At 43.9% G+C, this 71,904-nt stretch overlaps 3 protein-coding genes across 4 annotated transcripts; 1 reads left to right on the top strand and 2 right to left on the bottom strand.

Moving 5' to 3' along the window:
- Positions 1–22,594: 22,594 nt before the first annotated feature.
- LOC109762474 (uncharacterized) lies at positions 22,595–35,460 on the top strand. Of its 2 annotated transcripts, XM_073511197.1 has the most exons (10): positions 22,595–22,765; positions 22,884–23,096; positions 25,710–25,836; positions 30,135–30,385; positions 30,473–30,555; positions 30,641–31,247; positions 31,333–31,399; positions 32,207–32,296; positions 32,407–33,079; positions 34,719–35,460. In XM_073511197.1, exons 2-6 carry the CDS (start codon positions 22,987–22,989, stop codon positions 30,736–30,738), a joined length of 669 nt encoding a protein of 222 aa, XP_073367298.1. In that variant the 5' UTR covers positions 22,595–22,765; positions 22,884–22,986; the 3' UTR covers positions 30,739–31,247; positions 31,333–31,399; positions 32,207–32,296; positions 32,407–33,079; positions 34,719–35,460. The 2 variants fall into 2 exon arrangements, with proteins under 2 accessions (XP_073367298.1, XP_020176925.1); XM_020321336.4 differs by having other exon boundaries at positions 32,207–33,079.
- Positions 35,461–41,177: 5,717 nt separating this feature from the next.
- LOC109762463 (ethylene-responsive transcription factor ERF013-like) lies at positions 41,178–41,531 on the bottom strand. Its single transcript, XM_020321323.1, has one exon. It carries the CDS (start codon positions 41,529–41,531, stop codon positions 41,178–41,180), a length of 354 nt encoding a protein of 117 aa, XP_020176912.1.
- Positions 41,532–51,161: 9,630 nt separating this feature from the next.
- On the bottom strand, positions 51,162–52,673 carry LOC109762471 (uncharacterized). The gene is made up of 3 exons (XM_020321333.4): positions 52,221–52,673; positions 51,567–52,135; positions 51,162–51,472 (listed from the first exon to the last, which is right to left on the bottom strand). Exons 1-3 carry the CDS (start codon positions 52,476–52,478, stop codon positions 51,328–51,330), a joined length of 972 nt encoding a protein of 323 aa, XP_020176922.1. The 5' UTR covers positions 52,479–52,673; the 3' UTR covers positions 51,162–51,327.
- Positions 52,674–71,904: the final 19,231 nt, after the last annotated feature.

The following is a 71,904-nucleotide window of genomic DNA, read 5'->3' as shown; positions in this document are numbered from 1 at the left end:
GACTTACAACTGGGACAACTAAAAAACTACGATCCTAGTTGCGAGTCGAGGGCGGACTTGCAACTGAGACAACTACACAAACCTATGATACCATTTGCGAGTCGATGATGGACTTGCAAATTGGACAACAAACTATGAGCTCAGTTGCGAGACGATTATGGACTTGCAACTGGGATGAAAAACAAAACAAGGGCCCAGTTGCGAGTCAAGAGCGAACATGCAACTGGGAAAAGAATAAACTATGGGCCCAGCTGCAAGTCGAGGGTGGACTTATAAAAGGGACAAAAAAGGTCGGCCCAATTGCGAGTTGAGGGTGCAGTTGCAACTCGGACAAAAAAGAGTCGGGCCTCAGTTGCGAGTCGAGGGTGGACTTGCAACTGGGAAAAAAAGGCCGGACCCTAGTTGCGAGTTAAGGATGGACTTCCAAATGGGACAAAAAAGAGGTTGGACCCTAGTTGCGATTCAAAGGTGGACTTGTAACTGGGCAAAAAAAAGGAGGGTCCCAATTGTGTGTCGAGGGTGGACTTGCAACTAGGAAAAATAGGTTGGCCCCTAGTTTTGAGTTGAGGTTGGACTAACAACTCGGAAAAAAAGGTCAGACTCCAGTTGCGAGTGGGTGGTGGACTTGCAACTAGGACAAAAATAGGTCAAGACTTAGTTGCGAGTTGAGTGTGGACTTGCAATTGGAAATAAAAAAGACCGGGCCGCAGTTGGAGTCGATGGTGGACTTACAACTGGGACAAAAATGGGTTGGGCCCCAGTTGCGAGTAAAGGGTAGACTTGCAAATAGAACAAAAAATTATCATGCCCTAGTTGCGAGTTGAGGGTAGACTTGGAACTAGGACAAAAAAATATCGAGGCCTAGTTGCGAATCAAGGGTGGGATCGCAACTGGGAAAAAAGTTCGGGCTCCAGTTGCGAGTCAAGCGTGAACTTGCAACTGGAATAAAAAAGATCGGCCCTAGTTGCAAGTCAAGGATGGACATGCAACTAGGACAAAAAAGGCGGCTCCTCAATTGTTATTTACATGTTCTTTATTATCTTGCAAACATATCCTATCACACCTATAAAGTACTTCTAGTTTCATACTTGTTCTAGGTAAAGAGAACGTTAAGCGTGCGTAGAGTTGTATCGGTGGTCGATAGAACTTGAGGGAATATTTGTTCTACCTTTAGCTCCTCGTCGGGTTCGACACTATTACTTATCGAAAGAGGCTACAACTGATCCCCTATACTTGTGGGTTATCACACCACGACTCCGAAGATCTCCTACTCGGCCATAGATCCGCACTCTAGCTTGGCCCCATAGCGGCCCATTAGTCTGGCCCGTATGTAGTAGGACGACGGCCTAAGGACCCCGTAAACCAGGACTCCCTCACCCTCCCTCTCCAATCATCCTAATTCGCAAGAGAAGATATTTATGTTTCCCATGTGAGTCGCTTCCCCTAGTCGACCAACAAAGGAGTATGATCAAAAATTGCTCTCTGCGGTGCTTGTACCATCACCAAACGAAACTTTTGTTCCCACTCAACAATGGTGAGGACACGGTCCAACTTCTCATATGTTGGAACCAGTAGTGTGTTTGCCCACATGAATTGTCTGCCAGTGAGTTCAATCTCCCTCAAATCGAGACTCTCAATAATCATATTGAACATGAATGACCATATTCCATTGAAGTTGTCATTATTTTTCTCTTTGTGCCTTTTAATTATGTTAAAGTCTTCCCCCACAAGAATAGGCAACCTTTCATCCCCACAGATTCTCACCAGATCTGTGAGAAAAATAGGTTTAAATTCAGGTTGCGCTGCACCCTATACAGCCACCAATGCCCATCTGAATCCATCAATTTTTGACCTCACTCGAAATTTGACGGCAAAATCACCATGTACCACATTCACCGCTTGTAATGTTTCGCATTTAACCCCAAGTAGTTGTTGGGGCATATTTCCATCAGTAATATACCTCCGGGTCGACCTCTTGGGGGCAAGCAATGCCAGTCAAACTCAACCCCACCTAAAATGGTGTTGAGGAATCGTGACGTAAAGTTATCTCTGCCCATCTTTAGTAAAGCCATAAAATCTAGTTTATGATCTATCGATGCTTCCGCAAGGAACCTCCTTTTAGCCAAGTATGCTAGAGCTCTGCTATTCCAAAAGATCCCTTTCATTTTCATCGTAATTTTTTTTCTTTTGTTTGACTCTCGCGCTCCTACATACTGTCGATGTAGGATAAACCTTCCTCTTCCAGGATCATTTTGGTTTATCCTGCATTATCTCAGTGTCCTCATGACCCGATGCAGGATGAGTGATAACTTCTAGCTGCAAAGGGGCCATATACCCATCTGAAACCATATCCTCCTCCTCATTCTCTATCTCCGAAGTGGGAACAAGATCCTCACAAAGGCTCTGTAACATTGTGACCCCAAGATTATTAATATCATACTCATTCATAGGTTTTTCACTATCGTGATATTCCAAATTAATTCCAAGGCTCTATCCACCTCTAAGTTTAACAAGTCATTGACCGATTTTGCAATTTCCTTTCCATTACTTCCAAGAGATATCCCTAAGCTGCTGGCATTATTGATTATTTCAGGCTCTGAAAAATGTAGAACAGAACAACTTGTATTTACCGCGGCCCTCACAGAACGCCCCAACTACAAGTCGTCCGCATCAGGTTGGGCATGAATCCAATGACTTACGCGCCTGTCACCGGACGTCGGGTCCTGAATCCCACCATAAGCGATCAACTCCTCCATGATGACCTCAGTCGGGGTTTGGCCTCCTGCCACGTGCCCGACTGACTCTGTTATGGGGGCGGGAGACCGGGCAAGATGCTCAAGCCCCACTGGCCCGCCACCCTCCCCCTCCACCAGCGGTGTAGTGCACTCATCAGACATCCCCACCTCAGCTACCTCAGGGGAAACCTTCCTCCGAGGAAGCGACGGATGAAGAGGCGAAGATTGTGGTGGTGACGGAGGACACCCCTGGGCCTCCTGCCTGAGGCTCTCCACCATCTCATCCGTCGACGGAGACCGCGTACTCTACGGTGTCAACTGAGGGTCGTCCTGCCGCAGATGTTCCTCTATCCCACCCGACACGTGGATGGGTCGACTCCCGATTACTTGTGAGTGTGCCGGAAGTGTCCCCTGCTCGTCCAAGTCCTCAATCTCAACACGGTCGCCCCAAAGGCGACTCAGCACAGACGCCGCCTGGAAGGAGCCAAAGAAAAGTGAGGCCATCGGCGTGGACGTAGGGGATGTCCTCTTATCTGTCGGCGCCCCCTTGGACTGAATAGATTGTCCCCGCAGATCTCGGAGTTTTATCATGCGCATCACGGGACCCATGAAGCCCCTGGTTCCGGTTCCCATCTCCGCCCTCAGTCATGTCCACATCTTTTATTGCAGTCGGGTCATCCACAGAAGGGTGATCCTCTATCTCCACCTCAAGATCATACGTCATGCCCTCATAAGTCCAAGGCACGAAATCTGGCACGTAGTCTACCTCCAGCACACTGACGAGCAGTCTCGCAATACCATGCATGCATGTAAAGTGCATGTCAACCTTCTCTGTTTTCCCTATCAGTGATCCTAGACTCCAAACAGTGAGAAAATCATTTAGAGGTGTCTCCGGTGCACCTGAGAGTCTGATCCAAACTTTTTTGAGTGGTATTCCCTTCGGTACAGGTTTTTTGCACTCAGCAAATTCAAGTAAACATTTACTGCCGGTAACCTGACTAAACCCAAACTTCAGGAGACGATCAAGATCCTCCTTCCTAGGAAATTCCACACAGTATAGACAAGCCTCCTAAGTTGTTGAGACAACTGTTCCTCTGTGAGTGTCCCCTGTGTGACCTTCACCAATTCAGTCCTCGAGCTCTCCAAGCGGCGCATCTCTGTAGCCGCATTTGGAGTCTCAAAAAACATAAGTTTGTTACTATTGACTCTGTATATCGTCACAACAGGTTTAGGGGCCGAGCGTAGCGGATTTTTGACCGAACGGTGGCCCGGTTCCAGACAGCTATCTCACAGCTCAGCAGTGCAATCTATCACCAAGTGTCCGAGCAAGCCACGTCTGTAGCAAGACATCTTTTCTTTCTTGCGATCCGCCTTGTAGCCCGCACCTGCTTTGTCGCTCCCCTTGTCTCTAGTAATATCCCTGTCATCCGCCAGTCGAGCAGCCGGTATATGCCCGAGGCCAGCGTGATTGCTGTCTCAGTCGTCCCCGTGGCGGTCGTCCCCGCCGGGAGCTTGGGGTCGGTCTTGGGAGGCGGCGAAATCCGCCATCGAGGCGGGTTATGGCCAAACGTGTTATGACAGCCACCCCCACCGCGACCAACTCACTTACGGTAGTGCGGCCCCGACGCGCCCTCCACAAAGTTGCCACCCGGGGGATTTATACATTTAGATTTTGTTGTTATGAAGCAAAAAAATGTATTTGTTTTCCATTCTTATTTTATTTTGCAAGTAAGCTGATACACACAGTCCGCAAACCACACTCACGACGCCACACACACTGCAATAAAACAAGAATTAAGTATTCCCCGAGACATGTCAATCTAGAAATATATGTTTCACCGGGTGTAGACAATATTGAATGGAAGCACAACGTTGTTGTTTGACATGGTTGAAGTGCATTTATGGTGTTAAGACCTTGGGACGTCAGTACTTACTAAAAGATATGGTCGTAATTTTGGGTGGAAAGAGAGTACGATACAACCAGTCGCCAACCAGTCTTTACCAATATGGCATTGCCTCTTTTAAAAGGGAGGCACTCCACTACCTTGGTAGTACTCTACTCTAAATATCAATCTCGTGCCAATGAAAACTCTATTATATTAGGACGGAGTGAAGAATCTGGAGAGAGCAATATCAAATAGTACAAGTTGGACGTGTGAAACATGCTGAGATTGCGAGGCACCGAGGAAAGCACCTCCTGTAGCTATGAGCATCAGTCTTGCTCCAGTTTGTAAATTGCATGGCGGTAAGGCATTGAAAGGCCATGTTAGTTGTGGAGGAGGCCGAAGATCTACTTTCGTGGGTGATTGACGGATAACATGTGGCCAACCTAGTTATGAAGCAAGCACTGCAGGCAGAGTCGGTGGTATAAGGTGAAGGGTGCTAGGCCGAGTTGTCTTCACGGGTGAGAGAGGTTGGTGGAGGGGGATAATGGTTGCAGGAGGTCAGAGAATAAGGCACTTGAGTTCAACATTTATTTATGAAACATGAACTCATTGAGTAAGATGAAGTGATGTTAATATTTCTAGAGCTCGTTTAACATAAGATTGTTTAGTTTAAAACAAGAGATAGAATAGACTTGGATGGCTTGTGCCACAAATTTAATCAAGACTCGGAAGATGACATTGTTCTAATTTGGTTCCTTGATTATGCAAGCATCATACATGTGGTACTCATCGCAATTACATTTAGGCATACCTTACATTCCGCAAAGCCTAATATCATAAGAAAAATAACTAAAATCTGTGGAGAACTATTCACTAGGCCCATCTTGATCCTTTTAATACAAGTAACATGCATACATTGGAGCCTGTCACTGGTAATTCTAGGGTTGAGGTACCGTAATATGTAAAGACTTCAAAAACAATTTACCTGAAAGGCTCCAAAATTTTGTACAGGCAACATAGTACATTAGATATTTTAAAAATAAAGATATACTCCCTCTGTAAACTAATATAGGACATTCCAGAGACAGGTGGTAATAATTGTGTTATTATTTATTTATAAGTTTATAATTAATGTTTATATTGAATGCTATAAATGTTGTGACTTTCGAACCTGTAAAAACCAAGAGGTTCAGAGGGAAAGTAGACTTATAAATGGTAAAATGGATTTCTAGTCCTGTCCCTAGGACTAACTGAAGTGCTGCATGATGTTTTTGTTATTCTAATCACGAGCATAGTTAAGTGTAACGATGATGCATGCAACATTGTGGTCACGATGGTAGAAGAACACTCGTGTTGAATTGACACAAGTTGTATGTTATACAAAGATATGAAATCGTCACAAGTCTATAGACCATAACACAAAAACGTTAAGGTATGCACAATTCCAAAGACCATGAGAGTATCGAGTCACTCCATACCGGGCGATGCACTTTGAGTTTGCTCTAACGTCAACCGTAACAAGTTGATCATAAGGGCAACTTAAGGGTTCATCAGAAACGTATGATGAGGGATTGGATAGCTCGAGACTAGAATTGCTCCTCCGACAATGAAGAGATATTGTTCGGGTCCTCTCGGTGTGGCAGCATGCATCATCATCTGGCCAGACAAAGTATGTCTAGAACACCGATCCTTTTGGTCAGTTAAGTACTTGAATTATGATCTCAAGGCTGCACGTGAAAAGTGTTTCTAGATATACATGCTTAGAATTAAGAAATGAAGTTTATGAAATAGTGAGGCTCTTTAAAAATAAATTATGATGTGGGACAATAACAAAATAAAGAATCGATAATCTTGCTCTGCTGAAAAAGTACAACTTTTCAATTATTTTGAGATTGTTTGCTGGTAAGCTAAAATAAAGAGTCAATTACACCGGTGGTGCCTAAATTTGACGCAAACGGTCACTTTGGTGCTAGAACTTGTGGCATACATTGTACTCGTGCAAAAACTTGGCTCGGACGTGCAAGTACAGTACAAATCACGTTTGGATACGAATGATGCTGACTTCGCATGCCAGCGTGGCATGGGGCCCACTGTCGGTGATTGGAAGGCTGAGAGGAGGGCGTGTGGCCTTTTTTTTGCAAAAAACAACTTGAATTGGCATTTCATTTTTTCGCCTCTATGAGAGGTGGGGTCCCATATTTCAGTGCAATGTGAAAATTAACGAAAAATAAAGCTCCTGTGTCTCAATGTTTGTATAAATAAATGTTCATAATTTAAAATTTAAAATTACATATAAATATTCATTAGTGGATAATATTTCAATTATACTTTTCTGAATATAAATCATGAGGGAAAATATATCGCACGAACGTTTGTATTCATCATTTCGTATAATTTAAATATAAGCTACAAGTGTATAATTTTTTTGTATCCATTTAATAAACATTTAAATTTTCTTATTTACCAAACATTTTTACATAATACTCCCTCTGTAAAGAAGGGAGTACATGGGTGTATATTCAAATATTTTTATTTACTAATCATTGTTTGTAAATAATATTTATAATACGTGAATATTTGAACCTTATTTTTATTACTTTCGTTTTACATATGTATTAAAAAAACTAGTGTGTGGAAAATGGGCCGCGCTCTTTGCGGCTCATATAAGTCCCACATGCGTCCTCCTGATGGTTGCTCAAAAAAAACATGCGTCCTCCTATACTACATTAAAAACTATTATCAGAATTTGTCATTACAACATGAATGTTGGAGTGGCTTGGATGGCTAGCTATCCAGCTGATGTTCTTGGGTTCGGGATTCGTGGTCGTTTGTTTCATTTTTATTTTCACGTACTGACAGTCAGGCCCCATGTGCCATAGAGTCAAAATGAAATGGCATCTGTGCGTGTTGATAAGGGTTTTTTGTGAGAAATAAAAAAGTTGAGGGGGTTTTCATAAACAAACAGGCCCCACGCCATGCTGGCGTGCCAAGTCAGCGTCAATTTCGTATTCAAATGCGATTAGCACTGTACTTGCACGTCCGAGCCAAGTTTCTGCACCAGTTTAATGCATGCCACACAAGTTGTTAGCACAAAAGTGACAGATTGTGCCAAGTTTAAGCATCATCGGTGTAACGGACTCTAAAATAAAAGTGGGAAGGCTCATATGAAATTGAAGAAGTACGCAACTCAGGTGCCGTTAAGCCAAGATGAGGAAATGGGGCTTAGTGGATAGTCAATGGCAACGCCTTAATAGCTACCAAGTAGATGAACTAAAGACTATCGAGGTCTTCAAGATAATCAAAAAATAGGAGGTAACTGTATGAATGTACATGGCCTAAGACACCTCCTCCTAGAGTTCCCACTAAGATTTACCCCTATAAATATTATTTTGTTGTGTTTAGAAAGTTCTTACATTTAATACTCGCCTTTTGTTAGTCAAATGAATGTGTTTTGTAGGTGGTACGAGTGATGATACTACCGACCGCAGTCGTACTATGCCTCATCTTCTCTTCTATGCAGGAAATCTGCTAGACGCCAGTTGGTATGAGCGTTGGTACGACCGTGTGTGGTCATGCCACGCACCGGCATGTCTTCTGTTGCCGAAAGCGCTTACGAACCAATAATGGTATGATCAGGGGTACGACCACCCGCTCTTGTACCATGCACCAAAATGCCCTACCGACGGAGTCGGACCGAAAGCCGAAGAAGGATAGGATCCAGCCTAGAGCAAGCGCCAGGCTCGTGTCCCGGCCGTGTGCGGCGTGTTCCACATGGAACCGAATCGAACATGGAGAACAAACAATTTTGTAGGCATGCCTCAAAAACAAACTCAACCAGCAACTCTTTACCCTCCTTTATTTTACGGTGCCTGTATGGGAGAGGATTTAGGGCACATCAATGGCGGGGGCACGCAGATTCTTTGCCGTCGATTTGCGCCAAGATTTACATATTTGGCGATGTATAAACATATTTCTATTTTCACATCTAGGGTTTGTATATATCGCATCTAGATGTGAGATATTATCTCACATCTAAGATGATGTCATCCATATTTGTGGTCCTCTGTTTGTCAAGTTTCTTCCATTGATTTTTTTTAATTGTCCCTCAAAGCTGCTGTTTTATTGTTTGTTTCTTTTTTTTTATCCGGCTCAGTTTTTGGAAAAAAAGAAACAAAAAAACAGAGCATACCAGGAGTTTAATTGTCCCTCAAAACTGCGGTTTTATTGTTTGTTTCTTTTTTATCCGGCTCAGCTTTTGGAAAAAAATAAACAAAAAACTGAAGCGAACATACCAGCAGTCGAACTTCGAGCCTACTACTCCTAAGCACGCAGTTATAGCCGCTAGAACTAAGGGCTATTCTTACATGATGATAAACGCGAACAGTTAATAAATCGCTCAGTGTCAGATCTGAAATCCCTTTTGAACATACATTGAGAAATTGTGAATAATTTTGAAAATGCATGATATTTTTGAAAACACGCAGAAGTTTTGGAATCCATTTTTTATTAAAATATGAAGATTTTTTTGTAATTCCAAACATTTTTTGAAGACACAAACAAATTTTGAAAATACTTATAATTTTTAGTGCGAACAAGTTTTGAAAATTCTGATTTTTTTTTCTGAAAACATGAACACTTTACCAAAAACACATTGTTTTGAATATGGAACATTTTTAAGATTCCCAAACTTTTTTTTTGAAAATTCGAACATTTTCTATGAAAACATGCATTCTTTTGAATTTGTGAACAATTTTTGAAAATGGATACATGTTTTGACATTCATAAAAATTTCTTATAAAACTTAACTTTTTTAGGACAGGATGAACTATTTTTAATAATATACGATGAACATTAACTTTAACAAACTAATTTTTTTAGCGTATGGTGAACCTTTGTAGCCTTTTATTGTGTATTTGTATCCGCTGATCGTCCTGTATGCCATTTATACCTTGGCCTTGCATATATGCTTGTACTAGTACGTACCTTGACATGCATGCACGTGCACAGCACATCTAAGGATCAACTAATGCATGTATTAGTGTGATGACATGTGCATAACAAAAAGAAAATTCAACATTCGGAAAATGAATTGTTTGGCTTAATCACATAAGAGGCAAAAAAAATTAGCCATATTTACGAGTTGATGGTGGACTTACAACTAAGGCAAAAAAATATTAGACTTACTTGTGAGTCAAAGGATGGATTTGCAAACTGAGGAAAAAGATCAAAGAGCCCAGTTTCATGTCAATGGTGGACTTGCAACTCGGACAAGTAAAAAGATTGGCCTAGTTGCCACTCGATGGTGGACATGCAACTGAGATAAAAAAAGGTTGATCCTTAAATAAAAGGGTCGGCCTTGCTGCAGGTCTCTCCCAAGCGAGTCTTGGTTAAAAAAATAAAGTTGTATAAATTCGCATGAGTGAAAAAATCAGAAAGGAAAAAATAACAAATAATAAATTTGCATATCAAGGATGGACATGCAACTCAGTCAGGGTGAGTTGCGTATCGAGGGTGTACATGAAAATGGGTCAGGTTGGCTTAGTTGCATGTCAAGGGGTGGACATGCAATTGGGGCGGGACGAGTTGCGTGTCAAGGTTGGACATGAAACTGGGCTGGCTTGGGGCGATTTGCATGTCGATGATGGACATGTAACTACGACAAAAAACACTTGGAGCCCAATTGCAAGTTAGTGTAGGACTTGCACATGGGAAAAAAATAAAAAGGACGGCCTACTCACAAAACAAGGATGGGCTTGTAACTAAGGCAACAAAAATAAAGGGTGAAAAAAAGCATGATTCCAAGTAAAGAGTGGGCATGACACTAGGAGCGGAGAACAAAAAAATGGCCAATTCTAGTTCAAAGCCGAGGGTTGACTTGCAAACTAAAACAACAACAAAAACCCGAGCCTATTTGCGTTGATGGTGGACTTGCAACTCACATGAAAACAAATTATGTATCAAGTTGCGAGTTGATGGCAGACTTGCAACTGGGACAACACAAAAAATTACGAGACCGATTGCGAGTCGAGGGTGGCCTTACAACTGGGACAACTACGAGTCTAGTTGCAAGTTGAGGGTGGACTTGCAACTATGATGAAAAAATCTACAGGTCCAGTTGCGAGTCGGGATGGACTTGCAACTAAAACAACTAAACAGAAGTACGATACCAATTGTGAGTCAGGGATTAACTTGCAAGTGGGACAACTACAATCTACGAGACCTAGTTGCAAGTTGAGGGTGACTTACAAGCAGGATAAAAGACAAACTACAATCCCAGTTATGAATCAAGGATGGGCTTGCAACTAGGATGAAAACAAATATGGGCCCAATTGCGAAAAAGGGTTGACATGCAACTGGGACAAAGGACCTAGTTGCAACTCGAGGGTGGACTTCCCTGGGTTAGAAATAAACTATGGACCTAGTTGCGAGAAGAGAGGTGAACTTGCAACTGGGATAACTACAAAACTATCGGCCTAGTTGTGAGTCGACTGTGGACTTACAACTGGGACAACTAAAAAACTACGATCCTAGTTGCGAGTCGAGGGCGGACTTGCAACTGAGACAACTACACAAACCTATGATACCATTTGCGAGTCGATGATGGACTTGCAAATTGGACAACAAACTATGAGCTCAGTTGCGAGACGATTATGGACTTGCAACTGGGATGAAAAACAAAACAAGGGCCCAGTTGCGAGTCAAGAGCGAACATGCAACTGGGAAAAGAATAAACTATGGGCCCAGCTGCAAGTCGAGGGTGGACTTATAAAAGGGACAAAAAAGGTTGGCCCAATTGCGAGTTGAGGGTGCAGTTGCAACTCGGACAAAAAAGAGTCGGGCCTCAGTTGCGAGTCGAGGGTGGACTTGCAACTGGGAAAAAAAGGCCGGACCCTAGTTGCGAGTTAAGGATGGACTTCCAAATGGGACAAAAAAGAGGTTGGACCCTAGTTGCGATTCAAAGGTGGACTTGTAACTGGGCAAAAAAAAGGAGGGTCCCAATTGTGTGTCGAGGGTGGACTTGCAACTAGGAAAAATAGGTTGGCCCCTAGTTTTGAGTTGAGGTTGGACTAACAACTCGGAAAAAAAGGTCAGACTCCAGTTGCGAGTGGGTGGTGGACTTGCAACTAGGACAAAAATAGGTCAAGACTTAGTTGCGAGTTGAGTGTGGACTTGCAATTGGAAATAAAAAAGACCGGGCCGCAGTTGGAGTCGATGGTGGACTTACAACTGGGACAAAAATGGGTTGGGCCCCAGTTGCGAGTAAAGGGTAGACTTGCAAATAGAACAAAAAATTATCATGCCCTAGTTGCGAGTTGAGGGTAGACTTGGAACTAGGACAAAAAAATATCGAGGCCTAGTTGCGAATCAAGGGTGGGATCGCAACTGGGAAAAAAGTTCGGGCTCCAGTTGCGAGTCAAGCGTGAACTTGCAACTGGAATAAAAAAGATCGGCCCTAGTTGCAAGTCAAGGATGGACATGCAACTAGGACAAAAAAGGCGGCTCCTCAATTGTTATTTACATGTTCTTTATTATCTTGCAAACATATCCTATCACACCTATAAAGTACTTCTAGTTTCATACTTGTTCTAGGTAAAGAGAACGTTAAGCGTGCGTAGAGTTGTATCGGTGGTCGATAGAACTTGAGGGAATATTTGTTCTACCTTTAGCTCCTCGTCGGGTTCGACACTATTACTTATCGAAAGAGGCTACAACTGATCCCCTATACTTGTGGGTTATCACACCACGACTCCGAAGATCTCCTACTCGGCCATAGATCCGCACTCTAGCTTGGCCCCATAGCGGCCCATTAGTCTGGCCCGTATGTAGTAGGACGACGGCCTAAGGACCCCGTAAACCAGGACTCCCTCACCCTCCCTCTCCAATCATCCTAATTCGCAAGAGAAGATATTTATGTTTCCCATGTGAGTCGCTTCCCCTAGTCGACCAACAAAGGAGTATGATCAAAAATTGCTCTCTGCGGTGCTTGTACCATCACCAAACGAAACTTTTGTTCCCACTCAACAATGGTGAGGACACGGTCCAACTTCTCATATGTTGGAACCAGTAGTGTGTTTGCCCACATGAATTGTCTGCCAGTGAGTTCAATCTCCCTCAAATCGAGACTCTCAATAATCATATTGAACATGAATGACCATATTTGAAGTTGTCATTATTTTTCTCTTTGTGCCTTTTAATTATGTTAAAGTCTTCCCCCACAAGAATAGGCAACCTTTCATCCCCACAGATTCTCACCAGATCTGTGAGAAAAATAGGTTTAAATTCAGGTTGCGTTGCACCCTATACAGCCACCAATGCCCATCTGAATCCATCAATTTTTGACCTCACTCGAAATTTGACGGCAAAATCACCATGTACCACATTCACCGCTTGTAATGTTTCGCATTTAACCCCAAGTAGTTGTTGGGGCATATTTCCATCAGTAATATACCTCCGGATCGACCTCTTGGGGGCAAGCAATGCCAGTCAAACTCAACCCCACCTAAAATGGTGTTGAGGAATCGTGACGTAAAGTTATCTCTACCCATCTTTAGTAAAGCCATAAAATCTAGTTTATGATCTATCGATGCTTCCGCAAGGAACCTCCTTTTAGCCAAGTATGCTAGAGCTCTGCTATTCCAAAAGATCCCTTTCATTTTCATCGTAATTTTTTTTCTTTTGTTTGACTCTCGCGCTCCTACATACTGTCGATGTAGGATAAACCTTCCTCTTCCAGGATCATTTTGGTTTATCCTGCATTATCTCAGTGTCCTCATGACCCGATGCAGGATGAGTGATAACTTCTAGCTGCAAAGGGGCCATATACCCATCTGAAACCATATCCTCCTCCTCATTCTCTATCTCCGAAGTGGGAACAAGATCCTCACAAAGGCTCTGTAACATTGTGACCCCAAGATTATTAATATCATACTCATTCATAGGTTTTTCACTATCGTGATATTCCAAATTAATTCCAAGGCTCTATCCACCTCGAAGTTTAACAAGTCATTGACCGATTTTGCAATTTCCTTTCCATTACTTCCAAGAGATATCCCTAAGCTGCTGGCATTATTGATTATTTCAGGCTCTGAAAAATGTAGAACAGAACAACTTGTATTTACCGCGGCCCTCACAGAACGCCCCAACTACAAGTCGTCCGCATCAGGTTGGGCATGAATCCAATGACTTACGCGCCTGTCACCGGACGTCGGGTCCTGAATCCCACCATAAGCGATCAACTCCTCCATGATGACCTCAGTCGGGGTTTGGCCTCCTGCCACGTGCCCGACTGACTCTGTTATGGGGGCGGGAGACCGGGCAAGATGCTCAAGCCCCACTGGCCCGCCACCCTCCCCCTCCACCAGCGGTGTAGTGCACTCATCAGACATCCCCACCTCAGCTACCTCAGGGGAAACCTTCCTCCGAGGAAGCGACGGATGAAGAGGCGAAGATTGTGGTGGTGACGGAGGACACCCCTGGGCCTCCTGCCTGAGGCTCTCCACCATCTCATCCGTCGACGGAGACCGCGTACTCTACGGTGTCAACTGAGGGTCGTCCTGCCGCAGATGTTCCTCTATCCCACCCGACACGTGGATGGGTCGACTCCCGATTACTTGTGAGTGTGCCGGAAGTGTCCCCTGCTCGTCCAAGTCCTCAATCTCAACACGGTCGCCCCAAAGGCGACTCAGCACAGACGCCGCCTGGAAGGAGCCAAAGAAAAGTGAGGCCATCGGCGTGGACGTAGGGGATGTCCTCTTATCTGTCGGCGCCCCCTTGGACTGAATAGATTGTCCCCGCAGATCTCGGAGTTTTATCATGCGCATCACGGGACCCATGAAGCCCCTGGTTCCGGTTCCCATCTCCGCCCTCAGTCATGTCCACATCTTTTATTGCAGTCGGGTCATCCACAGAAGGGTGATCCTCTATCTCCACCTCAAGATCATACGTCATGCCCTCATAAGTCCAAGGCACGAAATCTGGCACGTAGTCTACCTCCAGCACACTGACGAGCAGTCTCGCAATACCATGCATGCATGTAAAGTGCATGTCAACCTTCTCTGTTTTCCCTATCAGTGATCCTAGACTCCAAACAGTGAGAAAATCATTTAGAGGTGTCTCCGGTGCACCTGAGAGTCTGATCCAAACTTTTTTGAGTGGTATTCCCTTCGGTACAGGTTTTTTGCACTCAGCAAATTCAAGTAAACATTTACTGCCGGTAACCTGACTAAACCCAAACTTCAGGAGACGATCAAGATCCTCCTTCCTAGGAAATTCCACACAGTATAGACAAGCCTCCTAAGTTGTTGAGACAACTGTTCCTCTGTGAGTGTCCCCTGTGTGACCTTCACCAATTCAGTCCTCGAGCTCTCCAAGCGGCGCATCTCTGTAGCCGCATTTGGAGTCTCAAAAAACATAAGTTTGTTACTATTGACTCTGTATATCGTCACAACAGGTTTAGGGGCCGAGCGTAGCGGATTTTTGACCGAACGGTGGCCCGGTTCCAGACAGCTATCTCACAGCTCAGCAGTGCAATCTATCACCAAGTGTCCGAGCAAGCCACGTCTGTAGCAAGACATCTTTTCTTTCTTGCGATCCGCCTTGTAGCCCGCACCTGCTTTGTCGCTCCCCTTGTCTCTAGTAATATCCCTGTCATCCGCCAGTCGAGCAGCCGGTATATGCCCGAGGCCAGCGTGATTGCTGTCTCAGTCGTCCCCGTGGCGGTCGTCCCCGCCGGGAGCTTGGGGTCGGTCTTGGGAGGCGGCGAAATCCGCCATCGAGGCGGGTTACGGCCAAACGTGTTATGACAGCCACCCCCACCGCGACCAACTCACTTACGGTAGTGCGGCCCCGACGCGCCCTCCACAAAGTTGCCACCCGGGGGATTTATACATTTAGATTTTGTTGTTATGAAGCAAAAAAATGTATTTGTTTTCCATTCTTATTTTATTTTGCAAGTAAGCTGATACACACAGTCCGCAAACCACACTCACGACGCCACACACACTGCAATAAAACAAGAATTAAGTATTCCCCGAGACATGTCAATCTAGAAATATATGTTTCACCGGGTGTAGACAATATTGAATGGAAGCACAACGTTGTTGTTTGACATGGTTGAAGTGCATTTATGGTGTTAAGACCTTGGGACGTCAGTACTTACTAAAAGATATGGTCGTAATTTTGGGTGGAAAGAGAGTACGATACAACCAGTCGCCAACCAGTCTTTACCAATATGGCATTGCCTCTTTTAAAAGGGAGGCACTCCACTACCTTGGTAGTACTCTACTCTAAATATCAATCTCGTGCCAATGAAAACTCTATTATATTAGGACGGAGTGAAGAATCTGGAGAGAGCAATATCAAATAGTACAAGTTGGACGTGTGAAACATGCTGAGATTGCGAGGCACCGAGGAAAGCACCTCCTGTAGCTATGAGCATCAGTCTTGCTCCAGTTTGTAAATTGCATGGCGGTAAGGCATTGAAAGGCCATGTTAGTTGTGGAGGAGGCCGAAGATCTACTTTCGTGGGTGATTGACGGATAACATGTGGCCAACCTAGTTATGAAGCAAGCACTGCAGGCAGAGTCGGTGGTATAAGGTGAAGGGTGCTAGGCCGAGTTGTCTTCACGGGTGAGAGAGGTTGGTGGAGGGGGATAATGGTTGCAGGAGGTCAGAGAATAAGGCACTTGAGTTCAACATTTATTTATGAAACATGAACTCATTGAGTAAGATGAAGTGATGTTAATATTTCTAGAGCTCGTTTAACATAAGATTGTTTAGTTTAAAACAAGAGATAGAATAGACTTGGATGGCTTGTGCCACAAATTTAATCAAGACTCGGAAGATGACATTGTTCTAATTTGGTTCCTTGATTATGCAAGCATCATACATGTGGTACTCATCGCAATTACATTTAGGCATACCTTACATTCCGCAAAGCCTAATATCATAAGAAAAATAACTAAAATCTGTGGAGAACTATTCACTAGGCCCATCTTGATCCTTTTAATACAAGTAACATGCATACATTGGAGCCTGTCACTGGTAATTCTAGGGTTGAGGTACCGTAATATGTAAAGACTTCAAAAACAATTTACCTGAAAGGCTCCAAAATTTTGTACAGGCAACATAGTACATTAGATATTTCAAAAATAAAGATATACTCCCTCTGTAAACTAATATAGGACATTCCAGAGACAGGTGGTAATAATTGTGTTATTATTTATTTATAAGTTTATAATTAATGTTTATATTGAATGCTATAAATGTTGTGACTTTCGAACCTGTAAAAACCAAGAGGTTCAGAGGGAAAGTAGACTTATAAATGGTAAAATGGATTTCTAGTCCTGTCCCTAGGACTAACTGAAGTGCTGCATGATGTTTTTGTTATTCTAATCACGAGCATAGTTAAGTGTAACGATGATGCATGCAACATTGTGGTCACGATGGTAGAAGAACACTCGTGTTGAATTGACACAAGTTGTATGTTATACAAAGATATGAAATCGTCACAAGTCTATAGACCATAACACAAAAACGTTAAGGTATGCACAATTCCAAAGACCATGAGAGTATCGAGTCACTCCATACCGGGCGATGCACTTTGAGTTTGCTCTAACGTCAACCGTAACAAGTTGATCATAAGGGCAACTTAAGGGTTCATCAGAAACGTATGATGAGGGATTGGATAGCTCGAGACTAGAATTGCTCCTCCGACAATGAAGAGATATTGTTCGGGTCCTCTCGGTGTGGCAGCATGCATCATCATCTGGCCAGACAAAGTATGTCTAGAACACCGATCCTTTTGGTCAGTTAAGTACTTGAATTATGATCTCAAGGCTGCACGTGAAAAGTGTTTCTAGATATACATGCTTAGAATTAAGAAATGAAGTTTATGAAATAGTGAGGCTCTTTAAAAATAAATTATGATGTGGGACAATAACAAAATAAAGAATCGATAATCTTGCTCTGCTGAAAAAGTACAACTTTTCAATTATTTTGAGATTGTTTGCTGGTAAGCTAAAATAAAGAGTCAATTACACCGGTGGTGCCTAAATTTGACGCAAACGGTCACTTTGGTGCTAGAACTTGTGGCATACATTGTACTCGTGCAAAAACTTGGCTCGGACGTGCAAGTACAGTACAAATCACGTTTGGATACGAATGATGCTGACTTCGCATGCCAGCGTGGCATGGGGCCCACTGTCGGTGATTGGAAGGCTGAGAGGAGGGCGTGTGGCCTTTTTTTTGCAAAAAACAACTTGAATTGGCATTTCATTTTTTCGCCTCTATGAGAGGTGGGGTCCCATATTTCAGTGCAATGTGAAAATTAACGAAAAATAAAGCTCCTGTGTCTCAATGTTTGTATAAATAAATGTTCATAATTTAAAATTTAAAATTACATATAAATATTCATTAGTGGATAATATTTCAATTATACTTTTCTGAATATAAATCATGAGGGAAAATATATCGCACGAACGTTTGTATTCATCATTTCGTATAATTTAAATATAAGCTACAAGTGTATAATTTTTTTGTATCCATTTAATAAACATTTAAATTTTCTTATTTACCAAACATTTTTACATAATACTCCCTCTGTAAAGAAGGGAGTACATGGGTGTATATTCAAATATTTTTATTTACTAATCATTGTTTGTAAATAATATTTATAATACGTGAATATTTGAACCTTATTTTTATTACTTTCGTTTTACATATGTATTAAAAAAACTAGTGTGTGGAAAATGGGCCGCGCTCTTTGCGGCTCATATAAGTCCCACATGCGTCCTCCTGATGGTTGCTCAAAAAAAACATGCGTCCTCCTATACTACATTAAAAACTATTATCAGAATTTGTCATTACAACATGAATGTTGGAGTGGCTTGGATGGCTAGCTATCCAGCTGATGTTCTTGGGTTCGGGATTCGTGGTCGTTTGTTTCATTTTTATTTTCACGTACTGACAGTCAGGCCCCATGTGCCATAGAGTCAAAATGAAATGGCATCTGTGCGTGTTGATAAGGGTTTTTTGTGAGAAATAAAAAAGTTGAGGGGGTTTTCATAAACAAACAGGCCCCACGCCATGCTGGCGTGCCAAGTCAGCGTCAATTTCGTATTCAAATGCGATTAGCACTGTACTTGCACGTCCGAGCCAAGTTTCTGCACCAGTTTAATGCATGCCACACAAGTTGTTAGCACAAAAGTGACAGGTTGTGCCAAGTTTAAGCATCATCGGTGTAACGGACTCTAAAATAAAAGTGGGAAGGCTCATATGAAATTGAAGAAGTACGCAACTCAGGTGCCGTTAAGCCAAGATGAGGAAATGGGGCTTAGTGGATAGTCAATGGCAACGCCTTAATAGCTACCAAGTAGATGAACTAAAGACTATCGAGGTCTTCAAGATAATCAAAAAATAGGAGGTAACTGTATGAATGTACATGGCCTAAGACACCTCCTCCTAGAGTTCCCACTAAGATTTACCCCTATAAATATTATTTTGTTGTGTTTAGAAAGTTCTTACATTTAATACTCGCCTTTTGTTAGTCAAATGAATGTGTTTTGTAGGTGGTACGAGTGATGATACTACCGACCGCAGTCGTACTATGCCTCATCTTCTCTTCTATGCAGGAAATCTGCTAGACGCCAGTTGGTATGAGCGTTGGTACGACCGTGTGTGGTCATGCCACGCACCGGCATGTCTTCTGTTGCCGAAAGCGCTTACGAACCAATAATGGTATGATCAGGGGTACGACCACCCGCTCTTGTACCATGCACCAACAACTCTTCTGTTACTCGAACGCTACCTTCAAAAACATACTTTGACTTCAGCCCGCAGGTAAGCCCTAATACGACTGCACCCACACATACCACGGGTCATCTTCCCCAATGTTGATTCAGGAAAAGCCCGATCTTCCAATTCCTTCTGATTTCCAATACGTTGCATCCACCTCATTCCTCGTCTCTAGACTAAATGCATCTACATTATATATGAGGCTTTGATTCCAGCTGAATCAAAGGACGTCACTACCATTACTTCCAGTGGGAAGTTACCTTCCCCAAGTGCTACGCCCGATCAAATTCTCATATCTCTTCTAGATTGGGAGGACATGGTCCCCAAGAGCTGGGAAGAACTGTCCACATGAAAGTCAAGTATGAAGGCCAAGCCAAAGAGAAGAGCGCAGAAGAATACGTCCAAATCCCTACATGTATAATTTGTAAGGATCTCTTCTGAAATCTCTTTTAGGGCATTCACCCCTCAAACCAAAGAGGGAGGGGCCGCATCAGGAAGAGATTAAGAAAAAGATAAGTGAACTTGAAACAATCCATAAGGCTTGTATGAATACCATTCGAGAAGTTACTGAATGATGAGCAAAGACCTAAAAGAAGAGTCGGTGACATCGATAGTAGGATTAACAATGCTATAGAAGTTGTTCTTGAGATGTGAAAAGAAAAAAAGTGTTATGGATGTTCCTTATTCTTAAGTTCCGATGGAAATTCTGTTGGAACCCAAGTGCAAGGGTTGTAGCTAGAAGCAAGTTTCTCGCGGTGAGAAACAATGTATCAGTCCACAGAGTTCCCAACCCTCTTCCAGTGTGACCTTTAATAATCTGAATATATCTACTATTTTTTGGTTTGATGAATTGTCAAAGTGATTAATTCAGTTCATGGCAATTGTAATAAAAGACTTCCATTTTCAGGTCGTGTAAATTCTGAGACCTTGTGATTGCAATGCAGACTGAACATAATTTCCAACGTCGTCTGACGCAGGGGAGCTGCAACCTTGTAGGCCAGAGCTGCAACCGGAGACTGCGGGAGCTGCAAGAGGATGCATAACATGTGGCAAGGCTGGTGGTGAAGGAAGTGCTACACTGCACCTAGAGTCGGCGGTGTAGGCGGAGGGTGCTAGGCCGAGCTGCCTTCATGGGCGAGAGAGGTTGGTTGAGAAGGAGGGCGGTTAGAGGAGATAACAAAGTACACCGAATGAGATCAATATTTAGTGATGAAGCATGAGCACGTTGTCTATGATGAAGTGATGTTAATATGTCTAGAACACGTGTACATATAGTTTTTTTTTTGGAAAAGCAACCAACCACTACCTTAATTCATTCCCTCATTTCCTCACATCTACCTGCACGGACTACTAAAGGAAGCACATGGTTGCATTGTTGAGACTTGATATTTTTTCTCCTTTTTTTAGTAGAACATATGATCTTTGTTTGAGTTTCATGGGTTGCAAATGCACCCGCTAACTATTGTTGCACGTCAGATGTTCATGTGCCACTCTTACTCCCTCTAGTTCACAAAGGTGACGTGTAGGATATATATACCTTTAGATTTTGTTGTTATGAAGCAAAAAAGGTGTATTTGTTTTCCATTCTTATTTTATTTTGCAAGTAAGCTGATACACACAGTCCGCAAACCACACTCACGACGCCACACACACTACAATAACACAAGAACTAAGTATTCCCCAAGACATGTCAATCTAGAAATATATGTTTCACCGGGTGTAGACAATATTGAATGGAAGCACAACGTTGTTGTTTGACATGGTTGAAGTGCATTTATGGTGTTAAGACCTTGGGACGTCAGTACTTACTAAAAGATATGGTCCTAATTTTGGGTAGATAGAGGGTATGATACAACCATTCGCCAACCAATCTTTACCAATATGGCATTGCCTCTTTTAAAAGGGAGGCACTCCACTACCTTGGTAGTACTCTACTCTAAATATCAATCTCGTGCCAATGTAAACTCTATTGTATTAGGACGGAGTGAAGAATCTGGAGAGAGCAATGTCGAATAGTACAAGTTGGACGTGTGAAACATGCTGAGATTGCGAGGCACCGAGGAAAGCACCTCCTATAGCTATGAGCATCAGTCTTGCTCCAGTTTGTAAATTGCATGGCGGTAAGGCATTGAAAGGCCATGTTAGTTGTGGAGGAGGCCGAAGATCTACTTTCGTGGGTGATGGACGGATAACATGTGGCCAACCTAGATATGAAGCAAGCACTGCATGCAGAGTCGGTGGTACAAGGTGGAGGGTGCTAGGCCGAGTTGTCTTCAAGGGTGAGAGAGGTTGGTGGAGGGGGATAATGGTTGCAGGAGGTTAGAGAATAAGGCACTTGAGTTGAACATTTATTTATGAAACATGAACTCGTTGAGTAAGATGAAGTGATGTTAATATTTCTAGAGCTCGTTTAACATGAGATTGTTTAGTTTAAAACAAGACATAGAATAGACTTGGACGGCTTGTGCCACAAATTTAATCAAGACTCGGAAGATGACATTGTTCTAATTTGGTTCCTTGATTATCCAAGCATCATACATGTGGTACTCATTGCAATTACATTTAGGCATACCTTATATTCCGCAAAGCCTAATATCATAAGAAAAATAACTAAAATCTGTGGAGAACTATTCACTAGGCCCATCTCGATCCTTTTAATACAAGTGACATGCATACATTGGAGCGTGTCACTGGTAATTCTAGGGTTGAGGTACCGTAATATGTAAAGACTTCAAAAACAATTTACCTGAAAGGCTCGAAAATTTTGTACAGGCAACATAGTACATTAGATATTTCAAAAATAAAGATATACTCCCTCTGTAAACTAATATAGGACATTCCAGAGTTGTGTTATTATTTATTTATAAGTTTATAATTAATGTTTATATTGTATGCTATAAATGTTATGACTTTCGAACCTGTAAAAACCAAGAGGTTCAGAGCAATTTTTGTTTCACCAAAATTAAATTAATAGTCGATATTAGTCAATTTGAGGGCATGTTGAATGTGAGAGTTAACGAAGATGGTCATTGTTGCTGTTCAAAGTACAGGCTGCAATCTGTCAAATCACCAATGTATCACAAATGTATCACAAATGCTGCAGTTCGGACGCACAACCGCCATCTTGGCACATTCTTGTCGCTGACAATAATCATATTTAACGTGTTGACTGACAGGATGGCGGAGCAAATGGTGCAGCGCATCAGGTCTCACAAGGAAGATTTGTGTTGATCTTTTTTCTGTTTACACCATTACATGCTCTGATAGGTACATTATCAGCATGCATGCATTTCTGTGCTCACACTTTGAGCTTTCAAGTGTTTGTTTCATGCTCGGGAGGCACTGATACGTGTAAGTTACCTCGTTGATTGATTCAGAACTTGTCCATGACATTGTGATGTGCTGTTGTTGTTGATTTTGCAAAACAGTAGAAATTCATTCTCCTTCCGACCTGCTGCATGCTCTACAGGGCTTCTAGGATCTTACAACTGGCCAAGCATCTATAGGCATCAAAAGGATGGGCATGCTTGACCAATCACTTGAAAAAGCTTTCCAACAGGAATTGCCAGAGCATGATGAACCAAGTCAGCATGCTGCCTTATTTTTTGACAGTTGGGAGGATGAGATTGGAAATCCAGAGTGGCGCCCTTTTAAAGTTATCATACTTGACGGAAAAGAGATGGTATAGATCTCTTTACTGCTGCTACTACACAATCAGCTTTCTCTAATATTTTGTTATTGTGTGTCATTACTTCCACAATAGACTCTTGGCTTTGCAAATGTTTCCCTGGTAATCTGCTTCTTAATCAAATGTGGTGGAAACTAGAGGTGCATAATTTAGTATACTCCCCTAGGTTTTCTTAATTAATCCGAAAGGAACAAATCAGCAGAGAACAATCTCTTTTCATGGTGTACTCTAACTCTTCTCTACTGCATGCAGATTTTACAGTGAATTGTTTAATAACTTGGTTTAGTTCTGTAATATGCAGTAGTTCATTATTTAATGGATGGTTGATTACTGAATCTGTCAGTTTAGACATATATGTGTACGTCAATAGCACTGATCAATAGTACCAGCTTACCTAAGGCATGGTTACGGAATATGTGGTGTGACTTTCAAAACATTATAATATGTGAGTTTGGTTCCTTGCTTGTAGAGTGTTCAGTTAATGCATAGATTTATTGTGCTACCTCTGAGAGTAATTCCAGTTTTGACATAGAGGGCAAGAGCTTACCTTAGTGTTTGCTACTCTTGGTTGAACGAATTGTATTTAATAAATACTGATTTCTTCTCCACTCAAATGTTGGTTCCTTCTATTCTTTATTTTCCTCTGATATGGTCAGCCCCATACCATTTTTTTCCTTTCAAAAAAGTTCTATAGAAATATGTACGTTTGCTTAGAGTTATATGGGTGGAGGTCCACTGCTTAATGGGTTCACTATGAGTTGGCTAGATTCTTTTCTATGTAGAGAAGTTCTGATCAAGAAGCTTGACTGTTTCATGGTTGCATGACATTTTGACTACTGTGAATATCGCTTTGGGCTGAAGTTTCTAGCATGTTGAATCTAAAATTAGAAGTCGTTTAGGTCTGCTTTTGAAATAGTTGCCAATTGGTCTGCCTAGTGTCTTGGTTTTCCTTTGAAATGGAGATTTTTTTACCAAGGTCTTATTTCTTAAAGACTATCCATTGGTTTTATAAATACGAAATGTTTAGCCAATATACATCAGTTTCTTGTTTCTGAGTATTATTCCAGCTGACGTTTAAATGCGGCAGATCATCCTCTCAATTTGCTCACATGCCAGTTTCACCTGCTTGTTAGGAGCTTGGAGCACTGCTCGTTAAACTGAATGGCACAATTGCATTAAGTCAACTTGTCAATGATATGTTCTGTTGCAATTCATTCTTCTTCATGTGTTCATTTTATCTGGTTAGTGAAATGGTCTTTAAGTGTCAGCTATGTTCCTTTACTCTCTGTAACTGGTGCAAGGCCATGTTGATATGCTGCTCACATGACTTGTAGGCAACTGATCATGGTCGATTATCTGTTGTGTGTATGCCCCTTCTGACTTCTGCGTTGCGGCAAACTTTTGCGTGTGTGGTTACAGTTTACAATGTCGATTCAGTATACAGGTTTAATACCTGGATTAATATACCCCAGTTTGTCTGCGCCCTGAAGCCAGTGAACCTTTACAGTTCTTCTAGAGCAATTGTGTGAGCATCGTTAACTGTATACTTTGCTTTTCAGTGTGAGGTTTCAGTTCTTATTATACCAGAGCTGACTGTTAACTTTCCACGATCCAACTTAACTTGCATGATTTTGCCACAATCATTTCTTCAAGACCATGGCATCGCTAGCCAGCACTGCTTCAGGCAAACTTGGATCTCTTTCAATTTTGTTTCAGGTCTCCAGGTTGCCTAAGGAAATTTCATTGTGAAATACATACAGCCAGCTCTGGTATAATCATTTCACCATGGCATCGCTAGCCAGCACTGCTTCAGGCAAACTTGGATCTCTTTCAATTTTGTTTCAGGTCTCCAGGTTGCCTAAGGAAATTTCATTGTGAAATACATACAGCTTGATGGAAAAATTCAAACAACTTGTTAGGAAGCAATGGTTTGGCTCTTCCTTGAATGATTTAATTGATTTGAGACAAAAGTCATTTTTCAGTTGGAAATATAGATGTATAATGGTCCAATATCATAGGGAATTTCTGAGTCAATTAGATCAGGAATGTAAATTGTTTTTGCTGCTTGGGCTTGCTTAGCTGGTAAAAAAAATATTTCTACCTTTTTTTCATATTACTAGCACTTCTCATTCTAGTTTCGATGCTAGGCTGATCAGAATTTCTGAGTCAATTAAATCAGGAGTGTAAATTGTTTTCGCTGCTAGGGCTTGCTTAGCTCGTAAAAATGTTATATCTTTGTTTTCATATTACTGTCACTTTTCACTCCAGATTAAGTGCTAGGCTAAGTGGGTAAGTATTGGGAGGCTTTTGAAATTTCTGGAAGAGTTGTTTTTCGAGAACATCTTGTAATTCACACCTACCACTGATTTGGAACAGCCCTGGTGTATTACCTTAGTACTGGAGTATGCACATCTTAAGTCACTACATAACATGCATGTGACATTGTTTTTCCCGAATGGCGTGTGAGACCACCTACCGTGGTAGGACCGCGTCCAAGCTACCATTTATATCAAAGTAACAGCAAGCTCATGAAATGCAGGTTTCGAAGCTGTTATTGGTGGCCTTGGGAAAATCCGGCCATCTAATGTGGTGTGCGCTCTATTGTAGGAAATTCATCCATGAGGACGACGAGATGCTTCAGGCTGTTAAAGAAGAACAGGGCGAACATATCTATGGCGTGGTGACAAAGGCTCTGCTCGAAATCAATGAGTACAATCCCAGTGGCCGTCATGCTGTTAGTTTTCTTCTTCTTCGAGAAAATGCAAAGACTTCGCGTTTCTTTTCATTGAAAAGGGGTGGAAAAAGTTTCAGGCCTCCTAGGAGGTGGTTTATAGCTTGTGCTACAATGGTTTGAATGGACATCCAGGTGTTTGGGATCACCAATCGAAGGCCAGAAACCCCAGCCCGAGCTCAGAGGGCAGCCTCTGCTCTGATTTTCTTTGTTAGCTGGGGGATAGAGGGTCGATCCCCATTGAAGATGCAGGCGTTACGCTGTTTCCTGATCATCCATCCCGTCAGCAGCGTCGCGGTGGCCAGTCCCTTGCAAAGTGGTTTGGGAGCCGTCTCTTTGGCAGCCAGCCACCATTTGTTGATGGAGGCGTCTTGGTCCGGTGGCCTGCACGTCATCCAGAGGGTATCATCCCATACCTGCCTTGAGAAAGGGCAGGAAACTAGTAGGTGGTGCATTGTCTCTGGTTCATGGTCGCAAAGGACGCTGCGTGGGTGGTGCTGCAGGCCGGGGCGTTGCAATCTCTCGGCAGTCCAGCACCTGTCCAGGTTCTTAGTGAGCTGTGAGCCGTGGAACTATGAGCAGGGCTGGAAAGCGACTCTGGAAGAAGTTGTCGAGTATGTCCTGAAGCAGTGGCGAATGGACAGGAGCAAGCTCAAGAGGAAGCATGCCGAAGAAGATGCTGGAAGCACTTGGTCAATTGACATGATGGGTTAAAGTTGCTGGAAGTACTCAGGATGTTTTAAGTAATTGCTAAGTTGGACATGATGTTATTTTGGCCCCGGCGCGTTAGAGCTGCGTGACTCTTGACGACGAGGCAACATGACAAGATGGTTTCCGGTGAACTTATAACCTTTTAGTTGCGGTGGTGGTGTAGCATTGCATGAATGCTTGTTGGTTATCCTCTTAAGGTTTCTCCGGGGTTTGACAGTCAGTCAGTGCAAATGAAGGTGCATTTTGCCTTTTATCTTGAATCAGTTTCTGGATGTTAAAGTCGCCATGCATGCCTAACAATCCACGTTTATGTGTGCGAGGAGGCGTCTGTTGCTACCAGAGAAGATGGAGTTCTTGATGCAGCCGACCTTCAGGGTCTGCTGTCTTGCATTAGTACTGCACCCAACCCAGTGCCACTTGCATCTGCTTCAATAACAAAGGGTTTGGAAAAATTGGGTAGTGCTAAGACAGGACATGATGTCATGATGACCTTCAGGTTGGAGAATGCTTGTTCTTGTGCTACTCCCCAAGTGAACTGGTCTTTTTTCAGAGCATCATATAGTGGTCTGCAGATAGTGCCATAATCCTTGACAATCTCCTGTAGTAACCTGTCAGTCGAAGAAAACCTCTGAGGTTGGTGACATTGTCAGGAGATGGCCAGTTGAGAATATCTTGGACCTTGCTAGGGTCAGTTGCTACACCTTCTGCAGAAATAATGTGACCCAAGTAGCAAACCTTCTGTACCGCAAACTCACATTTGCTCTGCTTCACAGACAAGCAATGTTCTTTAAGTAAATCCAAAGCAATCTTGAGGTGTTGTACATGCTCTTCTAGAGTTTCACTGAACACCAACACATCATCAAAGAATACTAAATTCATGAGGTTTTGGAATGTTGCTGGAGCATTAGTTAGCCCAAAGGGCATAACTATGTATTCATAGTGCCCAAGGTGAGTTCTGAAGGCAGTTTTAGGGATATCAGGTGTGGCCATTCTGATCTGATGAAACCCCAGACCTGAGGTCCAATTTTGTGAAATACTTGGCACCATGGAGCTCATCCAACAAGTCTTCAATGATTGGCATGGGAAATTTGTTTTTGATTGTTCTGGAGTTGAGCTGTCTGAAATCATTACATAATCTCCATCCTCCATCTTTCTTTCTGACCATTACTGCACGTGAGGAGAAAGGGCTAAGGCTGGGCTGTGTTTCTTGCTTGATTAGGAGGTCTTGTATGATTTCTTCCATAGCAGATTTTTTGTAGTGGGGCACTCTATATGGTCTGATGTTGGGAGGGGTGGTCCCTGGAATTAGATCAATCCTATGATCAATCTCTCTGATAGGAGGAAGGCCCACTGGTTCCTTGAAAACTTCAGCATATTGGTCTAGCAGTGACTGAACTGGTTCAGGTACAGTTGTAGGTTTTGCTACAGTAGGCTTGATCAGATTGATCTGAATGATGTAGCCCATTGCTCCTTTTCGAAATATTTTGTCAGCCTGTTCTGGAGTACAAGTCTGGTCAATATTACTGCCAGTGTAATCCCTTATAAGAAAGGGTTTGTTTCTCCAGTTAATGACTATTGTCCTTAGGATGAAATCCATGCAAATAGGACTGAATTCTTTGAGCCAATCAGCCCCCAATATGATGTCATAAGTCTGGAGTGGTAGAACTTTGAAAGTGTTCTTGAACGGCTCGCCAGCAATAGTATATGGGCAGTCGGGAACTACACTGTCAGACAATAGTTGTCCACCGCCTGCTACTGATACTTTGCTAATAGTGGTGGGAGTCAAAGAGAAATTGCAGTCCACTGCACACTTATAATCTATAAAGGTGTGAGAAGAGCCACTGTCAACCAGAGCTACAGCTCTTTTTCCAGCAATGTTAAGTATAATGCATAGAGTAGCAGGGCCAGGTGTTCCTTGTGCAGCATGGATAGAGATCTGACAGCATTGCTCTGTAGGTGCTTCTTTATCTGGGGTATTTGGTGCAGTATGATACTGAACTTCAGGCTGTTGCTGTTCATCAATTGGAGTCTCAACAGTTTCTCCCTCCACTTCTTGTAATATGTGTATGGTCTTCCCTATTCCGCATTTATGCTATCTATTCCATGGTTCTCGACACTACCAGCAGAGATTAGGGGCTTGTGTGGCTTGTGTGGCAGTACTTCTGTCAGTAGTTTGTATTTGCAGTTGAGGAAGTCTGTGAGAATTTGCGTAAGTGGTGTACTGTCTTGGCCTAGATGTCTGTGGTAGGGTTTGTAGCCTAGCATTTGCAGCCTTCTCATAGACTTTAGCATACCAGTAAGCTTCCATGATCCCCGTTGGTCTTTGACCACACACTTCATGCTTAATATCTGATTTCAGACCTCCAATGAAACAGCTCATGAGAAAATTCTCCTGCCAAAATGGATGGTCTCTTTTTACTAAGGCTGCACACTCCTCAAACTTGTTGATGCATTCACTGACAGTTGTTGTTTGTTGTATATTTTTCAAGTTTTCCACTGCTTCATGAACACTGGCTTCAGTAAATCTATCAGCAAGTATCTGACAAAACTGCTGCCATGTGACCATTTGCCAAGGTACACGGATGTTTTTGACCCATACTGACGCTTTGCCTTGAAAATGTCCAGTGGCTAAGTTGACCCATTGATCATATGGAGTGCCTCTCATGTCAAAGAATTTTTCACAAGAAATCAGCCACTCAATTAGGTCCTGTTCCATCAAAGAGAGGGATTTCCAGTCTGGGGCCTTTAAGTGTGGCTTCAGCATAATAAGAGGGGCCACCTAATTGAGTAGCTATATGATTTCTCTGGTTGTCAAACAGTTGAACTCCAGCATGGTATATGGAAGGTGGAGTTGTACTATTTGTTGCAGTGTTGATATACTGTCCAGTAATGTGATTGTATGTTGGTTGAGCCACATATGGAGCTATCACTGGGGCAAAGTAGCCAGTGTTGCCAGTAGGTGCCATAGGTGGGGGTTGACCATTAAGCAGTACATTTGGTAGTCCAGCTGGGGCAACCGTCCCCTGTACACTCAGTCTGAAAGGTGGTACTGATCCTTGAGTGTTTGCAGATGTGGTATGAGCAATGGTGCTATCTGTGTAGATGGCCGAACAGCTTGGAATAAACTGAGTAGTGGCATGTGGCATCTCAGTTAGCGATGGCATTTGTACTGACTGTTGAGAACTGCTTGTAGTCAGACTGGATTTTGCAAAAGCATTCATCAAATTTACTTGGGAGACCTGCATAACTGAACCGTCCAGTAGTGATTACATTGGTTCGCGTGTTTAAGCCAAACCAAGCTTTTATCTGGACCGTCCAGTAGTGATTACCCGCTCTGCTATCCACCGGAGGATAACTGACGAAGTGGTATCTTCAGTCTTCGTCAGTTAGACACTTGCTGCAGATTTCTTCAGACTCCTTCAGGTTCTTCAGGCCCTGACATATAACCTGGGCTTTATATTCATGAATACAATGATGAGCGCTGAAGCACTTGTTTATGTACATTGTTGGAGAGATCAAGTTAATGATATTTCAATAAGATCCGTATTTCAATTGACATGCAAATAGCCCCTGTTTTGATGCTTTTGCAGTTGATGCTGCCGGTTCCAATGATGGACAGCTGGTCACTTTATGTTGTCGATGTGGAGAAGACCTTGCTGGTGATGGACCCATGTGAGACATCTGAGCCCATTGAGGAGATACGCTACAAGCATGAGGACAATGCCAACTTTATTCTGGATGGGCTTCAATGCTGCATTCATGTTAACATATCTGGGTGGCATGTACCAGCTCAAGGGTTGACGATCAACTACAATGTGGACATGCATGAAAGTTGTGAAATGTAAGTTGAATTGTGTATCTTGGAGGCAAAAATGTGTTTAGTTTTATATTGGTTTGATGCCACAAATCACCAACTGTTATTTTGCAGAGAGGACAGCCGGCTGTTTATTGTGAACTACATCAGGGGGTTCACTGGACTATACATGGAGATGGAGACTTCCTCTGACACCGGTAAGCAAACTCATTATAAGGATATCATTCTAGTGTGGTTTCCCTCTGACAACTCATATCTGATGTTTGCAATGTCTGTGTGCAGGGCCGGCTGCAGTACCTCCACAAATTAATCGCGTACGAGGTGATTTCCATGAGGGGAGCAGAGCTGAGCTCCCGGATTTCATGATTGAGGTGTGGTAATGATTCCCGTAGTTTCCCATGCTAATTACGACATGTGTGTTTTGAGCCAGTGATTCAAGTTTTAGCTTGCACCCCAGACATTTGGTGTGTAAGTGTTACGAACCGCCCCCCCCCCCCCCCCCCCCCCCCCCCCCTTTCCTTCGACAAGCCACACAGCCGCCGGGCCGCCTGCTCCGCCGCATCACCGCCTGCTCTACTAGGGAAGGATCCCCTTTTCTGCAAAGCCCGCGACTTGCCGGCGGCACTCATGTCCTGGAGGGAATTGGGGCTCGATCTGGAGGCATGGAAGATCCTCGAGCTCCTCCTCCAGAGCCCGAACGGCTCCTGCAGAAGTCGACGGCATGGGGAAGACGAAGACTTGCTCCAGCCACATGCCACTGCCCTGTGCTCGTCTTGCCTCTGCCGTTCCCCTCCTCGAGCTGGCGGACTGATGATGGAGGACCCGCCCTCTTCGCTTCACCGGCGCCGCCGCTGCAGCTGATGCTGCCCGCTGCCCACTCGCCGGCAGCGTAAGTCCGTCTTCTAGCTGCTGATTTCTGTCTGGTGAAGCAAGCAGGTGAGCTGATTTTGTTCTTGTCCGCTTGGTTTGTGCAGCGATTGAAGGAGGACTTGGTGAAGAGGAATGGAGTACGAGTACGGATGCTGCTTCCGTTGATCCCAGGTGAGCTTTTAGAAGAGAATCAGACCTTTTAGCAAGGAATTGCATTGCATTTGGTTTAGTAGCAAATGGAATCTATGGTGAATGGAGTATTTCTGAACACATTAGTGAGTTGGATATCACATTGGAGTAGAAAGAAATAAAGAAATGCATGGCATCATGGACACATTAGTGAGCCAGTGTCAGTAAAAGTTCAGACATGGAGTAGTAAGTGAGCTAGTGCTGTTCATCTAAATGTTCAGAAATGCTCAGAAAAAGTTCAGGAAAAGTCCAGAAATCCACATAAACATCATATTCAAATGCATCTTATCTCATGTCATAAAACTGCTGGCTCAGTGCATGTGTGGACACTTTTTTTTTGCTAAATGCAGAATGGATGTTAAATTCAGTTGTAGAATGAACAGTGGCCAAACTAGAATGAACTTTACATGGAGTAATTTTTCTTATCTGGAGGCAGGGTTCTCTATAATAATGGAACTCACAAGTGGCCATAAAAAAGTGAACAGCAAAATGCACTTGTTTCGAATAATCATACACTTGCTCTAAAATTGCTTCAAATGATCATTAGGATGTTTAAAGAAACAGTGTTTAAAGAATTTTTAAAGTAACAAGAGCAAAGTATTGTACTCTTGTTGGCCCCAGTTTCTGTTCTAAGTAACAAGAGGAATGATTTTGATTTTTGACTCTGACAGTGAATTTGACTCTATCAATTAACTGAACCTGACAATGGACTTGACTCTGTATCAATTAAACTCGATTTTTTGTTGGCAATGGAATAATTAAACATACATGCTCACGCATTGCATCTAGATTCCTGTTACCCATTTCTGGTCTCCAAGGAGCTTGACGATCACCTCACGACCCTCCGTTTGAACGTCGTCCTACTGGCTGAAGATATCTGTATGTTGATCACTGCCCTTTGCCTGCCGTGGATTACTTGACTAGTGATGAGTGAGTAGTAAGAATTAGGTCCCATGTTATTTTTCTGAACTGTTGATTTTTCTCTGAAGATCATGGGGCTATGTCGGCTGTCTCTGAATTGAAACGCGCCCTCGAGGAGTACCTGCCTGTTGTTCTTGGTTTAACAGAGAAAGTCTAAACTCTAGGCTATCCCTTTTGCGATATAAGACTTGGTCCTTGATGTTTGACACCCACTTTTAGCTTCTCTAAGAATTATACTGATGTTTGCACCTTAATTATATCCAGGGACCGATTTTCACTTGGACTGCATCGGGTAAAATTGATTGAAGAAAGCAACTAAGACGTCAGAGAATATATTGTTGTATATATAAACTGAATACTGGTGTACTGTCAATATTCAGTAGCAGAAATTAAACTTCAGAGTATATTGTACTGTCAACATTCAGAATCAGAAATTCAGTGTTGTACCGCTAAAACTATACTGGTTCCTCTTTTCTGTGCAATAAAACTGTACCATTGTTTGATGAATCATGGTTGATTCAATTTGCTCTACATTTACTGAAAATAAACTTGGCCATTATTTATTGAAAATAAAACCGGATCATTCACTTAAACTACTCATGAAACATTTTGCTCTACATTTCAGTTTGATGTACTGCAATTTGATCTACTGAAATTCAGTTTGATTAAGTTTGCTATACTGTGCTCAGGTACTACCCTCTGTCCAACATCATGGATATACCAGTATATTGATCTACTCCAGTAATTTCCTCCATTGCTTCTTGTCCAGTTTGATTTGTTTGACAGTACTAAAGATTGTTCCATCAGAAATCAACATCAATGTTGAGAAATTGACAGTGCAGAAACATAAATTTCAATCATGGCAACCTAAAGATTGTTTCATCATCATTACAAAAATTGACAATAGTCCACTGTAATGTTCTTATTGGAATTACAGAAACAAAATTGACAGTACTCAACGCTCCATGTCATAGTGAACATTACAGAAATTGACAGAACACTTATAACTGGTGAAAATGCTACAGACCATGAATGATTCCAGAGATGTTTTCTTTCTCCCACATTAGACCATTAGACCATAACAGTTAACTGAACTTTTTTTTTTTGTAACATTTCTCGAGAGGACATGATCAATTGTGTTTCAAATTACAGAGCGAGATCGTGGGATTAGATCTTTACTAGTAGTTTAACCTTCTCATCACGCTCCTCTCCTCTCGCGACCGCGTCGCCCCCGCGGGCGACCGGCCGCGTCCCCAACACCTCGCCCCCGAGCTCTCCCCCTTCCCTCCCTCCTTGCCGCCGTCGCTGGCGTCCGGCGCTGGGCCTGGCCCGGGCGGCGCTGGCGGCGGCGGCCCCTGGCCTTTCCCCTCTCGGGTCGCACTGACGCGGGGCGGTGCGGCGCCGCGGGGTGCTCCTAGGCGGCGACGGTCCGGCGCGGCGGCGGGGCTCTCCGGCGTGGTGGCGGGCGATCTACTGGACGGCGGCGCTGCCGTTGGCGGGGGGGCGGCGCGATCTGGCGGCGCCCGCTAGGCCCAGATCTGGGCCCTGGGTGGGCCGGCGGCGGGAGGGTCGTCGGCGTGGCTTCCGGGAGGCTGGGGAGCGACGATGGGCGGGTGGTGGCTGGCGGCGCTGGTGCCGCCCTGCTGCAGCGTGGCCGGCGGGGCTTTACGGGCCCGATTTGGGTCTGGCCGGGCCAGGGGTGGCCTGGTATGCCCTGCTGCTGCGTCTGGACGGCGACCGCGACGGTGCCGGAGACTCGGTCCTCCTACACGACTGCGGTGGAGGTAGTTCCCTCCTGCGTGGCTCCGGTGCTGCTGCTTCCGTCGCCTCGTGCGTCTCTCTCCATCCTCTTGGTCTCGTGGTGGTGATCTCAGTGAGGCGGCGTGGGTGGCGTTAAGACCGCGGTGGCGCATTGGTGGGCGGCGAGGTGACTGGTTGGCTCCGGCCTGGTTGGGCGGTGGGGTTGGAATTCGGGAGAAATCCCTTGCCGGCTTTTCCGGCTCCGATGCGGTGACACCTACGGGTGCCACCATTCCTTCCTGGAGGGTGTCGGAGGTATCCATCCCCCACTCCCTTCCGCGTGCCGGGGGAAACCCTAGGACACGTCCGGGCAGCAGCGTTGTTGGCGTCGCATCCCTTCTTGGAGGTGCTGCTTGGTACGCGGCAGATCGGAGCCTTGATATGTGGTGGGTCGAGTCCGGAGGGCGCAGCGGTGGCGGGTCTCCGCGCTTTGTCGAGCTGCCGTTGTTGGCATTTCTTTCTTCTTTGTTCTTTCTTTTCCTTTTGGGCTTGTTGTGCTTCTCGCCCGAGCATTGCTATGTGATCGTTGTTGGTGCTTTGTAATACAAAACGGGAGGAAACCCTTTTTCGGTAATTACAGAGCAAGCAAGGTACACGGTGCAATGTAAAGAAATTGTGTTCGAAATTGTAGCTTCTGGAGCACATTTTCTCACCGGCAGCAGCGCAATTAGGAGCTTGAGCAAGGTACAGGGCCGAGCCCTGCACTTCTTCTGGGAGTGCTTGCAGAGGAGATACTGGGAGCAAGGTACAGGTCTGGTACTGGAGATGAAAAAGCAAGGAGCCCTGTACTTCTTCTCACCGGCAGCAGCATGAGCAGCGGACATCTGGTGAAAGCACACGAGCAGGGGAGGAGCAGCAACTTGCGGAGGAGCAGCAAAAGGAGCTCGAGCTTGAGGGAGCTCGAGGTCCAGGCGCTCGAGACCCTGGCGCGTGCAGGTCCTGGGCGGCGGCGGTGCAGGTCGTGGTCGGACGGAGGGAGTAGTACACTGGTAAACCTGTATGCTGACACTACGTCTATTATGTGCCGTACTTGAACTACTGGATTGTTGAATGATTTGCAAAATGCGTCCCTGGTCTCTTGTGGTATACTGCTCGTTTAAGCTTGTGTGCTCTGTGCATGAAATGTTCAGTTACGGCTGCCTTCTCCACATGCCAGATCCTGGTGCTATTGAGCCCTTGGGTTTGTGAGTTTAGGTTTGGGAAAAATAAACAAATTGTGGACATCCATGCCTTTGTTCAGCCTTCAATTTGCTGAACTGTTGTACAAGTAGTATATCCAGTTAGTTTTGTCTTCTCATACTAGTGGGGTTGTAGAAACAACATTGTGTGTTTTTCCCTCGACAGAAAGAACAACATTGTTGAACAGTTGATGCTTCATCAAGGATTGGGCAGTGCATTTTAAAAAAATGGATTGGATGGTGAAAAATGAGGATTACATGGCTAAAATTAGAAATTGAACATGATGAAGGCAAATTATGGCCCTGTGCGCTTCAAAGGAATTTCGTAGGAATCGTGCAGGTATCGTTTCTTGTGGGAAAGTTTCCTTCCGACCCGTTCGCTTCATAGGAATGACAGTGTCAGTTCCTCACTTTTCACGGGAAGATAAACATCCGCCAAGATCTCATGTTTTCGCGGATGGCCGAGGCGAAGCGCAGGTTTCAGACTAAACGAATGAATATACAGCCAATAAACAACTCCGTGGTGGGCCATAGGCTGGAGATTCTTTGCATGCAACTGAATAAAAAAAAATGTGAACAGTACACTCCAATCAAGTTTCCGTGGGCAGTTGATGCGCTCTCTCCGAACGCACGCCTTTTACCTCTTCCTCCGTTTTATACCTTCCTCTGTTATAGGAAATGTTCGGTGGGTGTCAAATATTGCACTGATAATTATTGTGGAGAAAATATTTTTTTAAAAAGTGCCTAAGTATTTTAAAATGAAATAAAACAGAAAAAAAAATAAAGAAAAGAAAAGAAAAAGAACCCCCCACTGGACCAGGCAGCCCAGCTTACAGGCCAGACCGGCCCATCTGGCCCAGCTGGCCAACCGCCGGCCCAGCCCCCCCTGCCTAGTCTCCCTTCCCTGTTCCCCCGACCCGGGTCGGAACAGGGGCGCGTCGCCACCGGACCCCCCTCGCCGGCGTCGAGGAGAGGATAAGGCCGCCACGCCCCGCCTCCCACTCGCCCCCACTATCGCCCTCGGTTCTTGCGCCTCTCCCTCTCCCCTCAGATCCACGCCGCTCCCTCCTTCCCCACCGCATCCAAGCGCCGCCGCCGCCACGGCCACCGTGCCCACCTCACCGCTCCACTGTGTCCCCAAGGTCCGCCGTCGTCCGCTGCTTCGACTGGTGCACCCCGTTGGAGCTCGGAGCCACCGCAACGCCCACGACGCCGCCGCCTTCCTCCTCTGCTCCGACAAGCTTCGCCGCCGTTCTTCACCAACTCCGGCGATGACTCTGCAGCTACTAAACCTCCCAAGGGCCACCGTGTGTGCCGCTCGGTGAGCCCCCGCTTTCTCCTCGCTCTCGCGCGCCTCCTAGCTAGCTCGCCCACCGTCGCCCGAGCGCGTTGCCGCCGACGAGCTCGGCGCCGTGGCCATGGTCGCCTTCACATGCGGCCGAGCGCCGCATCGTGCTCCTGGGGTTCCTAGGAGCCCAACGCGCCTGCGCACGCTCCCTCCCGTGCCTCCTAACGCCGTCCCCGATGAGCGCCCGAGCGCATCACCGCGGAGCTCGCCGCCGGCAAGGCTCCGGTGACCTTTTGGTCACGGGCTCAACCCCGTTGCACTCCCCACGCCGCGTAGAAACCCCCCAGCCTCTCCGTTTGCTCGCTTGCGCGCCGCAGCTCCGTTGTCGTCGAACACCCGTGCACGCCGCCGCCTCCGCCGCTCGTCGGCGCCTATCCTGGCCAAGTCCGGCGATGCTACGGCCACCACTGGACGCGGCGCTGTGAGCTCGTTCGAACGCACCTAGCCCCGCTCCTCCCCGAGCCCCGTAGCGCGATTCCGGTCAACTCCGGCGAGGGGCCGCCGTTGTTTTGGTCGCCGGAGTCGCTCCGGCGCCGGCCGCCGACGTGGCCTGCCACTGGGGTCCAGCAGGGTCACTGCCCGGTGGCCCCAGGAGCCCGGTTAGCCCAGTTGACCGGATCAACTGCTGACTGGGCTGCTCAGCGAGACTGACGTGTGGGTCCCACCTCTTAATCCTCTAATTAAAACATTTTAATAATTAAAACTAATTAGTTTAGTTAATTAGACACTGACAGGTGGGCCCAGTAGTTTTACTAACTAAATTTAGATTAGTTTGAACTCTGTTTACCCCACTGTCTATGACAGGTGGGTCCCCCGTGTCAGTTTTGACCAGTCAACCGGACTGTTGATTGCTGACGTCACTCATACGTCATGCTGACGTCATATTCCTTTTCTGTTAATTTAAGTAATCCAGAAAATGTTTAAATCTTTAGAAAATCATATAAAATAATCCGTAACTCAGATGAAAATACTTTCTACATGAAAGTTGCTCAGAACGACGAGACTCCGGATACGCAGCCCGTTCGTCCGCCACACATCCCTAACATATCAAACTCGCAACTTTCCCCCCTCCGGTTCATCTCTCCGAAAACGCGAAACACCGGGAATACTTTCCCGGATGTTTCCCCCCTTCGACGGTATCACATACTACCGCGATTGGGCCCCACTAACAACGCTCATTGTCATGTCATGCATCGTCATGCATATGTTTGCATTATATTTATTGTTTCTTCCCCCTCTTCTCTCGCTAGACTCCGATACCGACGCTGCTGCTGCCCAGTTCAACTCCGGAGCTGACGACCCCTCCTACTTGCCAGAGCAACCAGGCAAGCCCCCCCTTGATCACCAGATATCGCCTATCCTTCTCTATACTCTTGCATTAGAGTAGTGTAGCATGTTACTGTTTTCCGTTAATCCTATTCTGCTGCATAGCCTGTCTTTGCCACTACTGTTGTTACCTTTACCTGCAATCCTACATGCTTAGTATAGGATGCTAGTTTTCCATCAGTGGCCCTACATTCTTGTCCGTCTGCTATGCTATACTATCGGGTCGTGATCACTTGGGCGGTGATCACGGGTATATACTTATATACTCTATACATGATACCTGTGGTGACTAAAGTCGGGTCGGCTCGTAGGAGTACCCGCGAGTGGATCTTGTGGCGGAGCGACAGGGCAGGTTGAGACCACCTAGGCGAGAGGTGGGCCTGGCCCTGGACGGCGTCCGCGGTTACTTCAAAATAACACGCTTAACGAGTTCTTGGTATTTGATCTGAGTCTGGCCATTTGGTCTATACGCACTAACCAACTACGCGGGAACAGTTATGGGCACTCGACGTCGTGGTATCAGTCGAAGCCTTCGTGACGTCAGCGACTGAGCGGCGCGCGCCGGATTGGACTGGAACGCCTACTAGGCTAGGTCTGCTTCCGGCCGCGTATGCAACGTGCAGGTGTGCAATGGGCGATGGGCCCAGACCCCTGCGCACATAGGATTTAGACCGGCGTGCTGACCTCTCTGTTGTGCCTAGGTGGGGCTGCGACGTGTGATCTTCCGCGGCCGGGCATGACCCAGAAAAGTGTGTCCGGCCAAATGGGATCGAGCGTGTTGGGTTATGTGGTGCACCCCTGCAGGGAAGTTTATCTATTCGAATAGCCGTGTCCCTCGGTAAAAGGACGACCCGGAGTTGTACCTTGACCTTATGACAACTAGAACCGGATACTTAATAAAACACACCCTTCCAAGTGCCAGATACAGCCCGGTGATCGCTCTCTAACAAGGCGACGAGGAGGGGATCGCCGGGTAGGATTATGCTATGCGATGCTACTTGGAGGACTTCAATCTACTCTCTTCTACATGCTGCAAGATGGAGGCTGCCAGAAGCGTAGTCTTCGACAGGACTAGCTACCCCCCCCCCCCCCCCCCTTATTCTGGCATTCTGCAGTTCAGTCCACCGATATGGCCCTTTACACATATACCCATGCATATGTAGTGTAGCTCCTTGCTTGCGAGTACTTTGGATGAGTACTCACAATTGCTTTCCTTCCTCTTTTCCCCCCTGTCCTTTCTACCTGGTTGTTGCAACCAGATACTGGAGCCCAGGAGCCAGACGCCACCGTCGACGACGACTCTTACTACACTGGAGGTGCCTACTACTACGTGCAGGCCGCTGACGACGACCAGGAGTAGTTAGGAGGATCCCAGGCAGGAGGCCTGCGCCTCTTTCGATCTGTATCCTCGTTTGTGCTAGCCTTCTTAAGGCAAACTTGTTTAACTTATGTATGTACTCAGATATTGTTGCTTCCGCTGATTCGTGTATGATCGAGCACTTGTATTCGAGCCCTTGAGGCCCCTGGCTTGTATTATGATGCTTGTATGACTTATTTATGTTTTAGAGTTGTGTTGTGATATCTTCCCATGAGTCCCTGATCTTGATCGTACACGTTTGCGCGCATGATTAGTGTACGATTAAATCGGGGGCGTCACAACCACGTCGCGGACTTCGACGCCGTTGCTGCCGCCATCACCGAGCGGAGCGTGCGCGAGGAGGAGGAGCGCCGGCGCCACGCCGAGGAGCTCGAATCCCTCGAGTGGCGGCAGGCGGTCGCCGACAACGTCGCTGCCAACGAGAAGGCTGAGGAGTGGCGCCGCATCCGTGCGGAGCAGGCGGCGAAGTACGTCGACCTGTGCAGCTCCGGCGAGGAGGATTGAGCGTCCGGTTCCTCCACGGCGTCGTCCATTTGCCGCGACTCGCCGCCGTCAGATCCGACCCCTCTAGTACTAGTTTAACGTAGTATGTAGTATAACTATGCTTGTAGTTTGTTGATCATGGGATGAACTATGTAGTATGTGATGAACTATGTTTGTGCAATTTCTCCCGTGAAAGTCTTTTTTCAAATTATGCAGGTTTAGATACGGGTTCTGTTCGACCGCGCATGTTTTCGACCTGCAAGCGCGATCTTCGTGAAACCGCAAACGCGTTTTGCGGGTCGAATTTTTGCGGGGTCTGCTAGAGTTGCTCTTAGGTCCCAAAATCCCCAGAAATCCCTCTAAATCCATTTGACACACAGGGATTGAGTAGGCCAATCCCCTCTGATCCCCACGAATCCCTCCCATAGCCACTCGTGGAACTGAGGAGAGTTGGACGCTCGCTATGCTGCTGCTGTTGTAGGAGGTTTAACCAAACAGGTGGATTGATGAGGGGGGAGGGATTATAGTGAGGAATTGAGGGGATTGGATGGAGGAGAGGGATTAACCAAATCCTCTCAAATCCCCATCCACCTTGGGGCTGCAAAATCTCCCCTGTCAAACGAGGCCTCAAGGGGAAGCAAGGGGAAGTTGCCCTGTAGCCTCATGCACTCGTGGAGGACTTCGCGCTTTGATTTGGGTATGTTGTGCGGTGCAATTTCACAGTACTCGTCATTCGATCTCATGAATCCACACAGCCCAATCTGCAGTATCGATCAGAGTGGCGCACACAATATTAAAAATGGTCTATGCGTATGACTAAGAGCATCTTCAATAGATGATGCAAAATTTGGAGATGTAAAAGTAAGTGTTATATAATTTACATTACCAAAAAATGCATTTTACATCTTCCAAAAAAATAGCCAACTCCAGATTGATGTATATTTGACGATGTAAAAGTCCTACTCCAACAGATGATGTATTTGAAGATGTAAAACAAGTTGAACTACTACTTCATTTCAAACATAGCAAGTTCAGCTACTACTTCATTTTAAACATAATTCAATATAGTTCTAATTAAAACATAATTAAATATAGTTCTAATTAAAATATAAATTAAACATAGTTCAGACTACTACAACCATCAAATTAGTACTAGTTCAAACAACTACTTGAACTACGTTGAAGATGAAACTACTCCTCGTCGGAGCTCTTGAACTGCTCCCAAAACTCATCCTTGTGGGGGTCGTCACACCCCTTGTTCTCCTCCTCTGAGTCACCCCAGTCCGACGAGTCAGACTCGACGGGGATCACCGTCGAGGGGCCAGCCTAGTCCTCCTTCTTCTTCTGCTCGGCCTCGTGCTTCCAGTAGATTTCGCGCTCGGCCTGGAAATACACCGGATGCTCCCGTGTGAACCTCGCGGTCGCTGCCTCGTCACTCTCACCGAGAGCAATGCGAATGGCCTTTGTCATCTCCTCCATCCGAAAATTCTCCGGCATGAGGAACTCCGCATCCGCCCAGGTCTCAATCTCAGGGAAGTTGAGCTCCGTCCTCGGCCTCCCGGCATGCCACACTGCCATGTCGTACGCATGTGCGGCCTCGTCGGCGGTGGGGTACGTGCCAAGCCAGAAGGGGCGACGGTTGTCGCATAACTCGACGCCGAAGTTGTCGGACGGCTTCATCCACACTTAAAAAAAATCCCGTCTTGCTCTTCGAGATCTTTCCTGGTGACATGGCGGCGGCGGTGGCTGCGCAACATTTGAATCTGGGCGGCGGTTGTGCGGTGCGATTCGGCCGGTTTGGTGGCGGGCGGCAGCGGAGCAGCAGTGGAACTACCGGCGGGGGAGGTGGAGTGGCCGGATATGGTGGCAGGGAGGCGGCGGTGACAGAAGTGTGGCCGCGACTAGGGTTGGAATCCGGCGGCGGCGGTAGGAAAAAGGGCGGGTGGGCCCTGGCCGGCAGCTTGGCGGTAGCAGACGAGTGTGGGGTGGTTTGCGATGTGGGGATGCAGTGGTTGGAATCGCCGACGATTTGAGCCAAAAGTGTCCAAAACTTGCCCAACCCTGATAGTTAGTTGCTAGAGATGCTCTGCGTGAGTTGCCCAATGATCTGCTCCCAAAGAGTGTTGGGTTTTGTTTCACCCAAAACTTGGCGAAAGCATGATAGTTAACTTAGTTGCTAGAGAGGTGGCTCGAGTTGCCCAGAGATTTTTTTTAGCAACAAATAAATTTAATTTGCCCCAAAGTTGCTATTTCCAATAGGATAAGTTGTCCACATATGAACAGTACTTGCCTAAATCAACTAAGATTTGTAGATATTTATATCCACTAATTTTGATACCCTAAAATAGCTTTTTGTTTGGAGGTAATATCACCCGGAGTCATATAACTTGCATCTGATGTTCAGTTTGGTGCTAAAACTTCAAGAATACAGATTTGTGGTGATTCAACTTGCGTTCTCGTGCAAATGCAATGATTTCTCTCGTATCTAGCCGTATGGCCTGCTCACATGGCGTGCCAGCCTGGTGAAGGCCCACTTGTCAGTGGTTAGAGTACACACGGTGTTGGGTGACTCTAGCACGCCAGTTTTTTTTAGAAAACCCACTTGCAGTTTATTTAATTATGCACAAAAGGCCTCAAATAATGAAAAAAATGGGACAGTGAGGTCCAAAACCACAACCTGTTACTAAAACAGGTAGCTGTACATCACACCACCACCGATTCACGTTGAACATCTAGGGTAATTTAGGGTGGGGCTACTAGTCAGTAGGATACGAACAATGTGTTAGACTAAACAGGTAATTAGGTTAATCTATGCAGGGGCCACCTGTCACTGTGTCAGATTGAAGTTCGGGCACCCGAATAATTTTGCTGAAAAATAGGCGAATAACGGAATCGACCTCTCGACATCGAGCGTGTCAGTGCACGAGCTAACCACAAAACCAAATACCTGTCAGTGCCTATATAGAGAAACACTGAATTTTATGATTTTGCCATCACAACTACTCGTATTCCTGTTTTTTTCTCCCGAACTGAATTTCCGATAACTTATTTAAATTGTTTGTCAACCTAAATAAATTTAGACGTTAAAAAATTGAATTAAAAATTCATTTCAAGAATTTGGGTGAAAAAACTGGAATTTTTGAGATATTTTGAAACACGGATTTTCCAGCCCCTTCCGGAAAAAAAGGGAATCAAAACAAAATCTCGCTCACGGAAAAGTTTTGTACGTTATAAGTTAATCATTATATATTTTGATGCTGTTTTTTTTCATTTAAATTTTATTGGCGAAAAAGGGCAAGAGTTTCCAAAAACCCGAGAAAAGAGGAATCTAGAAAAAGAACTATGTACAATATAAAATCAAGTGTATCTCTAAATAGTCATTGTATGTAGTCTGTGTAGTGGTTAGCTTGTGCATGCGTTGTATATGAGGTTGCATATGAGGTCGGGAGTTTGGATGCCCCAATGCCCTCTTTTTATTTTCATTTCTCCCACCACCCGTGCTGATAAGTGGGACCCACACATGTTATTGAGGGGTTTTATGTTTAATTAAATACAGAGGGGTGATTATGCAAAAAAATGAGTGCATGTCGCATTGAGCAGTTCTAGTCACTTACAGTGGGCCATAGCCACGTTGGCGTGCCACGTAAGCGCGGGATACGTCTGAATACGAGAGAAGTGGTTGTATTTGCATGAGAACGCAAGTTGAATGACTATAAATCCGTATTTTTAAAGTTTTAGCACCAAACTGAACGTCAAACGCAAGTTCTGTTACTTCCGGTGATATTACCTTGGTGTTGTGGTTAGTGCACTGAAATGATTAATTTATTTGCTTCAAACAAGCAAACCATTTCAATTGTAACATAAGAAAAACCCATTAGTTTTCTGGTACAAGGCCCATCTATGCTGTCATCTTCGACAACTCCTTACTTCTTGGCTTCCACCTCATCGCCTCTATTCCGCCATCACAGTCAGAGGCAAAGTTTCCTAAATAACAACCATTACTTGTCTGGTACAAGATGTAGGTTGCCTAAACAACCACCACTAATTGCCTGGGACAAAGAGACCAATTGTTTGGGGGTAGGAAACTTCACACCACTTTTGTTTTCTAGAGGGATTGATGTGAACTTGTCAAAATTACAAATATTAGTTGCTTGCGAGACATGGTAAGTTGGCTGGGGTTGGAAGCTATACACCACTTTTGTTATCTAGGGAAAGAGGCGAATCTACTTGGGGTGGCAATATTACGACACTTTTGCTTATGTACACCCCTTCTAAACACATCAACGGTGCGTTTTCTCCATACCCCTTCATAATAAAGGGTATGATGGTCCTTTTTGAAAATACGTCATCTGGTACGGACCAGGCCACTAGCGAACATTTAAAAGGCCGACCCATTAGCGAACACTTAATAAAATAAGTAGAGGAGAAAATGAAGAGGGCAGGGATATAAATAGAGGTGAAATTGAAGAGGCTAGGAATCGAACGCAGGTCCCTGCATCAAGGGTCGAGCCACAAACAACTAGCTCACTATCAGCTCTATGATAAAAGTGTAGGCACAACTAACTTAAGGCAAAAAGGCCGGCTATTCCACTTGTTTATTTTTTTTTGCTTTTGTTTATTTCTCTATTTTCACCGGATTTTTTGTTTTCTTCTTCGATTTTGTTTAGTTCTTTCTCGTTTTTTCTGGCTTTTTTCTCTCGGTTTTCACAGTTTTTTCATACACATTTTGGTATATATCTTTTTAGAGGATTGTTGGTATACATCCAATACATTTTTCTAATACATGATTAATAATTTCAAATACAAGATTAACATTTTTCTTAATACATGGTCTACATTTTTTCTATACACATTTAAAATTTTCAAATGTTTGATTAACACTTTTCAAACACAAGTTTAACTTTCTCACATTTTTTCCTATACACATTTAACATATTTCAAATGCTTGATTAACATTTTTCAAATAATATTTTAACATTTTTATATACATGGTCAACATTTTTTCTATACAAATTTAATGTGTTTCAAATGCTTGATTAATTTATTTGCTTCAAATACTTGGATTAACATTTTTGGAATACAAGGTTAACATTTTTTAATACATGATCAACAATTTTTCTACACACACTTAACATTATTAAATGCTTCATTAACATTTTTGAAATATTTGTTTAACTTTCTTTAAGTGCTGGAATTAAAAAATTTAAATACTTGTTAAATTTTTTCACAGGCATTATATATTTGTTGTACACATCAGAAACATTTTCTCAATACACGTTTAACATTTTTCAAATGTTTCGTTAACATTTCTTCAAATATTTTCATGTAAAGTGTTTTTGTAATATATTTATTTAGAATATTTGGAAGCATAAATGAAAGTAAAAAAATACAAAACCAAAAAAAGTGAAAAATCGAGGTTGTCCCCTCCCGCTTGTTTGGGCTGACCCATCTAGTGTCCGACTTAACGCGAGGCTTCTCTACGTCTCAATATAAGGCAGAAATAGGGGTGCCCCCGATACGCTACCACCCATATACAGCCTATTTGGCGACTTCAGCATTTCTTATCTTTTTTTAATCTTCAAAAAATGTGCACCACAGGATATTCAAACTCCAACTACAGGTTTGTTCATGTTTATTTAAACTGGGCTTTAGCCGCGGCAAAAAAAAAATCAACCCACAAGAAATTTTTGAAAATCTAGAACGTTTTTTTTAATTGATAATGTTTTTTCAAAACTGAGAATGCGTCAGCCGACACAACAGGCGCCCGACGGAATCGATGCCAATGCCTAGATGGGCCAAGGCCGAAGCATTTTTTTCTCTTTTCCAAGTTTTTGTTTTCCCTCTATTTTCGTTAATTTATTTATCTCCTTTTTGAAATTTATTATTCTTTTTAAAACATGTTCAAAAATTTGTCATATTGTTTCGAACACCAAATAATATTCTTGTTTCAATTTTTTTTTATAATTTTAAAAAATGTTCCCGTTTTTGAATTTGTATTCACAAATTTAGGAAATGTTTGTGTTTCAAAATAAAGTTGATACTTTTTTATAAATGTATTTTGTTTGCAATTTTTCATAAATTTTTGGAATTGTTAATAATTTTGTAAAAAGTGTTCAAAGTTTATCAAATTTTCATAAACAATTTAAAATTTCAAAATTGTTGAAAAATTCAATAAAATGATTAGGACAAAATAAAAATGGTCATGTTGATTGATAATGCCAGAAATTGCAAATAATAGAAACATTCAAATTAGAAAAAAACTACATGCTCACGGATGCACTTGTCTGGCCTAGTCTGGCACACTCCTCTCAACTGGTGATTTTTCGAATATGGATAAATGACCCCAATATTTGCAAGAAGGTGGGCATGCCCATGATAAACATCCATGTCAGGTTTAAGAGGTTTCTGACATCGTATGCAAGTTGTGACATACTCGACCCTTTATCGGCCTTTTTGGCTAAGAAAACTCTAGAAACTGATAAATTTGTCAAAAAAAACCTTGGCATGATTCCTTTAATTGGCATAGAAGGCCACCATAAAAAAATTAGGGCCATTTGAAGGACGTCGAGAAACAATGTGCTAGCAGACGGAGCCTTCTGGCCTACCCGAACACCCTGCATTCAACATGGTCTATTTTTGGACATCTTTGAAATGACCTCAAATTTTGCAAGCAGGTGGGCATGCCTATGGTAGGAATCTATGTCAGGTTTGAACGATTCCCGACACCGTATGCAAGTTGCGACATCTCTAGCCATTTATCGGCTTTTTTGACCAAGAAAACTCTAGAAAATGCAAAGTTTGTCGAAAACCAAAAATAAAATGGTATGATGCCTATAATTGGTCGTCAAAAGCCATGGAAAAAACAGGGTCATTTCAAAGATGGAGAGAAAAACAAGCTCTCAGACGGGGCCTTCTAGCCTACCCGAACACCCTTAGTTCAACATGGTTTATTTTTTGACATCTTTGAAATGACCCCAACTTTTTGAAGCCGGTGGACATGCCCATGGTAGGCATCCATGTCAGGTTTGAATGATTTCCTCCACCAGATGCAAGTTGCCACATGTCCAACCATTTGTTGGTCTTTGATTGAGAAAACTTCTGAGAATGGAAAATTTGTCGAAAACCAAAACAACTTCGCATGGTGCGAAACATGCTCTCATACGGAGGCTTCTGACCTACCCGAAAACCCTTCGTTCAACATGGTCTACTTTTGGACATGCTTGAAATGATCCTAACTTTTGCAACCACGTCGCCATGCCCATGGTAGATATCCGTGTAAGATTTGCATGATTTTTGACACCATATGCAAGTTGTGACACGTCCTACCATTTATTAGCCTTTTTTTACCAAGAAAACTCCAGAAACTACAAAATTTCTAAAAAACTAAAACAACTTGGCATGGTGCCTTGAATAGGTCATATAAGCCAATAAAAAATATAGCCATTTAACGCATGCCTAGAAACAATGGGCGTAACCGCACAACCTGCATTAAATATGTTTTTTCTTTGGACATTCTTGAAATGACCCCAAGTTTCGCAAGCAGGTGGGCATGCCCATTGTAGTGGTCCATGTGAGTTTTTAAGTACAAGGGAGAATCACAATTTAAACAGGCAATTAAAACTATTATTTTAAGTACTTAAGATAAATAGTAAATACAAAGCGCTAAAATTGAAAACACTAAATGTTTTCTAAATAATTTAATTAATATTTAAAGGAAAAATAATTTAGAATCATAATTTAATTCTTTTACATAAAATTATCATTTTTATATTCCAAATAATATTTTAATTTTGTGAACAGTTTTCAAAAAGAATAATAAAGTACACAAAAGAGAAAATGAATTAACTAATCGAGCAGAAAAACAGAAAAAAAAAAGATTAGGCCTTGGCCCAATATGTTTCCTTTTTTCAAACTAGGTCAGAAACTAAAAACAATATCTGCGAAAATTTAAATACGTTCCTGTTTTATAAAAAGTTCTACACAAATACAAAATATGTTCAAGAAAATTCAGAAAATTTTAATATTTTTCTGATTTTTTTGAAATTTTGAATTTGTTTGTATTTTTCAAAAGTGGTTTGCCTTCAAAACTTTATTCACGCTTTTCTAAAAAAGAGTTCATGTTTTGATATTTCGAGCAATTTTGAAAGAGTCGTTGCTTTTTGAAATGCAAATATTTGTATCTTTTCTAACAATATTTGAAAAGGCAAACTTTTTGAAATTTCGAACAAATTCCTGTGCGTGGCGTCGTCTAACTGGGGAACTCCTAGTCAGTGCTTTTCAGCGCAAGTTTGGAAGTTGGCGCTCGCGCGCATACCAGCGGACTGCGGCCCAATATTGCGCCAGTTCGCTCGGCTGCTCGCCAGATTCACACGGTTGCTCGCTTTGCCCGCTAGCTTTGAAAACTCATGAGTTTGAAAAACAGTTCACTAAATAAAAAATTGTTCATGAGTTAAATTTTCAAAACTTTATGAATTAGAAAAACTTTGTGACTTTTAAAATTGTTACGAGTTAAAATTTTAAAAAGATCATGAATTTGGAAAAAAAGTTCATGGATTTTTAAAAAGTTCACAAATTTTGAAAATGTTACGAATTTGAAAATTGTTCATGAGTTAATTTTTTCAAAAGTTCCCATGTTCGGAAAATGTTTGCAAATTAGGAAAAGTTTGAGAATTTGAGAAAATGTTTCCTGAATTTTTTAAAAATTAACAATTTGAGAAGAAGTTGGTGAAAAGAAAGAAAAAGAAAGGGAAAAAACCGAGTGAAAACCATGCAAGAAAAAGGAAAAGAAAAATCGCTCAGAAAATCTCGTACAACCAAAATCGGAAATGTACGCAACAAGAAAAAATGAAGTAGAAGTACACACAACAAGCCTTCTGTTCCAGTTGGTAACTATGGTCGGGATTAAACCACTTGGTTATGTGTTTGAATCCCAAGTTGTACAATATATTTTGAAGCTCGAAAAAAGGAAAAAATGTAACTGGGCAAAAAGGAAAAAAACTGTGAATGGGCAGAGACCAGGACAGAGCCTACTCCTTGTCCTTAATCGATTGTACGTACCCACGATACACACGTCAGTGGATACGATTTGCCAATGGGCGGAGCCAAGGACAATCGAACGACGAACAGATCCGAGCAAATCTACCAAAGACAGATCCGTTGAAGACACACATCCACACACCCACCAATGATGCTAGAAGCATCACCGGAACAGGGGCTAGGCGGGGAGACCTTTATTCCTTCTTTCGGGAGCCGCCGCCGTCTCGCCTTCCTGAGCAGGACACAAACTCTAACAAAGCTCGAAAAAAAATCTAAAAACGGAGCCCTCCCACCAGCAAGAGCCGAGGTCCAATCCTTCTCCATGGCCCTAAGGCCACCGGAGACAGGACGGACCGGCGCCGGCGTTTATGTCTTAAATTGATCAAATCTCAAGTTGATTGCCTAAAGCATGCAATCAGTTTGAGAATGACTACTTAGTTTGGCCACTAGTACTACCATATTACCGAAAAAAGTTTTCCCGCTTTATATTATAGAACAACCATCACCGAATACATCCGACAAACTGAACAATGCACAAAACGCACACACTCAAGGGAAGATACAAAGGTGTCGGCCACCGATACACCACCCCACCGACAACAATAGAAAGGTGAATCAGACAACAACGAAGTCAGGCCTCCAAAGCAGTGCCTCCAATAAGGGTACAACCAAGGATAGCCGCCACTGCTCGATCCGCGGAGATCAGGTTTTCACCTGAAGCAAGACGACATGAGTGGGAGCACCGCGACGGAGCCTTCAGGAAGGGTACGACGACAACATCCACCGCCACCGTCGGCCAGTCAAAGGACTGGGCAAGTGGTATACCCCAGCGCTCACACCCCACCATCGCACCCTAACTCCGTCAACCACCCGCCAGGCCATGGTTGCCCGCTCGCACCTGAGACGCACGCTTCGCCCACAAACGCCGCGCCTCCCGCCACCAGTGTCGCCGCCCTGCAACCAGACAACCCCGAGACCTACACAGAGGCCCCGGCTTTGGACCAACCGACGGCCCTCGACCAACAGATCCACCCGTAGACGCTCCGCTGGTAGAGCTGCGCCAACCCGCTCGCGGCCGAGGAACGGGGGAGAAAGGGGAGCGGACGAATTCGGACCGACACACCCCATGCCGGCGACAGGTGACGCGACCGCATCGAGGCCACCCATCCCTCCAACCGAGCTCCCTACCGAACACGAGGAAAGGAGGAGGAGGAGGAGCGGACGCATCCGGACCGGCAAATGTGCCGGCGGCAGGTGGCGCGACCGCATCGAGGCTACCGATCCCTCGTACTAAGCTCCCCCACGAGCACCCCCATGTCACCCCACCATGGTAGCTTGAACATCTCTCCACGAGGCCATCCGCAATCGCGCGCTCGCCGACAAGGGAAACCAAATCGACCCACCGCTGCAGCCGAGGTAGCTCACCAGGGAGGCCCTCCCGCGTCGAGCGCCGCCGTCCAGCCGCATGTGCCTGACTAGACAAGGGCCGCCCACCTCCACCGAGGGTCGCCGGCAGCCCGCAGCTACAGGGGCGTGTCCGGACGCGCCGCCATGAAGCCGCCGCGCCGCGCCGTCACCACCCGCTGGCCTACAACACCAGGACTGCAGCGCCGCCACCCCCACCAGCAGATCGCCATGGCAGAGGGAGGCTGCTCATAGCCAAGGGCGCCCATGCCACGCGCCGTGTGCTGACCAGATCTGAGCGCCGCAGCCATGCCATCCCCGGCCTGCACGCGCGTGCCACCACCGCGCCGCTAGCCCACACCGCCGCCGCACCTTGGCGTCGATGCACCGCCACGCCCGCCGCCAAGCGCCGCGCCCTCGACCGGCCACCGCATCCCACGCCGAAGCCACCGCGCGGGGAGACGAAAGAAGCCCACCGCCGGCGGCGACGACCAAGCTTCGCCCGGCCGTGCCCTCGGGCGGCGGCGAGGGAGGAGGAGAGTAGGGAGGGAGGCCCGGCGGTGGCTAGGGTTCCCTCTCGGTCGCGCGTGGGGCGACGCGAGAGGGAGAGGGTCGGGGAGGGGCTGTTTTCTTAGTACTAACATATTTAGGAGAACAAAAGAAAAGCAAGAGTGAAAATGTGTCATTAGTGCATTAAATGTTTTGGAGAAATGGTTGGTATATGGATTAACTTCTCAAAGGATAATCTTTTGAGAAGTTAAAACTTTTAAAGGGAAGGGTTAGAGATGCTCTTGTAACCTCAATCCACTATCCATGTTGAAGCATTTCAAGTGGATGTACATATGAAAATGTTGAGATGCAAAAAAGAAGTAGGCAAATTGCGCGGTGCTGGCTCCCTCCATGGTATTATGCATCACGTACACTCATAATATCTTGTACACGGGCAAACAATCAATCAAACTGCAACAAATGGGACCCCAATTCTCTGTGAACAAATTAATTAAGCACTCTCCAGAATGATCGATCGATCTACTAATTAATTTGCAGACTCCTTGGAAGCTTCAGCAGTGGCGTATGCCAAGAACTCCATGAGGTGCTGGTTGTAAACGCAGGGCCTCTCCAGGTGCACGAGATGTCCGGCCTTGTCTATGCTCTGCAGCATCGTCTTCTCCCCGAGCTGCCTGTGTATACCCCATCAAAAACCATCTGTTAATATCTCAGCTCATACGCTAGCTAGCTTGAGCTTACGCTCATGTCTGAACCTTAGGAGCTTACTCTTTCATCGTCTTGGCGAGCTCTATGTTGAAGATGTTGTCGTTGTGTCCCCAGAGCAGGAGTATTTTCTGCGGCAAAACGGGGACGGTGGCGTCTTTGTTGCTGACCACCAGACCTTCCAGCAGCTCCGCCCTTTCCTTGCGGTTGGTGAACATCACCTCCAGGAAGTCCCTGTGAAGGCGTTCCGGGAACCAGAGCCTCCGGTGGGCGGCGATGGAGAGCAGCGCCTTGAGCCCCTTGACGGACTCCGGCAGCAGCAGCTCCGCCGACGACCGGACGCCGATCCGCTCGAGCGTGGCGTCGCTGATTGAGTCGGTCATGGCGACGACGGAGCCCGACACGACGAGCGAGCGGACGAGGTCGGGGCGCGACTCGGCCATCTTGAAGGCCACCATCCCGCCGTAGCTGAACCCCACCACCGTGCACTCGTCCACGCCCAGCTTCCCGAGCGCGGCGGCCAGGCACTCCGCCTGGAACCCCGGCGACCGGTCCGTCGACGGCGACGTGGAGCCGCCGAAGTAGAGCAGGTCCGGGATGTACACGTCGTAGTGCTTCGCCAGCGCACCAACCTGGACAGCATGAATGGATTGATCAACCATAACGACGGAATGTACGTAGCATAACAAAGTGCTGCTGCAAGTACAAAGTGCAAACCTGGAACTGCCAGGTGACAATGCCTTCGGCCGCGAAGCCGTGCACGAGCACCACGGATGGCCGCCGGGAGTTGGCTTTCGTCTCGCTCTGCTTCTCCTCGGGCGTGACCGTGGAGCTGTTCCCGGGCACCTTGTCCTTGGGCACCCAGAAGGTGAGCACCGTGCCGGCGCCGTCCACGTCGACGGTGTGCTGCCGGAGGCCGGCCCACTTGATCAGGAAGTGGAGCAGCGGCTTCTGCGCCTCCACCAGGTTCACCATCCTATCCTAGCTACTACCTGTGCTCCTTGACTGCTAGGTGGTTCCTGGATCTACGCACAATTCAATGCTGCTGCGTGGGGGAGTCAGTATGGGTGGTGACCTTATATAAGAGTGGCAGACGACCTGGCTGATGCACAGCGGGTCAAGGATACTATTCGGGCGAACTTTTCTTATAGGCATTCAACTCCTTCCGGTGCTAGGGCAAGTTCTTCTTCTACCGATCTGGAAATTTTCTTTAAGGCATTCATTTCCTTCTGGTGGTAGTTGCAAGTTGTTCTACTATCGATGGGTGAAATAAAAATGCTTTCACGCACCGAACGGAACACTATCTTTTGCTAACCTATCACCATCGGCAGGGCCGTTATCAAGCGAATCAGACACAACTATTGTTGGTTAGCAATTGTGGATGGGGTTAGATGAGCTGCCCTTGCCTACTCAGAGCAACTGCAAGGGCTCACTTTGGCGTGGAATGCCGCCATGGGCACGAGTTAATTCCACGCCACTGGGAAGACGACATCCTCATGTCTGTTAGAAATAAATTAACATATGTCAATAGTTAATTAGCATATGCTAATTAATGAACCATCATTAGTGAAGCGATGTCCAAACCCAAACAGTCATGTCCTATGGAAGCATCCCTTTACCCTTAACATGTAACTGCCATATCCCTTTGGAGGTATCCCCTCACCGAATTTGTTTGATCTGCAGTTTACGCGCCTCGCTTGATCCTTTGGAAAATAAAACGAAAAGGACTCCAAGCAAATGATCGGTTTTCGTGATTGTCATTAGATTCATCAACTCAAGCCAGCCATGAGATTTTAACTGGTAGAGGAACCTCGTCCTGACGCTTTGGCCAGATGGCATGATGCTCGACAGTGACATGCAACCTCGACTAAATTCGCACAATCAATAGTACTCCCTCTGTAAAATAATACCCCCTCCGTCCTAAAATAAGTGTCTTGAGCTTAGTACATTTATTGTGGGACAGAGGGAGTATAAGAGTGTTTAGATCACTATTTGAGTATTCTAAACGCTTTTATATTAGTTTACGAAGGAAGTATGTCACATGAATTGGACGCTTCAACTGTACTATTTGCAAACCTATCACTGTCGGCTGGGCCGCTATCAAGCGATTCAGACATTGCTATTGTTGATTGGCAATTGTGGATGGAGTTAGATGAGCTGCTATTGCCTACTCAAACCAACCACAGTATTGCTCGGCCAGTGCTCACTTTTGCGTGCAATGCTGCCATGGACGCAAATTAATTACGCGCCACGGAATAGGCGACTTCCTCATAGGGAATAATTAAAGAACCTTCATTAGTGAAGGGGCCCAACCCTAAACAGTCACGCCACTATGGACGGCATCCCTTCTCTCCCCCCTAATATGTATGTACTCCTTGAACTAAAACCACAACAGTTATATCCGAACCAAGGATTGCCGTCGCCTCGAGGCATCCCCTCAGGCCATGTTCGGTTAATCCCCTTGCCACAGGGATTGATGGGGATTGGGGAGGTTTGAGAAGGATTTTGACTTGCAAGGGATTTAATCCCCTTCAATCCCTTTCAAACCTCTTCAAACCCTCCCAAACCGAACAAGGCCTCAGGGAATTTGTTCGTGCGTCACTTTATCCTTTAGAAAATAAAAGGACTCCAAGCAAATTATGTGTTGCTGTAATTGTCATGAGATTCATCAGGTCGAGCCGGCCAGTATAGATTTTAATTGGTAGACGAACCTCGTCCAAAATGCGTGGGACAGCGGCATGATGCTCGACAGTAACGTGCATCCTGGACATGAAATTCACACAATCAACAGTCCATCACATGGATTCGACGCTTGACTTGGAATAGTATTGTCAAACCTATCACTATCGGCAGGGCCGCTATCAAGCGATTCACAAACAGCTATTGTTGACTAGGAATGTGGATGGAGTTAGTTGAGCTGCTCTTGCCTACTCAAAACAATCTGAGTATTGTTCGGCCAGTGCTCACTTCTGCGTGCAATGCTGCCATCGACACAATTAATTCCTCGGCACAGGAAAAACAACTTCCTAGTAACTGTTAGGAATACATAACACATTTCAACTATTAGTTAACATATACAAATTAATGAATAGTAATTATTGAAGGATTGTCCAACCCCAAACAGTCATGCCCTAAGGACGCAGCCGTTCTCTCTTTTAACAACTTGCTTAATATATGAACTTTGTTTAAGGTTTTGGTATTTTGAACTTAACTTTGTTTAACGTTAATGGGTTGCAAATGCACCAGCCAACTGCCAACCTTCATTCATGTAATCATGGCCCACTCCTATAAGGACATCCATGCACCTTTTCCTAGTTTTACATGCGGGCAATTTATGCACCCACTCTTACTCCCTCCGGTTCAAAAAATCAATTTATGGACATTTTTTAGTTAAACAATGAAACCGTCATCTTGCTATCATCTTTAATATTTAGTTTGACATCTAATAATTCATATTTTTAATCTATCTCAAATATTACGTTAATAATATTGGTATTAAAGACATATACCACCATGAAACTATTGGTCAAATTTCATTTTAGATCGGAAGGATCTAACCTGCAGACACACGTACGTAGGGAATCTATTGGTCAAATTAAATAACGTCGGTACGTACATATTTGCATTAGAAATTAGATACAAGTATGGAATAATGAAAAATATTTAGATAGGGTATCTGAAATGGTTCGGAACAAAATATTCATGGAGTTCCGTTTACTTTTTGCGTTTGCCTGCATTGTTCCGTTAACTATTGAGCTCGAGTAGAACATTGATTTAGTTCCCTGTCTCTTTCCTTTAATAATTGAAGCACTATCACGGTTATTTAATAGAACTGCTGCAACTTGGAGTCTAACTAACTAGTGTATACATTCAAGATTATTCCTTCCTAATATATGTATAAACACTTAGCAATCTATGTTATGTCTACTCTAATTAACCTTGCATCTTATACATCCCCAGTATTATCAACATTTTTTAGTCCATGATTTTTTTTATTTCTAACAGCAGATTTTTTTAAACACACAAACAATTTTTTAATTCGATGAAAATCTTTTGAATCTAAGAACATTTTTTACTGTCACAAATAAATCATGAATCCAAGGGCACGTTTCGAACACCAGGAACATTTTTTGAATACATGAACAATTCTAAAATTTCATTAGCAATGTTTTAATTTGATTAACATATTTTGAATTCTTGAATATTTTTTATGGATTCCGAGAATAATTTCTGAATTAGAATAATGTTTCATTTCGTGAACACTTTCTAAACCCAGAACATGTTTTTGCTATCCTGAACAATTTATGAATCCAAGATCAATTTTTTCAGCTATCTTAACATTTCTTTGAATCCACGAACAATTTGTTTCATTTATGATTTTTTTTTTGAATTTCATGAACATTCAATCTAAAGTGCAATTCTTGAGTTATTCATGGAAACTTTGAGTTATTAGAATATTTTTTTAATACAAATAACTTTAGAAACCCACACACAGTTTATAAATTCCAAGAATAACTTTTGAATTAAAGGAACAGTTTTCGCATTCCATGATTTTTTAATCCAAGAAAAAATTTCAGTTCCACGATGTTTTTTGAATCTGAAGGACAATTATTGAATTCCAAGATCACATTTTGGGTTACAATTTTTTTTGAATCCAGAAACAAATCTCAAATTCCATGAAAAAAATTGAATCCTGCAAACATTTTATGGATGCCACAATTATTTTTAAAATTTCAGGAACAACTTTTGAATTTCAAGAATAATATGTTAATTATGTTGACATTTTCTTAAGCCACAGTTTTCTTTTGAAATTTGTGAACATATTTTGAATCGGAAGACAATTCACATAACAAAATTTGAATTACATGCATTTTTCGATTCCTTGAACACTTATTGAATCAAAGAACAAACAATTCCAAGAATAGATTTTGAATTATGAGATTTTCTTTAATCCCACGAACAATTTTCAAATTCCAAGAACATATTTTGAATTATGACTACACCATTTGGACCCCAAGAACATCTTGTGAATTCATCAAAAACTTTTCATTTTTAAGAACAATTTTTGAATGTCGTGTACCTTTTAAAAATGAGAACAACATTTTTTTGTGTCCTAAGCACAAATTTTTAATTCAAGTACATTTTTGAAACACTTTTGCTTTGCCGCCTAAACACGATGTACACCTATACAGTGGGCTGGGCCAGGCCATCTAACTTTTTTCTTTTGTAAATTTTAACATGTAAAAAAATGTGAGCGTGGCAGGAATCAAACCAAGAACTTCCTGTTCAAAGTATGACTCTATAACCAACCAGGCACAGTCATTATATATGATTATATACCTCATTCTAGTCCTTTTACTCTTTACACTTTACACTTTCCTCTTTCCTTTTACTATTTTCCTTTTTTCCTTCTTTCTTGTTCCTTTTTTTTTCTCGTTTTTTCAAACGGTTTTGTTCGGTTTATATTTTTACTTTTTCGTTTTCCATTTTCATCTTCTTTTCTTTTTTATGTTCCTTTGTTTTCCTTTTTATTATGCAGTGTGCTTGGAGAAGTGAACGTTTCTTGAATTTTTTTGATTTTCTTTGGAAAAGTGAGGATTTCTTGAAATTTGGAGCAAATTACTGTGCTTGGCACATTCTATTTGAGAAGCTCCTAGTCAGTGATTTAAGCGCCGGTTAAGAAGCTTGCAGTCGCTCGCATCCCAGACGGCCGCGACCCAATATTGCACAAGGTGGGTTGCCCCGCTTGCTCGCCTCGCCCGCTAGCTTTGAAAGAAAATCATAAATTCAAGAAAGTTAAGAAGTTTAAAATAGAGTTCATGAATTATAATATTTGCCATGAGTTAAATTTTAAAAGTGTCATGAATTTTTCAAAAGTTCAAAAGTTTGAAAAAAGTTTGTGAATTTAAAAACTTTAACGACTTAAAATGTTAAAAAGATCATGAATTTGGAAAATTTCATGAATATTAAAAATTTTCATGGCATAAAATTTTAAAATTTTCTTCAATACGAAAGAAGGAACGATTTTTGAAAATTATCACAAATTAAAAAAATAAGTTTGCAGATTTGAAAAACTGATTCACGAATTTTAGCAAGTTGAAAAATTCAAAATAAAGTTTGTGAAAATAAAAATGAAAAAGGGGAAAATAAATATAAAAATAAAATGGAAAAAAGAAGAGAAAAAACCAAGTGGAAACCTTGTATTATATAAAAAAATCGCACGGGAAAACCATGCAGAACATGAACCGAAAATGTAGACAACTAGAAAAAAGAAGTTGAACTATGCATGACAGGTTGTCTATATGAGTTGGTAGCTGTGGTAGGAAATGAAATTGGAAGTATTGAGTTCGAAGCTAAAAAAAGGAAAAATGTAAATGGGCCGAGCCCAGGGTAGAGCCTATAACCAGCGGCAAAATAGGAGTTGGCGTCTACGTATAAAAGTGAGTATGATATGTCAAAAGTCTATATTACCCTTTATACGTTTAGTGAGGGGGGCTCATATTTTCTGAATGCACTAAATAACTTTTGATTTTTTGCATAATTTTTGAATGATTTCTTTTATCGGTTTCGAAATTCATTTCAAGATTGTTTGCTTTTTTTCAAAGCACTCGAAGAAATATAGAAAGTAGCAAATATAACAATGAAACCAACTAGAAACAACAATGATGAAAACCAAAACAACGACGGGCTAAGTTGAACCAGAAAGTGGAACAAAGAAAACAACCGACCAAGTAAACCAAAAGCATCTTAGCCCACGAAAAGCTTGTCAATAGGACATCCCCAAGGTAACCCGTGCCCTAAGGGAAATAAAAAATAACTGATCTACCTCTCGCTCGTACTATATGTATTATATTATATAATATAACTTCGAAGTCCCTATAAATATAGGGAATGCTGTCGAGTCTCTAGATAATAAAGTGCAATGGCAAGTACTAAGTTGGAGCGTGCACTTCTAACTATTTTAGAAATGGGAAGCATTCGGGTACACAGATTCCACACCTCTACGGGACTCCCCATGGTGAGTTTGATATGAACTTGCCAAAGACATCGGTTGGCGCATGCGTCCGATAACCATGATGTCCAGATGATCATGAGGAACCCACACAACCCACACTTTGTCAAATCCTGACCGTGGCCCTGTGTGTCGAGATGGAAGTGAAAACACCAGCTCCCTGCGGCGGATGCACATCCCGAGTAGCTTGCACGTCTAGAAGTGTATTTCTCTTTATTCATTCTAGTGTACAACGACGCACGCTTCCAACAAGCAGCAGTTGTACCTTGAGATCAGTAGGATAAGATGGTACCAAACAAAAATAACTTGTCCTCGGACATTCACCGTGTCTACTCTTCCACTATCACGTATTGGGAGGGATTGAGGCTTGCTACACTCGCTCCAATAATTATAATTCGATCAGTTACAATCCTAGTGTCATCTAGACTTGAATCATGAGGTATACCGTAACTAGCAATCATATATATACAAAGCGCAGGCCAAAGTGCAGTTTTTGATGTACCTATAATTTTTGTTTAATACTTTTTCATGTGATCAGTGTTAGAGTAGCTCTAACCGATCTCTTATCATTTAGTCCCTTATATGGACTCTTATGCTTTAACTCATTATATTTGGTCCGCTAAATAAAAGTGGTTTGTAGCCGATCCCCTAAGCTTAAATCCTTTTGTTTCTCCAAATCTTCCTAGTATAAGTTTACATACTAAATTTCAACTACATATCTACACACATATTAAATCAAACATAATAATTAAATTTCACAAAATTCACGAATGTTACAAATCGAAATATTAGAAACCAAATGATTCTAAGTCAAACAAACAGAAGGGTTCAAATGAAGTACAGAGCATGATAAAGGTACAACTATGAAGTGCTATGGAGTAGCCACTATGCTGAGCAAGATCATCTTAGAGTTGGGTATGCACTTCTTGCTTCTCGATGCTTCAATGCGCTTGGAGGAATCTCTGCATTATGTTTGCATTGTGCTCTAGCTCAAGGGGATCCCCATTAGAGATGTACCGAAAGTTTCTTGGCATACCTCTCTCTTATTCAATTGTCATGTCATGCAAAATGATGCATCATGTCATAATACGCCATAGGATCTTGAGGTTCCAATACTCAGTAGGGCCCTGAATAATGGCAAAGCACTTCTGAAGCACACCAAAAGCTCTCTCCACATCCTTCCATGTTGACTCTTGATGCATTGCATAGTGAGATCTCTTGTTCCCTTGAGAACGTTGGATTGTAATGCAAAATGTGGCCCATGGAGGATAGATGTCATCTGCAAGGTAGTAACCCATCGTGTACTGACGCCACTCATAACACAGTTGCAAGGAAGAGCATCGCATGCAACAAAGCTTGCGAATAGTGATGATCTCGGTAGCACATTTAGGTCATTTTGAGAGCTCCAAAGAATGAATATCAAATCCATAGATCCTCTTATGCAACAGCCTGGAGAATGATTGTTAGATCTTTGTAGTGTCCTTTGTAATGAACTATCCATCCCACATCACAATGCTTCTCCGCATATGTGCATCCGAAATCGGCAGTGAAAACACTTCTCTAGATAGGTTGCATCGGGTTGAAGTAGTCTCTCATAATCTAGGCATGACCCTTTATTATTTCTTGAGTGATGTGCATACGGCCGAATTGTTATCCTACTGTCGGCAGCAAAAATCCCTCATTGAAGATCATGGCAATTTTCATTTCCAAGTCGACATCATCTTCTTCCTCCTCGTCCGACGAAGAGTTGTTGAAGATCATCACCCTCGATCTCTTCATCACCATAAATGATTAGGTTCAATTCGATTGCCAAAAAGAAAAACGAGATGAAAAAGCACAAAGAAACTCACCTAGGTAACCCGTCGAATATCTCAAGGATGGAGGAGGTGTCACGGTCGGCCGGTGGGGTTGAGATGATCCGCAAGCTAGTGGTCAGCGGGGCTTCAAGATGATCAATAGTTGACGTAGGGGTTCGGAGGAAGAATATGTGGTGTGTGCTTCCGACGAGGGGATTGACCCAACAACGATAGTGATTGGTTCCAGGGATGGCAACAATTGATGAGTGTCTTGGAGTGTGGCAGGTGTGCATTGGAGGCAGCAGTGTGTTGGCGGAGGCAAAGGGTGGTCACCAGAGGCAGCGCAAACGATGATGTAACGATGGGGTAGGGAGAGTATTCCTGTAGAGTGGAGGGGCAAATTTTAAGCCATGGGTAGGAGGCCGAATATATTTGAGAGTCGGGGCGGCCCAGGAGTAATTTTTTTACTCTAACACTAATAAGGGATCGGCTAGGTGCGGGTTGGAGGAGGAAAACAACTTTTTACTTCTCTAATTCCTTTTTAGGGTTTAGGTAGAGATGCTCTTACGTTCTACTTTGTTTTTTGTGTGGAAACTTTCAATCTATTCATCAATATTCATGAAAGTACAAAGACCACCAAAAGTAAAAAAAACTACATCCAGGCACTGAAGTGATCTGAAGACGCGCAATCATCATCGCCCCTCCCTTACCGGAGTCAGGCAAATCTTGTTGTACTCCCCATAGGACCACCACACAAGAACAACAATCATCGTTGGTGAAGAGAAGCATATGTCAGCAGTATCCAACTTGTAGGTACATAAAACGATGACCGGAGCCAAGTAGATCCACCAAAGACAAACGCCGACTGAATCCTGTAAGATCCACCGGAGACACATCACCATACGCCCTTCGATGATGCTAGACGTACCGCCGGGACGGCTGCTAGGCGGGCAGAACCCTATTCAATCTTCAGGGAGCCGCCACTTCCTCATCTTCCTTAGCAGGAGGCAAACCCTAAACGGACACAAAAGGAGACCTAAAAACAGAGTAGGAGCCCTCCTGCCGGCAAGGACGCTCCACCTCACCTACATGGCCTAAGTCCACAGGAGGCAGGGTGAACCCTACTTGCCCTTGAGTAGCTACATTCTATTTTCATGACTCTTTATTTCCTTCTCCTTGATGTGCACTTGCATTGCCAAAAATTGTATAATTGTTAGATTGATTGTTTCACCATAATTTATGGACTTTTATACATTGTTTTCAATTTCATTAAAGTATTTTTATGTTGATTATATTTGCTGGTATGTTAGTTGCTAGAACTTTGCTCTCTTATGATGCTTGTATATTTTTTTTATCAAGAGCCACCTGAACATCTGCCTGTGCATTGAAGGTATCACCTTTTCCCGTGATAAAATGTGAAGCTTCTGCGAGATCCGGATCGCTAGCCTGCAATATAACAAACACTTCATCTTGTAAATACGACCATGTGTTCCTGTGGTTATTGATATTATCCCGTGACACACTTCCTTTTGCAAGTATGTACGGTTGCAGCAAAACTCAGCCTATTTGCTGCGATTTGCCACGCTGTGAAGTTTGGTTGAGAAAATATTTCATGTAGCTGGGATATTGTACAGATTTTATTACATAGTGAACAATTTGGTGACGAAGCAGATACACACGGTCCACAAACCACACCTGCGACACCACATGCACTGCGACTAACTAAGCCAAGTATTCCCCGCAACATGTCATTCAGAAGTATGTATTTGACTGGGTGCAGAGAACATTGAATAGAAGCTCATCATTGTTGTTGAAACGATTAAAGTGCATGTACGACACGTTAAGTCGCCGACACATCACTTTTACTAAAAATATGGTCTTGTTGGCCCAATAACCTTTACAAATATGACCTGGCCTGTTTTAAAGTATGGCAGTCCTCTAGCTTGAATACCAACCTCATGCCTACATAAACTGCTTTAAGAAGAATGACTGGTGAATGTGGAGTGGCGAGGAAGATGCACGATGGCGCGGATGCCCAGGAGACTGGTACTCCAACATTCTTTAAAATAGTAGTGGGTACACATGACAGATAGTATAGTGCAGGAACAAATGCGCTCGCATCCATTACTAGCCCACATACGGACATACCTACCAGGGAATTTACTCCAAGTATGTTGTAGTTAAATATATATCGAACTGTCAAATGTTGCTGCCGTCTATGTTTCTAGTCAATTAACTGGCTAGCTAGAACCCGCAGCCAACTCGAATGATTCAGAGATTAAAGACCCAAGCGAAAGAGGGGGAAACACGAGTTGTGGATGCATGAAGGGAATGGGACACATCTGGAAGAAATGTGTTTGCTTGTGATGTAGATTTAGGAGGGCTCCATATATCTAGCCACGGATGGGCACTATTCTGATAACGATAACCAGAATGGAGAGTAGACCAAGGAAAACTCCTCGAGGACTCGATCGGAAGTGGGCACTATTCTTCACTCCCGAAACCGCCAAACAAATACTTGCATTATTTGTAGAAGTGTGTTCTGTCACTAGTACAGGACCCCCTCGTTAGCAGTGTTCGGAAGTGGCCTCTAGTAGCGTCTAGCGGGAGCGCTGCTACTACCACGCTGCTGGTAATATGGTACTTGCAGCGTTCATAGCGAACGCTGCTACTACAATACAGCTAGCAACGTTTGGGCTGGACGCTGCTATAGTAGTCACCACCTCAACAGCGTTTTCGCATGAACGCCACTAACTTGTCTGGTTCTAGTAGCGTTTTCTCTGCTCCGTGAGCGCTGCTAACTGTGTGCACTAGTTCTGTAGCAAAATTTGCTTTGGCTGTATTTTTTTATTAATTGAGGCAATGCAAGCAAATAAGAATCATATTAATGAATTTAACATCGACTTCAAACAATAATTATAAGTACTCACAAACACGACTTGAAATAAATAAATATGTTGTCACTTATTATACTTAACAAAACAAAAGTACTCACACACACGGAAGTAACTAAGACAGCCAAACATGCATGGCAGGCAGATGCTACGCAGGAACTGCTTAACATAACCAAACATTGTTCTCGTCCAACCACATCAAGCTAGCTACTCGTCAACCTCCCAGCTAAATATGATACGCATGAAGAGGACCGGCCCTTCCATGTAGCAGTAGTTCTGACAAATGATCTTCCACCCATTATCGACCAGATGTTCATCTTCTTGTGACGTGGAGTACGTGGTTGCAAAGTCAATTGCGTTAGAGATAACAGTTTGAATGCCACCACTACCGTGAATCTGCATGACTGCATCTGCTGAGACACCACAGCACGCTTGAGTTTCTGTTACAAAACACATGTAGTCAACATATAAACATGTATGTAGGTCTAGAAGTGTCAGCGTCCAGCGTTGTGACCGATTTTGACATTGTTCTGCCCTCAACCGGCGGGCGCAATAGTAGGAATGGATTCATATGCTCAACAATACTACTCTTCGACTCACCCATCGTGAGGGGTTCAGGCATCCAAGAATCGCCTCACGCAATATGGCGACAGCCGAAAATGTGTCTGTCAGATTGTTTCCATACAAAAGCTCTTCATCGAACGAGTGCAGTCAAACTATCAAAGTATGGCTACATTTATTTGTGCAGTCATTTGGATATGATGCTGGAACGTATTTATTTTCTGAAAAAGCCCTCACTTCTATTCATAAGCTTTAGATTTTACAAAGAACCTCTTTTAAAGAAAGAAATTACGACATAGACATGGGGAACCAGCTATCATCTTCCATGGGAACATGCCGATGGCGCGCCGCTGCCGCCCCTTCGTCACTGAAGCCGGGCTGACCTTCTTTGTTCAGCCGGTCGGGAAGTCATCAAAGGCAAAGGCCCTGATGGGATGCACTAGTAGAAAACTGGGCTTTGGTCACAGGGCAATATTCACATTAGTCCCGGTTCAGTCACGAACTAGGACTAATGTGAGCATTGGTCCGGGTTCGTGCGGCCAGGGGCCTGCCGGGCCTCGTGGGGGTATTGGTCCCGGTTCGTCCGGACCCGTTGGCCCCGGTTGGTGGGACAAACTGGGACCAATGGGCCACGCTCCTGGCCCACCACCCTTTAGTCCCGGTTCCTACCACGAACCGGGACTAATGTGAGCATTGGTCCCGGTTCGTGCGGCCAGGGGCCTGCCGGGCCTCGTGAGGGCATTGGTCCCGGTTCGTCCGGACCCGTTGGTCCCGGTTGGTGGGACAAACCGGGACCAATGGGCCACGCTCCTGGCCCACCACCCTTTAGTCCCGGTTCCTACCACAAACCGGGACTAAAGGACTGGTCCTAGTTGCGGCCAGTGTTTAGTCCCACCTCGCCAACCGAAGGGCGCTCACACCAGTTTATAAGCCCGTCCCTCTATGCCTTGTTGAGCTTCTCTTAAAGTGAAAATAGATGCCCTTATACAGGAAATTTCACCTAAATTCACAGTAAGTTTCATAGAAATTTACTATGAATTTAGGTTTAATTTTCTCTATAAGCGCATCTATGTTCATTTTTTTATATTTATAAAATAAATAAACCTTAATAAAATAAATAAAATAAATAAACCTTAATAAAATAAAATAAAATAAACTATAGTAACTACAATAAATAAACCTTAATAAATTAAGTAAAAATAGCAGCAGTAAAATAAATAAAAATAGCAGCAGTAAAATAAATAAAAATAGCAGCAGTAAAATAAATAAAAATAAAATAATTAAAGTAAAATACATAAGTAATTAGAAATAAAATAAATAAGTTTTTTGTTGTAAGTAGAAACAAAACAAAACAAATAAAGCAAAAGAGAAAAAAAACACGAGCCATCAACTCCATAACCGCCATATCTGGGATAGAGAAGGGCGATCCCTTGGAGTGGGATTCACATACAGTTGCCCGTAACATCTACCATTCGAGCCTAGCAGGTGGAACTCGGATCTGTCAACAGCGTCAAAGCGGCAAATAGCAGGCGGAGGAGAAGCCACCGATGTCATGTGTAGATCCCTTCTAGGTCTTGCAGATCGTGCTATTACAGCAATTTGGTTGGTTGATCCCAAAAAAAAAAGGATTTTGGTTGGTTTTCTTGAAGCCCTAGCTTGTTGTGCCGTCCTATTCTCTCAATGCAATTTAGCAAATGCTACTACAGTACAGTAAAGGGCACAAAGAAAAAGCACGCAGTGAAGGAAAATACCTCCATATCAAAGCTGCTACTTATCTTGTTGGTTATCAGGATGTGGATATGTAGAATTTTCTCTAGCCACGGCAACAGTCATGCATTCATCGAGGGGGTTCACTACAGAACAAAATAAATGCTGACGTTAGTTGTTGAGGGTACGTTTGACATCGCTGAGAGACTAGATAATGAAAAGATGAATCGTCAAACCTGGATGAACAAAGACGCTACCAAGTGGATGAATCTGATGGCCTGTCCTCCCTTGAAGATCATGCGTCCTCCCTTGAAGATCATGCGTCCTCCCTTGAAGATCATGCGTCCTCCCTTGAAGGCGCTACCAGGGCCATGGACGCCTCATACACCGCCGCCGACGTGTTGTAGTGATGAGGTATTGTGCAGGATCTGACACGGGATCACCTTCAGGCAAGATGAATAGGTCTTCAGGGGCACGACGGCAGCGGCGGTGCCATGGCCGGGACTGGTGACGACGGCGGCGGCGAGCGAGCGGGAGGGTGGCGGCGGCTGCGTGCGAGTGGGAGGCCGGAGGATCACCACTCATTGTGCTCGACATATCACTACAAGAAACCTGTTAATCCTTGACGGATTTCTAATGACATTTTTGGAAACTCTCATCGATGACCTGGTAAAACCCCACAAGACCGGTGAAAGCCCGCTAAAGCCCGTCTAACCGTCCCCGTATAAAAACTTAACCCTAAGTTCCCTCCTCGGCCCCTCCTCTATGTCCCTCCTTGGCCCCTGCATCGTGTCCCACAGCACGTCGCCACCCCTCGTCCCTCCCACAGCTCGTAAACCTTAATAAAATAAAATAAAATAAACTATAGTAACTGCAATAAATAAATCTTAATAAATTAAGTAAAAATAGCAGCAGTAAAATAAATAAAAATAGCAGCAGTAAAATAAATAAAAATAAAATAATTAAAATAAATTCAATAGTAATTAGAAATAAAATAAATAAGTTTTTTGTTGTAAGTAGAAACAAAACAAAACAAATAAAGCAAAAGAGAAAAAAAACAGAGGAAAAAATTATGCCACCTATTGGGCCACCACGGCCTGAATACGACTAGAAACCCATCCATGGGCCAGGATTCAGGCCCGCAGAAGGCCCAGTAGGCCCCACAGGCAAAGAGCACAGTTAGGCCCGAAAGCCTGCAGTTGAGAGGAGTTCGAGAGGGTGGGCGCAGCAGCGCTTATAAATCACTCTCGAGCTCTCTCAACTAGCGAGGTGGGACTAAACTTTTGACGCGGGGCAGCACAAGGCCTTTGGTCCCGGTTGGTGCCACCAACCGGGACTAAAGGGGGCATTGGTCCCGGTTCGTGGCACCAACCGGGACCAAAGGCCTTTAGTCCCGGTTGGTGCCACCAACCGGGACCAATGAGTTCCCTATATATACCCCATCGCCACAGCAGAGAACTCCAGAGTGCTCTGTTTTTTCTGGCCGGCGAGGGGAGGGCATTTGGGTGCTCTAGCTCACCTCCTATGCACATGAGGTGTTTGATGAAATGTCTGAGCCACACTAGTTAATCTTTGTCCTCTCGAAACTCGACCTCCGAGCTCCATTTTCCCCGAGATTTGTCTAGGTTTAGCGGTCCGTCACGTCCCGTCCCCGTCTTCACCGCCGTCGATCGCCCGCGCCGATCTCGTCGCCAGCACCACCGTGGTGAGCCTCTTGTTCTTATCTTCTTTCTGAAAGGAAAAAAATTCTTACTTTAGATTGTTACTTGTCTAATTTTGTTACTTTTATTATTCCTTCTTATTACATAGTGTGATGGTTTTGGTATCCGCCCCCGTCGGCCCTCGTCCTGTCTATGATTTGGATGTGGTATATATTATCTTTTTATAACTATTTGGTTCATTTATTGTTTATGACAAATATACCGACCAACGTGACATAGATTTTATTTATCTAGGAGGTGGTTGAACCGGAAATTCTAACCGACCCTATTGTCGAGAGGTTAAATTTAGTTGAAGAAGAAAACAATTACTTGAAGGAAAAAATAAAAAAAATTGAGGAGGAGAAGATGATATTGGAGTTGCATGTTGCGGATGTCGTCGATGATCACAAGATCAAGATGGATGCAATGCGCTTGAAGATTAGAAAGATTAGAAAATATGCCATTCATACCGAGGCTTGGTATCATTATGCCGTTGGATCAATTGTTACCTTGGTTGCGATTATGATCGCATTTGTTTTCGCATTGAAATGTTTTACATAGTTTCAATGTATGGTTTAATTAATTAGATGCTCTGGAGAGCTATATATATGTTGTTAGATGAGAACTATGTATGTACTTTGGTTCTAATGTGATGATGAACTTCTATTAATTTGGTCACTTAATTATCTATTCATGATGTTCTGTAATGGTTTTTGACACACTTAATTATATATAATGCACTCAGATAAACCGGCAATGGATGTACGGTGACAGACACACCTCCGAGTACATTAAGGGCGTGCATGATTTTCTCGAAGTGGGTGAGGCAAACTAGCAGAATAGTTTTATGTGTTGTCCATGCCCTATATGTGGGAATACGAAGTCTTACTCTGACCGGAAAATCCTTCACACCCACCTGCTTTACAAGGGTTTCATGCCACACTATAATGTTTGGACGAGGCACGGAGAAATAGGGGTTATGATGGAAGACGGCGAAGAAGAAGAGGACGATGACAACTATGTGCCCCCTGAATACGGTGATGCTGCAACGGGGGAAGCTGCTGAAGATCAAGAGGAACCAGACGATGTGCCCAATGATGCTGCAAGGGGGGAAGCTGCTGAAGATCAAGAGGAACCAGTGCCCGATGATGATGATCTCTGCCGGGTCATAGTCGATGCAAGGACGCAATGCGAAAGTCAAAAGGAGAAGCTGAAGTTCAAAACATTATAAGAAACCTCTATTATTATTGAAACTAAAATCATATAAAATTGATGCAACTAAAATTATCGAAGTATTTTCTATTCAAAATCATTAAAAGCAAAAAGAATTTTCATAAAGAACTTTTTTTGATAGAAACTTTAATAGCAAAAAGAATTATCATAAAGTAAAATAAATAAGTAATTAGAAACAAAATAAAATAAAATAAATAAGTTTTTTTTGTAAGTAGAAACAAAACAAAATAAATAAAGCAAAAAAGAAAACAAAAAAACTAAATACAGCAAAAACAATTCCATAAAGAACTTGTTTTGATAGAAACTTTAATAGCAAAAAGAATTATCATAAAGTAAAATAAATAAATAATTAGAAACAAAATAAAATAAAATAAATAAGTTTTTTGTTGTAAGTAGAAACAAAACAAAATAAATAAAGCAAAAAAGAAAACAAAAAAACTAAATACAGCAAAAAAAAATTCATAAAGAACTTTTTTTGATAGAAACTTTAATAGAAAAAAGAATTATCATAAAGTAAAATAAATAATTAATTAGAAACAAAATAAAATAAAATAAATAAGTTTTTTGTTGTAAGTAGAAACAAAACAAAATAAATAAAGTAAAAAAGAAAACAATAAAACTAAATACAGCAAAAAAAATTGTTGGGGTGCTGCCCGCTTAGCCTTCCAACCCTCAGGTTTGCAAATACAGGACCAGAAGGGCTAGGAGGCTAAACGGGCAGCGCGCCAAAGTTAGGCCCAGAAGCCTGCTATAGAGAGGAGTTCGAAACAGCAGCCGCGCCGCGGCATTTAAACTGGTGCGGGCGCCCCTCGGCTAGCGAGGTGGGACTAAACTTTTGGCCGCGATGCGGACAGCAAAAAAAATTGTTGGGGCGCTGCCCGCTGGGCCCCCCAACCCTCGGGTTTGCAAATACAGGCCCAGAAGGGCTAGAGGGCTCAACGGGCAGCGCGCCAAAGTTAGGCCCAGAAGCCTGCTATAGAGAGGAGTTCGAGACAGCAGCCACAACGGGGCTTATAAACCACTCCGAGCCCCTCTCAACTAGCAAGGTGGGACTAAACTTTTGGCGGCGACGCGGGCAGCAAGAGGCCATTGGTCCCGGTTGGTGCCACCAACCGGGACTAAAGGGGTGCATTGGTACCGGTTCGTGGCACCAACCGGGACCAATGCCCCCCCTTTAGTCCCGGTTGGTGCCACCAACCGGGACCAAAGGCCGCCGCTTCCCGCCCTTTGCGCTGCTGAAAAGGGACCTTTGGTCCCGGTTGGTGGCACCAACCGGGACTAAAGGGTGGCATTGGTCCCGGTTGGTGCCACGAACCGGGACCAATGCCCTTGCTATATAACCAGGACTTGTGAAAATTTCACATCTCCGTCGCCTCCCTCGCCAGTTGCCCCCGCCGCCAGGCTGCCCAAATCGCTCGCGCGCTCCTCGTCGCCGTCGCCGCCGCCGGCGGCCATCCCCGTCTCCCCGTGCCCCTGCCCCGCGCCCGAGCCCACGCCGGCCGCCGCCCTGTGCCCCTGCCCCGTCCCCGAGCACGCACGGCCGCGCCCATGTGCCCCGGCCCGCCCCCACCATTGTCGTCGTCGTCGGCGCCCGCCCCCACTGCCGCCCCTGCCTCGACGCCGCCCCTCCTCCCCGTTCGGTCTGGCTCCGGCGACCCCCTTTCCTCCCTGTCCCCTCGATCCTCTTCATATAATTTTTTTTCATATGCATATGTTGATTATATGGATGGATGGATGATGTATATGTTCATTATATGGATGGATGGATGATGTATGCTTTTTTTTCATATAATTTTTTTAGGCAGATTTTTAGAATTTTTAGGCAGTTTTTTATAATTTTTATGTATGTATGTTATGTTTATATGTATGTATGTATGCTCATATGTATGTATGTTTATATGCAAAGCATATGCAAAGAAAATGTATGAATGGTCATATGCAAAGAAAAATGTATGTATGGTCATATGCAAAGAAAATGTATGTATGTATGTTCATATGAAAGAAAAATGTATGTATGTATGTTCATATGCATATGCAAAGAAAATGTATGTTCATATGCATATGCAAAGAAAATGTATGTTCATATATATGATGATATGTTCATATAAAAAGGAAAATAAGAAGAGGAAGAAAGGAGAAGAAGAGGAGAGGAAGAAGAGGAGAAATAAATAAGAAGAGGAAAAAAGAAGAAAAAGAAGAGGAGAAGAAGAAAGGAATAGAAGAGAAGAAGAAAAAATAGAAAAATTCTATTTTTTCTTCTTCTCTCCTCTATTCCTTTCTTCTTCTCCTCTTTTTTTTTCTTCTTTTTTTTCTTCGATCTTCTCCTCTATTCCTTTTCTTCTTCTCCTCTTTTTATTTCTTCTTCGTTTTCTTATGTTTTATCGGGTCTGTCGTCATCGATATACCCCTCTCCCGATAACTTCAACACGAGGGGGGGTCGATATACCCCCTCCCCACCGATAATATTATTTTCCCATGTACGTATGTCGTCGTTGTCAATATAACCCCCTCCCGATAACTTCAACACGTGGGGGGGGGGGGTCGATATACCCCCTCCCCGATAACATTATTTTCCCATGTATGTATGTCGTCGTTGTCGATATATATAACTCCCTCCCAGATAACTTCGACATGATGAACGGTCGATATTTATACCCCCTCTCGACCGTGATAACTTATACCACGGGAGCACCCCCCGGCCCTCTCGCTCGACCAAAACTCTCGAGGACACCCAAACCCTAGAAAAAAACGATGTCGGTCTCCTACCCCCTCCCGCCACGCCCCTACCCTTGAAGCGTTGCCTAGGCCACCCCAAACCCGGAATAAGCTAGGTCTACGTTTGCACTAATATATCCACCTGCTGTCATGTTTGAGTAATAATTGCCATGTTGTAATATTTGCAGAAACAATGGAGCACGGACGAGACGAGCAAGCAGAAGAGGTGTTGGGGGACATAATCTTAGCCGGAGGTGATATCTTGTCGTATCTTAACGACAATGATGGTCTGGAAGAACAGGGTGAAGAAGCAGGCTACGGTGATCGAAGAGTGGAGGAGGAAAGACATGATTATGATGGCTCCGGTGACCCAATGCTGGTGCAAGAAGGAGCCCGTGGTGACGGCTCCGGTGACCGAACAGAGTCCGGCCAGGTAAATATATTAGTTAAGCATGTGCTGACTAGCTAATTGATGCATTCATTGTTTTTGTATGTACACATATTAATTAACACTCGTCTTTCTTCTTTTTCTAGCCCTCCGGATCGAGCACAACTTCGGTAAAGAGACGAGGCCCGAAGAGAAAGTTGCGCTCGGATGAAAGGTTTGAGATCACAGCAATCGCGCGCGACGGTCAACCGATTGAACCCATCCGGACAAAGGATGCATTTGCTGCTCAGTGCGGGGTTCTAATTAGGGACAAGATCCCGATCAGCATCCAGCAATGGTATAAGCCTAAGAAGGAAGACCCTGAGGTGTCTTATGTCAATGATATGCAGAAAGAT

The sequence above is a fragment of the Aegilops tauschii genome, chromosome 3, assembly GCF_002575655.3.
Source record: "Aegilops tauschii subsp. strangulata cultivar AL8/78 chromosome 3, Aet v6.0, whole genome shotgun sequence".
NCBI classification, from domain to species: Eukaryota; Viridiplantae; Streptophyta; class Magnoliopsida; order Poales; family Poaceae; genus Aegilops; species Aegilops tauschii.
The sequence above is the reverse complement of the archived record's forward strand: the minus strand, read 5'-3'. Positions and strand labels throughout refer to the sequence as shown.

What these genes read in the sequence shown, in the direction of transcription:
- LOC109762474 (XM_073511197.1), top strand. Translation starts at nt 22,987, where the DNA reads ATGATGAACCAAGTCAGCATGCTGCCTTATTTTTTGACAGTTGGGAGG. An exon ending in ATCCCAGTGGCCGTCATGCT is followed by an intron (nt 25,837 to 30,134) that starts GTTAGTTTTCTT and finishes ATGCTTTTGCAG; the next exon opens with TTGATGCTGCCGGTTCCAAT. An exon ending in ATGCATGAAAGTTGTGAAAT is followed by an intron (nt 30,386 to 30,472) that starts GTAAGTTGAATT and finishes GTTATTTTGCAG; the next exon opens with AGAGGACAGCCGGCTGTTTA.
- LOC109762463 (XM_020321323.1), bottom strand. Translation starts at nt 41,531, where the DNA reads ATGAAGCCGTCCGACAACTTCGGCGTCGAGTTATGCGACAACCGTCGC.
- LOC109762471 (XM_020321333.4), bottom strand. Translation starts at nt 52,478, where the DNA reads ATGGTGAACCTGGTGGAGGCGCAGAAGCCGCTGCTCCACTTCCTGATC. An exon ending in TTGTCACCTGGCAGTTCCAG is followed by an intron (nt 52,136 to 52,220) that starts GTTTGCACTTTG and finishes CATGCTGTCCAG; the next exon opens with GTTGGTGCGCTGGCGAAGCA. An exon ending in CTCGCCAAGACGATGAAAGA is followed by an intron (nt 51,473 to 51,566) that starts GTAAGCTCCTAA and finishes GGGTATACACAG; the next exon opens with GCAGCTCGGGGAGAAGACGA.